Source organism: Salmo trutta, chromosome 4 (genome assembly GCF_901001165.1).
Source record: "Salmo trutta chromosome 4, fSalTru1.1, whole genome shotgun sequence".
Taxonomy (NCBI): domain Eukaryota; kingdom Metazoa; phylum Chordata; class Actinopteri; order Salmoniformes; family Salmonidae; genus Salmo; species Salmo trutta.
In genome coordinates, this window is record NC_042960.1 from 64,839,828 (window position 1) to 64,900,911 (window position 61,084).

Below are 61,084 nucleotides of genomic sequence, written 5' to 3' on the forward strand. Positions count from 1 at the left end.
TCCGTGTCTGGTGGTAGGAAAGGGGGCTGGGCTGGGCTGGGGGGGGGGGGGGGGGGGGGGGGGGCAGGATCTGGCTATCCGCAGGGTTCTAGAGACGTGCTAAACATTTTCTACTGAGTTGACCCTAAGTTACTTTAAATGGATTCACCATGTGAAGTTATAATCGTATACTAACCATCAATTCTGTGCAGAAGTAACGGGACAAGCCTCAAATGGCACCCTATTCCCTACATAGTGCACTACTTTAGACCAGAGCCCTATGGGGCTCCCCATGAGCCCAGGTCAACAGTAGTGCCCTACTTTAGACCAGAGCCCTATGGGGCTCCCCATGAGCCCTGGTCAACAGTAGTCCCCTACTTTAGACCAGAGCCCTATGGGGCTCCCCATGAGCCCTGGTCAACAGTAGTGCACTATATAGGGAATAAAATAGTGCCATTTGGGACAGAACCTTGGTCATCTGGAGTTAAGTAGATGTAGTACAGAGTTAAAAACACAGTCCCCCCCCCCCCACCTGTCGACCCCTAGGAATACAAGAACCCGTGGCTACATCACCATGCTCCACCTTTCTCCAGAAAATGGGCACACGCACGCTCAACGGTCGTAGATTTAACAAAATGGTTGAAACTCCCTCCAGCAATGTAAATCCATGACATGAAGTGCGCGAGTCGTACACTTTGGGATGAAGGTGGAGAAGGGAGACACAGCCTGTATGATTCAGACTGGAAACATCATTCAGAACGCTATCAATAAGGAATAGAAGAGTTGATATTGAAATAAAAAATGTTTCCCCCTGATTCAGAAAAGGTGAGGTTCTTGAAGGACTTGGATTTGTTATTTTAGGTATATTGACCACTGAGGCACATCCTTGCCATATTGTGAAAATATATATTTAACATTACAGATGAGATATTTAAAAGACCTCTTGCACTATCAAAAAACCCCATAGTAGCCTAGCCTGCATATATGTATTAGTTAAGAGGCTAAAGACAAACATAGAGCAGGTTCCCATAATATTTTTGATACCAGTCAAAGCATGGGGGTGGACATGCAGTAAGGGCCCTGGGTATCCCCAGGCACCCTATTCCCTATATAGTGCACTACTTTTGACCAGGGCCCTATTCCCTATATGGGGCTCTGATCAAAATGATAGGGAATAGGTTGCTATTTGGGACACAGATTATCCCCTCCAAAAGTAAACAGTTTGTTTACCTGAGTTTCGTTCAGTTCAAAACTGCTTTTGCAGAAAGGGTGAGACACCCCATAGGATAAAACAGAGTGCATCCCAAATGGCACCATATTCCCTATTGGCCCTGGTCAAAAATAGTGCACCCTATACCCTATTGGCCCTGGTCAAAAGTAGTGCACCCTATACCCTATTGGCCCTGGTCAAAAGTAGTGCACCCTATACCCTATTGGCCCTGGTCAAAAGTAGTGCACCCTATTCCCTATTGGCCCTGGTCAAAAGTAGTGCACCCTATACCCTATTGGCCCTGGTCAAAAGTAGTGCACCCTATTCCCTATTGGCCCTGGTCAAAAGTAGTGCACCCTATACCATATTGGCCCTGGTTAAAAGTAGTGCACCCTATACCCCATTGGCCCTGGTCAAAAGTAGTGCACCCTATACCCTATTGGCCCTGGTCAAAAGTAGTGCACCCAATTCCCTATTGGTCCTGGTCAAAAGTAGTGCACCCTATAACCTATTGGCCCTGGTCAAAAGAAGTGCACCCTATACACTGGTCAAAAGAAGTGCACCCTATTCCCTATTGGCCCTGGTCAAAAGTAGTGCACTCCATAGGGTGCCATTTGGGAGACATCTTATAGTAGCACTGCAGATGTGTTACACGAGAAACACTAAACAAACAAAAACAACAAAAAGGGGTAAGTAACGGCATTCCAAAACGTCCGCATCAGTTCATAAGAGCAATTTATACTTACACAGTATAATACAGTAATCCTTCTTATTAGTACACATTAAAAAAAAAAAGATATTTAGCCAAACATTCTTGGTATACAAGGTGAAAAACACAGAACCTCACCACACACTGTTTATATGTTCAACCAAGCCTGGTATTCTACGTCCCAAACGGCAGCTTATTTCTCACATAGTGAACTACATTTGTTTGACCTACGCCCTACCAAAGAAAGTAGTGCACTATATAAGGAAAGAGGGTGTCATCTGGGACATATCTAAGATGTTATTACTTTACCAAGACAAGGAAGATCCCCCTACAATTAGTCAACTGTGTTTCAACTTAGGTAGCTATAGAATTTAGAATATAATCACCCAATGAAAGGTTGTATACTATAGACCAGGGCTGCCCAACCCTCCTCCTGGAGATCTACTGTCCTGTGGGTTTTCAGTCCAACTCTCTTCCTGGAGATCTACTGTCCTGTAGGTTTTCAGTTCAACTCTCTTCCTGGAGATCTACTGTCCTGTAGGTTTTCAGTTCAACTCTCTTCCTGGAGATCTATTGTCCTGTGGGTTTTCAGTCCAACCCTCTTCCTGGAGATCTATCGTCCTGTGGGTTTTCAGTTCAACCCTAATTTAACACACCTGATTTTACTAATTAGCTGCTCAACAAGACCTGAACTAGCTGAATCAGAAATTATGGTTGGACTGAAAACCAACAGGACAGAAGATCTCCAGGCAGAGGGTTGGACTGAAAACCTACAGGACAGTAGATCTCCAGGAAGAGGGTTGGCCAGCCTTGCTATAAGCCCGATGAAAACTCTGTCCTGTAATAATAGGAATACTAATATGATCGATTGAAAACATACACAATTGTGTAAGTCTCACAAATGCTTTAACCTCCAATGAAAGCTGACTATAGTAAACTAACTAGTAACGTAACTGATGGAGGGTGTTTGTCTGAGGGAGAGGTAAAATAAAAAAAATCACAGCTTTACAAGTTTGGTGCAGGAATGTGATAGAGTGAACGGTGAATAGCCACAGCATCTTTCATCAGCACGTCTTATGTGTGTTGTGACACGGAAGCCTGGTATACTACGCTCTAGCCTGGTTGGTCCCAGGTATGTTTTGTGCGGTCTTGTCATGTCCTGTGACATTTTGGAAAGACCGTACAAAAAAAATACAGATCTGGAACCAGGCCGTCAGCGTCTTTAAATGCAGTACAACAAGTGGTCGTCATGTCATGAGCAGACCCACCAACCGCCAAATAAAAAGACCGGATTGTTATCTACTCATAAAGGCCTCTTAATGTTAGCATGGCGCTAACCACTAACTACAGGGCTACGTTAGCTCTGCTAATGCTAACTTCAGATGGCTATACCTTTAACCTCAGTGTCGGTTGGGAGGAACAAAATTATCTTAGTTTGCATTCCTTAGAATAAAACAAGAGCGTCATAATGCTTATACAACAACTAGATCCAAAATGGCACCCCATTCCCTATATAGTGCACTATGAAGAGAATACGGTGCCATGTCAGACAACACCTAGATCCAAAATGGCACCCCATTCCAAAGATACTGTAATATTTTAGACCAGGGACCAATAGAGCTCTTGTCAAAAAGTAGTGCACTATGTAGGGAATAGGGTGCCGTTTGGGACAGAAAAAAAACCTTCTGGCCTCACACCAGAGACATCCTCCTGCATTCTGCGACATCAGTCTGTGGCAGGTAAGCACACCTGTTCTGCCCCCCCCCCCCAATGTTATATTTAAGACAGGTACATGGATTTACAAAATGACAGGTTCAACTATAGTACATGAATAATATTCAGACTGGGTGTGGTGACTGAGGATCAATAGCTGCATGCTACAGGACAGCAAGGAGATAGTATTGAGTGATTCCCTATATCAGGACTGCCCAACCCTCTTCCTGGAGATCTACAGTCCTGTGGGTTTTCAGTTCAACCCTGATTTAACACACCTGATTCTACTAATTAGCTGCTCAACAAGACCTTAACTAGCTGAATCAGATATGCTACATTAGGGTTGGGCTGAAAACCTACAGGACAGTAGATCTCCAGGAAGAGGGTTGGACTGAAAACCTACAGGACAGTAGATCTCCAGGAAGAGGGTTGGACTGAAAACCTACAGGACAGTAGATCTCCAGGAAGAGGGTTGGGCTGAAAACCTACAGGACAGTAGATCTCCAGGAAGAGGGTTGGACTGAAAACCTACAGGACAGTAGATCTCCAGGAAGAGGATTGGACTGAAAACATACAGGACAGTAGATCTCCAGGAAGAGGGTTGGACTGAAAACATACAGGACAGTAGATCTCCAGGAAGAGGGTTGGACTGAAAACCTACAGGACAGTAGATCTCCAGGAAGAGGGTTGGACTGAAAACCTACAGGACAGTAGATCTCCAGGAAGAGGGTTGGACTGAAAACCTACAGGACAGTAGATCTCCAGGAAGAGGGCTGGACTGAAAACCTACAGGACAGAAGATCTCCAGGAAGAGGGTTGGACTGAAAACCTACAGGACAGTAGATCTCCAGGAAGAGGGTTGGACTGAAAACCTACAGGACAGTAGATCTCCAGGAAGAGGGCTGGACTGAAAACCTACAGGACAGTAGATCTCCAGGAAGAGGGCTGGACTGAAAACCTACAGGACAGTCGATCTCCAGGAAGAGGGTTGGGGCAGCCCTGGGCTACATAGTTTACTGCTTTTGACCATCCATTTATCTGAAACCCACAGCAAAGATGCTTTGCTTTATTTCTAAGAGCTTTGTCAACATCCTACGTTTGTATTCCCAATGGGCCCCGGCCAAAAGTAGTTTAGTAAGTAGGGAATAGGATGTCATTTAGGACAGAACCTCACGACTCAGTTTAAAGCCCCTCCTGCATCCTAGTCACACACCATTTTGTCACCAATCTGGCTCATGGGACATTAAACAAGCCAGCAAGTACAATTACAATTTTAAGCGTATAATATTTTAACAATGCCTGCAATTTGTACCAGTAAATATTACACAAAATGAGGAGGAATAAGGAGCAGTGTCACGAAAGATGACATCACTGAAACATCATCATCTTCTTCGCTTTAAATTCAAACGGTCACCACAGAGCTTTCAGTTAAATCCCACTGACCATGCCGTGGCGGTAAGGTAAGAGCTGACAGAGTCACACTAACCACTGACCATGCCGTGGCGGTAAGGTAAGAGCTGACAGAGTCACACTAAACACAGAGAAGGACATGGCTACGAACAAACCAGCCAGCTCTCGTCTTGTCAGAACATCAGTGTTCTCTCTCTCTCTCTCTCCCAGGAGAAACAGATGGTGACTTTATGTCAAGCCCACGTTGTCACACCAGCGTATGTACAGAAGAAGAAAAAAAGCCATTCTCCACATTTTTTGAGAGAAGGGAAAACAAGAACCTTTCTGTGTAGATAAAAAAAAAAAAAAAAAAAAAAAAAAAAAAAAATGCGCACGATGCCCTCAGTCTCCACAAACACGCCCCTCAGAGGAAGTGGAGTGACGTGAGAGCGAGAGGGGGAGGAGGAGGAAGTCTAGCCTATTGTTGGACCAGGCAGAGAGGAGAGATACTGGTCAACTGAGCCGACGGCGACAGGCGAGATGGAAGAATTTTTGTCAGTTGGTTTCCAGGAGAAAGATGATTTACTTACTCCTGATAAGTCAGAAGGGAGAAAATAGTCCCCCCCCCCAAAAAAAATAAAACTAAACAAAAGAAAGTTTTTGACCCGAAGACATTATTCTGTTCCCAGTGAGTATGAGGAGTGACTTCTTTACCCGTCTTCTTTAGGAGGTGTGTACCAGCCTGAACAAAACAATAACACAGGACGTTGCCATAGTACCCACTGGTGTATATATTATCAATATTATATATTATTCAAGCTCATATGGATTGATAATTGGGACTTACCATTCTTTTCGTGAATCTGGACAAGGGATTTGTATGACTGTTGTGCTCTGGCAAGATTGTACTGGTTCTGAAAGGGGGGGGGAAAAATCAAAAATAAAAACAGATCAGACTCATCAACAACCTCATCCAACTGGTGACAATTACCAGGATGTTGAACGCATTAGCCTACCTTATTGGCTCCAAACTGCACTCTGGCTTTTCCTTTGACTAAAGTGGCATTGATCTGCATGATCACAGACTCTATGGAATAGGCACTGCTCCAACCCTGGAACAACGTAAAGAAATAAATCATTAGACCGGTTTTCACCTGGTCACTTCTGTCAGAAGAGAGATTTATTTTAATTTTTTTTAAAGACAATTGAGCTAAGAGAAAGCGCCAACTTCCTCAACCACGTTGGTTAGGGATGAACATTGTGTGAATGGTTAAATATGATCCAGACCTGTTTTGTGAGAAGTTCCATACACAAGGCCCCTCCGCCAAGAACGTAACTGAAACAGAATGAATGGAGAGAAGCATCAGCTCGGTACCAGTTCAAGATGGAGAAGTACCCAGGACCTGTCCACAAAACCAGACAACGATTAGGCCCATCTCAATCTTGTCATTTAGCAGACACTCAACGTACCAGTGTATTCAACATAAAATAGCTATGTACGACAACTACATATCACAGTAGGTATAAGAATGTGTTCTTAACTGACTTGCCTAGTTAAATGAAAGGTAAAAATAAAAATATATATAGAAAAAATAAGGTATGTTCCTATTATCATCAAACTACATTGGTTAAAACAGTAGTTCAGAATGATTTGCATTAGTGATGGATAAGGACACAATGAACCGGATCCCTCCAACGACACAATGAACCGGATCCCTCCAACGAAACAATGAACCGGATCCCTCCAACGACACAATGAACCGGATCCCTCCAACGACACAATGCACCGGATCCCTCCAACGACACAATGCACCGGAACCCTCCAAGGACACAATGAACCGGATCCCTCCAACGACACAATGCACCGGATCCCTCCAACGACACAATGAACCGGATCCCTCCAAGGACACAATGAGGACGACCCCTCCAAGGACACAATGAGGACGACCCCTCCAAGGACACAATGAGGACGATCCCTCCAAGGACACAATGAACCGACCCCTCCAAGGACACAATGAGGACGACCCCTCCAAGGACACAATGAACCGGACCCCTCCAACGACACAATGCACCGGATCCCTCCAACGACACAATGAACCGGATCCCTCCAAGGACACAATGAGGACGACCCCTCCAAGGACACAATGAGGACGACCCCTCCAAGGACACAATGAGGACGACCCCTCCAAGGACACAATGAGGACGACCCCTCCAAGGACACAATGAGGACGACCCCTCCAAGGACACAATGAGGACGACCCCTCCAAGGACACAATGAACCGACCCCTCCAAGGACACAATGAACCGACCCCTCCAAGGACACAATGAGGACGACCCCTCCAAGGACACAATGAGGACGACCCCTCCAAGGACACAATGAGGACGACCCCTCCAAGGACACAATGAGGACGACCCCTCCAAGGACACAATGAGGACGACCCCTCCAAGGACACAATGAGGACGACCCCTCCAAGGACACAATGAGGACGACCCCTCCAAGGACACAATGAGGACGACCCCTCCAAGGACACAATGAACCCGATCCCTCCAAGGACACAATGAACCCGATCCCTCCAAGGACACAATGAATAGAATCGACAGACTGACAAAGAGTCTTCTATTTGGGTAGAAACAGACGCAGAGAGAGAGAGTCCATCCAGACTTCACTGAGCAGCACTCACCCACCAGACAGCACAGGAGAGACAACCCGTACGAACGGTGGGTCAAAGGGAAAGTTATCCTGCAAGAGACAAACAACAAGAAATCTTTTTAGCTCAAAACCTCTTTCACATCCAATAAAAGCCAAATTAATATATTATTTTTTATTTTTTTTAAAGAAAGAAAATCGATCCAACAAATGAAACTCACTTTATATGAGAAACTGAGCAGAATGTAGTCCACCCCTTCCTTCTCCTTCATAACTTGCAAGTCACTATGTAAGGGACTATCTGGGTCTACCCTGTTAAAATAAATGACAATGATTACACTATATTATCCAGACTTAGACAGCGAGGAAACTACACATCTCTATGATATAATACCTGGATCTGAATACTTACGTTCTTATTTTGACGTGCCATTCATAAAGGCTGTCATTGACTAGCTCCACTGAATAAATACCTGGAAATTAATAACAAGATATACAGGTGAACATCACTGTTAAAACAGACAGATTTTCATGGGGATTTTTTCTCTCCAATTATGCCAATTACATTTTCCAAGGGGCGTGGACATCGACCCTAAGGAGTTAATAAACATGTTATGATTGTCTTCATCAGCCCAGATCTACAAGCACTGAAGGGTTTGAGCCAATGGGGAGGGGTAGACACCGAACGGGTTGAGCCAATGGGGAGAGGGTAGACACCGAACGGGTTGAGCCAATGGGGAGAGGGTAGACACCGAAGGGTTTGAGCCAATGGGGATGTATAGACGCTGAACGGGTGGAGCCAATGGGGATGTATAGACGCTGAACGGGTGGAGCCAATGGGGATGAGTAGACGCTGAACGGGTGGAGCCAATGGGGATGTATAGACGCTGAACGGGTTGAGCCAATGGGGAGGAGTAGACACTGTACAGTTTGAACCAATGGGGAAGAGTAGACACTGTACAGTTTGAACCAATGGGGAAGAGTAGACACTGTACAGTTTGAACCAATGGGGATGAGTAGACGCTGTACAGTTTGAACCAATGGGGAAGGGTAGACAAAATCCAGCTATTTTTATACAGCACATTTCAGACAAGGAATGCAGCGCAATGTGCTTCACAGGAGAAAACTAATACAAAAACAATGAAAATAAAAGCTGAAATCTTTACTACACAACAAACAGAAAAAACTAAATCATTACAAAAACTGAATGACTAAAAAAAGTTAGGGCCAAATGGGGAGGGGGAGACACTAAAGGGTGAGGGCCAAGTGGGGAGGGGGAGACACTAAAGGGTGAGGGGGAGACACTAAAGGGTGAGGGCCAAGTGGGGAGGGGGAGACACTAAAGGGTGAGGGCCAAGTGGGGAGGGGGAGACACTAAAGGGTGAGGGCCAAGTGGGGAGGGGGAGACACTAAAGGGTGAGGGCCAAGTGGGGAGGGGGAGACACTGAAGGGTGAGGGCCAACTGGGGAGGGGGAGACACTAAAGGGTGAGGGCCAAGTGGGGAGGGGGAGACACTAAAGGGTGAGGGCCAAGTGGGGAGGGGGAGACACTAAAGGGTGAGGGCCAAGTGGGGAGGGGGAGACACTAAAGGGTTGGAGAGTTTTAGTAGTGTCAGCTCTGCATGCAATTTGACTAGTTGAGACATAAAAAGGGTATTGATAGAAAAGTGAACTCATCTATTACAGTAAAATAATGTCTCGATGTGTTTCGGTGTCCATATGACCGATTCTTCTGGACAAAACCTCAAATGTAAATAGCGAGTTGAAACCGCTTGTCAGAGAGGAAGATATCTCTCAACTTAGTTGGCGTGAGGTAAAAATCACAACAACAAAAAACAGGAATTGAAATGAATTCGATATATCGCCCAGTCCTAAGCTGTACCAGGCCAGGACTCACCCGTCTTGTAACTCTGTGATCTGTAGATCTCCCTGAGTTCCTTCATGAGACGATCGGAGGCCTGAACGGAACCAGAGACGGCACCCTGAAACAGGCATCACAACACCACTGGGATCAGAACCAGGCTAACAGAGCACCGTTTCTCAATCCAGTCCTCCAGGACCACACCTACTTTTGATCTATTCCAAAAACACTCACATACCTGATTTAGCCAATCATGGGCTTTATGATTAGTTAACTTGTTGAATCAGGTGAGCTAGTTTTTGGAATGGATTAAATATGGCTGGTGGTCCCCCAAGGACTAGGTTGAGAAAAAAAACAGAGAGACTATACAACTGAAGAAATGTTCCCGTTCCCCCCCTGAAAAAGAAGAAAGAAACCTTACCGAATGAGCACTTACGTTCAAGTGGTCCTGCCTCTGATTCTTACGAATCTTCTCAAGGATGGCCAGGTTCTCCTTCAAATCAAATTGTATTTATATAGCAAATTTTGTACCAAAAAGAAAAAATGCAGTAGGAAGTGCTTCATTTAATAATAAAAAGTTAGATGAAAACAATAATTTATTTGTTATAATGAAATGCTTACTTGCAAATTTCTCCTATGAATTACATTAGCGAATAAAAGTATAAAAATTGTATTGCGTAAAAAAATGTAACAAGCATAAAAAATAACATTTAGGGAAGACGTAGTCTGGGTACCAGTCTAACACGCCACTCCATGTCATTTTCCAAAGAGACTGGCCTTTTCGTCAATCTCAACATTCATTATGCAGCTGGGATTTATGGCTGAGTTGGTCATTGGTGGTTGGAAATAACATTTTAACAGGTTTCCACTGAAGCAATTGTAATGACAGTCCACCACAACACACCCAAGAGGTTCCTGATTAGCAAGGGGGTTGTCTGTGTTCATTTTCATTGTGTATTAAAAACAGTTTGAGATCATTGTGAGGGGACTTCGCCAGTGGTTGAATGGGAAATAGAGACTTCCCAGGAAAATGTTGTCCGAGGTTGCAACAGTAACCAAGGGTGGTGGGGCTTAGCGAAGGGTCAATTGCAGTATGTATTTAGTTAGCGAATTTAGAAATTAGCTAGCAACTTTTGACAGACTGGTTTCGACAGGACAAAATCAGCTACTTTTTAAAAACTGAAAAGGTTGCGAGCTACTATTTTTGTATAGCTTTCAAATAAGCACATTCATCTCCTCTCCCCTGCAACACTTCACTAGGTCCTTGGTGTACAAGAGATGTGTCCTCTAAATATACCTGGTAAAATAATGGTACTATCAAGGGGATCCATAAAATTATATTTTGTATTTCCTGAATTCTGTTCTTTGTTTTACATTTCCTGGTTAGGAATTTTTCCCAGTTTTTTTTTTACACTCAATATTACAATTATTTACAGAGAAACAGAGTATTCATAATGTCAAAGCCTAATGTTCGTTTCTATTAATTCTACACTATAGCTAAAGGTAAATCACTCAGTTCTGCTAACACTAGCTAGTCCTCTCTGGCACCATTCGTGTTGTTTGAGCTCGTAGGTCTCGCAGCGTGCGTTTCCTGAAAAGGCATCTGCTGGAGCCAGGCCCTATTGGCCTCTTTGGTAAACGACACGGAGTACAAGGAGTGGCATGTAATAGCTGAACAAACACAACCAGGCGAGGGAAGACGGTAAAAAGAAAAGTCAACTATATACACTGAGCATAACAAACATCAGGAACATCTTCCTAATATGGAGTTGCACCCCCCCCCCACCCCCTTTTGCTAAAAGTGTTTAAAGCGTTCCACAGGGCTGGTGGCCCATGTTGAGTCCAATGCTTCCCACAGTATGGTCAAGTTGGTTGAATAATCTTGATACACAGATTTTTTTTGTTGGCATCCCCCCCTCCCTTTTTCTCCCCAATTTTGTGGTATCCAAATTGGTAGTTACAGTCTTGTCCCATCGCTGCTACTCCTGTACGTACTCGGGAGAGGCGAAGGTCGAGAGCCGTGCGTCCTCCGAAACACAACCCAAAGAAGCCGCGCTGCTTCTTGACACAACTCTCACTTAACCCGAAAGCCAGCCGGACCAACGTGTCGGGAGGAAACACCGTATACCTAGCGACCGTGTCAGCGTGCATGCGCCAAACCCGCCACAGGAGTAGCTGGGGCGCGATGGTACAAGGAAATTTCGGGCGGCTAAACCCTCCCCTAACCTGGACGACAGTGGGCCAATTGTACGCCGCCTCATGGGTCTCCCGGTCGCGGCCGGCTGCAACATAGCCCGGGATCAACCCCGGGTCTGTAGTGACACCTCAAGCACTCAATGGCACACATACACAATCCATGTCTCAAGGCATAAAAATCCTTCTTTCACCCGTCTCCTCCTCTTCAACTACACTTAAGTGGATTGAACAAGTGACATCAATAAGGGATCATAGCTTTCAGCTGGTCAGTCTATGTCATGGAAAGAGCAAGTGTTCTTAATGTTTTGTAGACAGATAGAGACAGACGCACGCAGGGTAATGACCTTCTCTATTCCGTCGTCCTCTGACTTCTTCCCGTCCACTGGCTCCTCTTCCTTCATCTCATAGTGGTCCAGGTCTTCAATGTCCTGCTGAACACAATCTATAGTTTTATTGCATATAGTATAGAAAACACAAGAGAATGTATATACGGCACAAGAAGTTTATGATGAATGTGGACATTATCCGTCTATATACATCATTGCACATAGTAGGGTTGGGTGATGTCTTAAATGACAGATCGTCCAATCCAAACATAGCAGGAATAGACGATTGGGGTCAATTGGTGGGAAGAAGGCAATATAAAAAGGACACATTGCTAGGCCTAAACAGTGTTAGACCTAGTTATTTTGGCTAGCCTAGGCTACAGAATGATTTACGAATTGGTAGGACTTTCTTTCGTCCATAAAAATACTTATATCACTTATATTAGCCTTTTAAAAACAATTATATCCGTGTCAAATTATTTATTTTTAAAATTAACATTTCTTTATTTAACCTTTATTTAAAGGCAAGTCAGTTAATAAAAAAAAAAAAATGATTTACAATGACGGCCTACCCCGGACAACGCTGGGCCAATTGTGCACCGCCCTATGGGATTCCCAATCACGGCCAGATGTGATGCAGCCTGGATTCGAACCAGGGACTGCAGTGACGCCACTACCACTGAGATGCAGTGGCTTAGACCGCTACGCCACTCGGGAGCCCAAGTCAAATGTCAAGCTACAATCTACATTATTAATAACAATGCACGACAACAGTCTAACCACCTAATAAATTGTATTCAGAAAGTATTCACACCCCTTGACTTCTTCCACATGTTGTTGTGTTACAGCCAGAACATAAAATTGATTACATTGAGATTGTGTCACTGGCCTACACACAATATCCCATAATGTCGAAAGTGGATATGTTTTTCAGCATTTTTACAAAAGAAATACAAATAAAAAGCTGAGTCAATAAGTATTCAACCCTTTTGTTATGACAAGCCTAAATAAGTTCAGGAGTTTAAAAAAAAAATATGCTTAACATAAGTTGCATGGACTCACTCTGAACAATAATAGTGGTTAACATGATTTCTGAATGACTACCTCATCTCTACACATGGGTAAAAAAAAAAAAAAAAGACATTGAATATCCATTTGATCATGGTGAAGTTATTAATTACACTTTGGATGGTGTATCAATACACCCAGTCACTAGAACACATATAAACGTCCTTCTTAACTCAGTTGCCGGAGAGGAAGGAAACCTCTCAGGGATTTCACCATTAAGCCAATGGTGATTTTAAAACAGTTACAGAGTTTAATGGCTGTGATAGGAGAACTGAGGATGGATCAACAACATTGTATACAACATTGTATAGTTACTCCACAATACTAACCTAAATCACAGAGTGAAAAGAAAGAAGCCTGTACAGAAAAATATTCCAAAACACGCATCCTGTTTTCAATAGAGTACTAAAGTAAAACTGCAAAGAATGCAGCGAAGAAATGTACTTTTTTTCCTGATTACAATGCGTTATGTTTGGGGCAAATCCAACACAACACATCATTGAGTACCACGCTTCATATTTTCAAGCATGGTGGTGGCTGCATCAAGTTATGGGCATGCTTGTTACTGGCAAAGACTAGGCAGTTTTTTGGGATAAAAAAATAACAAAAATAGAGCTAAACACAGGCAAAAACTTGGTTCAGTCTGCTTTCAAACAGACACAGAGACAAAATCACCTTTTTAAGCAGGACAATCGGCTTCATAATGTACAGTAAGACAAATACACACGAGTTACCTACCAAGACGTCATTGAATGTTCCTGAGTGGCCTAGTTAGTTTTGACTTAAATTGGCTTGAAAATCTATGGCAAGACTTGAATATGGCCGTTTAGAAATGATCAACACCCAACTTGACAGAGCGTGAAGATTCTTTTTAAAGGAAAATTTACAATCCATGTGTGCAAAGCTCTTAAGAGAATTTACCCAGATACACTCACAACTGTAATCACTGCCAATGGTGCTCCTACAAAGTATTGACTCAGGGGTGTGAAAACTTATTGTAAATGCGATATTTCTGTATTTCATTTTCAATAAAATTTGCAAAAATGTCTAAAAAGATGTTTTCACTTCATCATTATGGGGTAGTGTGTAGATTGGTCAGAAATATTTTGATTATATTCATTTAACGTTTAGGATGTAACAACAAACTGTGGAATAAGTCAAGGCTTATGAATACTTTCTGAAGACAGCGCTTGCATTGAAAATGTAAGCTATGGCAAATAGGCCATTTGGCACATCACCCTGTTGTGACGTAAATGTTGTGATGTAAATGTTGTGTGCAGAACAGCACTGTGCTATTGTGCTGCCAGACTCCGGACGTGCAGTCAAATATGCTAAACCCTGTTTGTGACATCACGATGTCGTCACCATCGACGATGGCCGTCAAACGTCCGTCGATCGATGACGCAACCGTAAAACCGCCCAACCCTGGTACATTAGGTAGGTAAACATGTACACACACGCACCTCGCCCATTTCTTCTTCATCCTCCTCCTCAGATGTCACTTCATCCGCTGGTCCATGCTATACGGGAGAGTGGGAAAAAAGAATATACAAAAAGAAAAATGACTTTCTGATTGTGTCAATGGCGTATGGAATGTTACCCAGGCCCAGAACACGAGGCTTGCCTTGCGTTCCGGCTGTACCCATCCGCGAATCACTATATTTCGATTTAAATCTGATGCAAATAATGTTAGCTAGAAATATATCTATATCTAAAAATGTGATTCAAAACCAACTGAATATCGACTGATTTCAAAACTGTGGGGTACACCAATTCTAGATTATTTTTTAACATACGAGGTTGTCAGGTTTACCATAGAAATATAATTTAATTCTAAAATGAGCCCTACCTTGCGCTCTGGGTTGATCGGCCCAGCAGGGAGTGGCTGATCTAGCATCTCAACATCTGGGTGCTGTGGCAGGTTGTACAGCCGACACAGGTCACAGATGAGACGCTTTAGCTGCTGTAGGAGCTGGGAGAAGAAAAAAAAAAGAATAACAGGTCAACTATCATTCTACAGCAGCTACAGTATCTCTGAACCTTTCTCACAATAATACAACACCAACAACTTTTTACTGGAAATGATCAAACAATTTTGAAGGAGGTACTATGATTTCCATGAGTCAGAGCGACTTAGTCAATGTTCTATGTGGCTCAGTCGGTAGAGTATGACACTTGTAACACCAAGGGTTACATTCCCGCTGGGGCCACCCATACGAGAAAAAAAAGTATGCACCTATGACTAAGTCGCTATGGATAAAAGCATCTGCTAAATGGTACGTACTGTGCCTTCAGAAAGTATTTCTTAGCCTTCGACTTTTTCCACATTTTGTTGCTACAAATTGGGATTTAATTGTCTTATTTTTTATGATCTACACAAAATACTCTGTCAAAACCGAAGAAAATTTTTCTAAAATGTTTTTGATTATTAAAAAATAAAAATGTATACGTCTTGAATAGATAAGAATTCAACCCCCTGATTCAATACATGTTATAATCACCATTGGCAGCGATGACAACTGAGGTTTTCTGGGTAAATTCTCTACGTGCTTTGCACACCTGGATTGTACAATATTTGCACATTATTATTTTTTTAACTCTTCAAGCTCTGTCAAGTTAGTGGTTGATCAAATCAAATGTGATTTGTCACATACACAGATTTAGCAGATGTTGTGGGTATAGCGAAATGCTTATGCTCCTAGCCTCAACAGTAGAGTAGTATCTAACAATACGCAACAATACACACACATCTAAAAGTAAAATAATGGAATTAAGAAATGTATAAATATTAGGACGAGCAATGTCGGAGTGGAACGGATTAAAATACAGTAGAATACAGTATATACATATGAAATGAGTAAAACCGTACGTAAACTTTACATATACTGAGTGTACAAAACATTATGAACATCTTCCTAATATTGAGTTTATTGAAGGTTCTCCCATCTCCACAGAGGAACTCTGGAGCTCTGTTAGAGTGACCATCAGGTTCTTGGTCACCTCCTTGACCAAGGCCCTTCTCCCCCGATTGCTCAGTTTGGCCGTGCGGCCAGCTATAGGAAGCGTCTTGGTGGTTCCAAACTTCTTCTATTTAAGAATGATGGAGGCCACTGTGTTCTTGGGGACCTTCAATGCTGCAGAAATGTTTTGGTATCCTTCCCAAGATCTGTGCCTTCGACACAATCCTGTCTCGGAGCTGTACGGACAATTCCTTCGACCTCATGGCTTGGATTTTGCTCTGACATGCACTTTCAACTCTGGGACATTATATAGACAGGTGTGTGCCTTTCCAAATCAATTGAATTTACCACAGGTGGACTCCAATCAAGTTGTAGTAACATCAAGGATGATCAATGGAAACAGGATGCACCTGAGCTCAATTTCAAGTCTCATAGCAAAGGGTCTAAATACTTATGTAAATACGTTTTAAAAAATAAAAACACACACACACACACACACACTTGCAAACATTTCTAAAAACCTGTTTTCGCGTTGTCATTATTGGGTAGTGTGTGTAGATTGATGAGAAAACTTTTTTTTTTTAATTCCATTTTAGAATAAGGATGTAATGTAACAAAATGTGGAAAAAGTGAAAGGGGTCTGAATACTTTCAGAAGGCACAATGTAGGGTGCATGGTAGAGTAACCAGGTGGTAGCCAGCCAGTGACAGTGACTAAGTTCAGGGCAAGGGTACTGGGTGGAGGCCGGCTAGCGATGGCTATTTTACAGTCTGATGACCTTGAGATTGAAAAACAGATTCTGTCTCTCGGCCCCAGCTTTGATGCACCTGTACTGACCTCGCATTGCGTATGATAGCGGGGTGAACAGGCAGTGGCATGGGTGGATGATGTCCTTGATGATCTTTTTGGCCTTCCTGTGACATCGAGTGCTGTAGGTGTCCTGGAGGGCAGGCAGTGTGCCCCCGGTGATGTGTTGGGCAGATCTTACCAGCCTCTGGAGAGCCCTGTGGTTGCAGGCGGTGCAGTTGCCGTACCAGGCGGTGATACAGCCCGACAGGATGCTCTCCATGGTTCATCTGTACAACTTTGTGAGGGTCTTAGGTGCTAAGCCGAATTTCTTCAGCCGCCTGATGTTTAAGAGGCGCTGTTGCGCCTTCTTCACCACACTGCCTGTGTGGGCAGACCATTTCAGGATGTCAGTGATGGGTATGCCGAGGAACTTGAAGCTTTTCACTTTCTCCAGGTGCTGTTGTTTTCTACCTTCACCACATGGGGGCAGCCGGTCAGGAAGTCCAGGACCTAGTTGCACAGGGCGGGGTTCAGACCAAGGGTCCTGAGCTTAGTGATGAACTTGGAGGATACTATGGTGTCGAAGGCAGAGCTGTAGTCAAATAACAGCATTCTTACATAGGTATTCTTCTTGTCTAGATGGGATAGGGCAGTGTGATGGCGATTGCATCGTAAGTTATTCTATTCGGGCGGTATGCAGAAGTGGGTGTAGACGCCGTGGCTAGGGATGTCGTCTGGGTCGGCAGCCTTGCGAGGGTTAACGCGTTTAAATGTCTTACTCACGTCGGCCACAGAGAACAAGAGCCCACAGTCCTCGGGACGGGCCACGACGGTGGCACTGTGTTATCCTCAAAGCGTGTGAAGGTGTTTAGCTTGTCTGAGAGCAAGACATCAGTGTACGCGACGTGGCTAGTTTTCCCTTTGTTATCCGTGATTGCCTGGAGTCCCTGCCACATACGTCTTGAGTCTGAGCCGTTGAATTGCGACTCCACTGTCTCTGTACTGACGTTTTCCATGACCAGCACTGAATAAACCTTAGCATGGGTACTTCCTGTTTAAGTTTCTGCCTATAGGAAGGGAGGAGCAGAACGAAGTCGTAATCTGATTTGCCGAAGGGAGGGTGGGGGAGGGAATTGTAGCCATCCCGGAAGAGAGAGTGGTCCAGAGTTTTTGAAGAGCTGGTACTACAGGCAAATGTGTTGATAGAACTTCAGTAACGTCTCTCATTTTCTTTGTTCAAGTTCCCAGCTACAAAAAATGCGGCCTAAGGATGTGGTATCCAGTCTACACAAAGTCCAGTGTTGTTCCTTGAGGGCCATTATGGTATCGGCTTGAGGGGGAAAAATACAAGGCTGTGACTATTGTCGAGGTATTCTTGGCTGGGTGAACAAAATGACTTAAGTTCCTGTACGTTATCACAATCACAGCACGAGTAGTTAATCATGAAACATACACCTAACGCCTTTCTTCTTCCCAGAGAGATCTTTATACTTGTCTGCGCGATGTACTGAGAACCCAGCTGGCAATATGGACGGGGACAGTATATCCGGAAACAGCCATGATTCTGTGAAACAGAGTATGTTACAATACCTGATGTCTCTCTGGAAGGAGATCCTCGCCCTGAGCTCATCTATTTTATTGTCCAGAGACTCAACATCAGCGAGAAATCTACTCGGAAGCGGTGGATGGTGTGCACACCTCCTGTGTCGGACTAGAAGTCAACTCTGAATACCTCTTCTCCGCCGGTGGTGTCTTGGAGCAGCCTCTGGGATGAGTTCCGTTGCCTTGGGGGGGTACGAACAAAGAATCCAATTCGGGAAAGTTGTATTTCTGGTCGGAATGCTGGCGAGTTACCGCCACTTTGATATCGAATGGTTATTTCCGGCTGTATATAATAACACAAAAAACGTTCTGGGCTAATGTAAGAATTAACACACAAAACAAAAATACTGCAAAGTTGACATTTTCAAGTCTTGCCATAGATTTTCAAGCCGATTTATGTCAAAACTAACTCGGCCACTCAGGAACATTTGTTTGTCTTGATAAGCACCTCCAGTGTACAAAACATTAGGAACACCTGCTCTTTCCAGACTGACCAGGTGAATCCAGGTGAAAGAGGAGGATTCTAAGTGGATATTGTTTTAAGAACGTCATACCATGGATCATTTAGCTATTTGAATTTGAATTGTAGGACCGCTTTAGGTATCCAAAAACAAAGTTCATAAGATATTTAATTTGGACTTTACCATTGTAGCCCATAGAAATGCATTAAATAACAAACACATAATTAGAAAAAAAATAAGGGGGAAAAAAACGACATTGTAAGGAATACATTTTTGAAGCGTCTTGTCCAATATCTAAGAGATACTGTATAAGAAAGCTCCAGAAAGATTTGTTTTTTTTAAACATATTTAATCCCTTATTTTAGTTGGCACAAAACTACCTCCAATCGTCACTTATTTTCCTTAACTACCTCCATTTTTATGGGGATCTTTGTTACTTAGATTAACGCAGCAACTCTAGACTAGAGGTTTTGAATGTCACCTGTTAAATTCACTTTAATCCGTGTAGATGGGAAACAGGTTAAAGATTTTTAATCCTTCAAACAATTAAGACATGGATTGACATGGATTGACAGGGGTAGTGTTATATGGCCAATATACCACAGCTAAGGGCTGTTCTTAGTCAAAGCCCTTAGCCGTGGTATATTGGCCATATCATGCCTTATTGCTATTATAAACTGGTTACCAATGTAATTAGAGCAGTAAAAACACATGTTTTGTCCTACCCGTGGTATACGGTCTGATAAACTACGGCTGTCAGCCAATCAGCATTCAGGGCTCAAACAACAGTATATAATTGGCTTAAATCTATTCAGTTTCTTTTATCCTAAAACTCCTTAGTCCTTGCCAATGACAAGCATATCCATAACACGATACAGCCACTACCATGCTTCAAAATACAAAGCGTGGTACTCAGTGATGTGTTGTATTTGCCCTAAACAGAATACATTGTAAACAGGACAAAAAGTTTATTTATTTGACTAATTGCAAACAGGATGCATGTTTTGGAATATTTTTATTCTGCACAGACTTCCTTCTTTTCACTGTAATTTAGTTTAGTATTGTGGAGTAACTACAATGTTGTTGATCCATCCTCAGTTTCTTTCCTATCACAGCCATTAAATTTACTTTTTGAAAGTCACCATTGGCCTGGAGTGGTTTCGTTCCTCCCCGGCAACCGAGTTAGGAAGTACGCCTTTATCTTTGTAGCGACTTGGTGTATTGATACGCCATTCAAAGTGTTATTCAATACTCAAAGGTATATTTATTTTTTACCCATCTACCAGTAGGTACCCTTCTTTGCGAGGCATCGGAAAACCTCCCTGGTCTTTGTTGTTGATAATTGTATGTATGTGTGGGGTACAGAGATTGGGTAAAATAAATATATATATATATATATATATTTATTTATTTAACCCTTTAGAACCCATAGAGGTAGAAGGCCTTTTAAATTACTATAGTGGCTACGAACGGACATGTTTTTCTATCAATAATATTTATCAATAATCGCAAAATGTACTTGCTAACAACCTGTTATGGTATTCACGTGGCTGTTGTCATCAACCAGAAACAGGGGTATGCTGTTATTTAACTCTTAAAAAAAACAACTTAATTACTAAAAATGACGACGCCGAAGCGGACACGACTTTTCACTGTAAAAGAGGCTGTATCTATGTTGGTTGGTTGGTGATATGGATTCGGACAAGTCCTTGCACTTCGAAAAGTGATGATGACGAGGTGAGTGAAGTAAACAGCAGATATACGTTTTGTGTTGTCGATGTTTGATGCTGTGAATCTTGTGGAATAGCTCTCAGATTAGCAAATCATGTCACAATGACTTGGTTAGTACAGGTGAGCGCGAATGATTGCTCTTTTGTCATGGAAATAGTTGCCGTGTTTAGCTGTATATAGTCAGCTACCTAAAATCCTTTTTTAGGGGGGGGGCATGTTTCTGCTGATGTAATTCATATGGAAATGGCCCAAGCTGCTTGCTATAGCTAGCTAACTAGTTAGTCTGCCAGGCAAGAAAAGTTGTATGTTGCGGTAAATTAGGGCTGCGCTCACAAAGCATCAACCTTCACCATCTTGCTAATACAGACAACCAGCTAACTAGCCACCGAAATTAAGGCTAGAGTCATTTGTTTTTATCTGTTGGGTTTAGACTATGGTTTGTCATGTTTGCTAGGTAAAGATATCCATAGGCTATACATTGCCTTGTTTTCCTATTATTTGTCAGCTTAGCTGTTAGGGTAGTAGAGGCCCGTGCAGTGGAGCTCATATGATCAGTTGGATATTTATTTACAACTAACAAGTTGCTTGTTTTGTCCCGTTTCTACCGACACAATTCATTTGGAAACTGTCCCAGATGTGTAACTACTCAGCTAACATTGGCGAACTCTGTAGTTATGTTTTCTTGACTGACAGACTGAGTTAATTGGAGGAGAGAGAGAGAGAGATGGAGGGAGGCGTGTAATGATCACAATTTATTACACGAAGCCCTTTTTTAGGAAGAGACTATGTGTATGGTTGAGAAAAAGAATGAGGATGGAAGACAAAAACCGTGTGAGAGGGAGAGAGATTATGTTCCTGACCACAACTGTATCCTGTTTATTCTCTCCTCTCCCCTGTTAGTCTGTTCCTCTAGGTCAGTGGAAGTCAGGGAAACTGATGTGGAGAGTCAGCAAAAGGCAGGGAGGAAGAGGAGTTAGAAATCACTAATATGTGTTGCACGGTAGATTTTTTGTTGTTGAGTAAATCGTTTTTTGATAGTGTCTTTACACTAGGCTACGCTGGGGAAGCAGCGTAGCCAAGTGGTTAGAGCGTTGGACTAGTAACCGAAAGGTTGCAAGTTCAAATCCCCGAGCTGACAAGGTACAAATCTGTCGTTAACAGTTAACCCACTGTTCCTAGGCCGTCATTGAAAATAAGAATTTGTAATAAGAATTTGTTTTTAACTGACTTGCCTAGTTAAATAAAGGTGAAATAAAAAATGTAAGACAAAATGAGTGTTATTCCTATTGACATGAATGTGGTGTCATATTAAAGACGAGGTTGTGCTAATTAAAAGCAAGTTAACTTGTAATTGTCATTTGTTCTTTGTTTTAGAGCTATGTCTGTTTGAAATGTGTGAGAAAATGAGCTTTATCTTAAATTCTCAGTAATCTGCAGCACACATAGTCCATGCAATTTAAGCACATTTTTACTCCTGAACTTATTTAGGCTTGCCATAACAAAGGGGTTGAATACTTAAGACCTTAATTTTTTTATATTAATTTCTATAAACAACATTCCACTTTGACATTGTGTGTAGATCAGTGGCACAAAATCTCAATTTAATAAATGTTATATTCGAGCTGTAACAAAATGTGAAAAAGTCAAGGGGTGTGAATACTTTCTGAAGGCACTGTATAGTGTTAACTGACCCTTTTTACAACTTAGCAACCAATTTTGTTCGTGCTATTAGGGCCTATGCCTTCCATGAGAGCTGGTAGCTACATCCTGCAGCACATTTTGTGTTGGTGTAAAGAGGGAAGTCCAGTACACACACACAGGTGAGTGACTTACCAGAGAGGTGCCCTTTCTGACATCTTCCAGGCGCTCCAACACCTCTGTCAGACTTGGGTCATCAGAGTCAACAAACCAGATTGGGGGTATAGAAGGGTATGACTCCTGGGAACGAGAGGTTGAGAGAAAAACAGGAGAGAGGGAGAGAGAAAAACAGGAGAGAGGGAGAGAGAAAAACAGGAGAGAGGTGGTAACCAGTTGATCACATCCATTACTAGGAAAATCTGTAATGGAACAATGCTGAACTGACACACCATCTAGCTATCTATCTACACTGAACGAAAATATAAACGCAACATGCAAAAACTTCAAAGATTTTAAATTGAGTTACAGTTCATAAGGAAATCAGTCAATTTAAATAAATGAATTAGGCCCTAATCTATGGATTGCACATGACTGGGAATACAGACATGAATCTGTTGGTTTCAGATAACTTAAAAAAAAACATGCTCGACAGGTCACATCTGATGAGTATGCATGCCATAGAAGAAATGGGACATTTTCAGCTTCCAAGAACTGTGTAGATCCTTGTGACATGCTGCCGTGCATCATCTTGCTGAAACATAAGGTGATACGGGTAAATGAATGGCACAACAATGGGCCTCAGGATCTCGTCACGGTATCTCTGTGCATTCAAATTGCCTTCAATAAAATGCAATTGTGTTCGTTGTCCGTAGCTTGTACCTGCCCATGCCATAACCCCATCGCTACCATGGGGTACATGGTTCACAACTTTGACGTCAGTAAACCGCTCGCCCACACAACGCTGTCTGCCTGGTACAGTTGAAACTGGGATTCATCTGTGAAGAGCACACTTCTCCAGCGTGCCATTTTGCCATCGAAGGTGAGCATTTGCCCACTGAAATCGGTTACGACGCTGAACTGCAGTCAGGTCAAGACCCTGGTGAGGACGACGAGCATGCAGATGAGCTTCCCTGAGACGGTTTCTGACAGTTTGTGCAGAAATTCTTCGGTTGTGGAAACCTACAGTTTCATCAGCTGTCTGGGTGGCTGGTCTCAGACGATCCCGCAGACGAAGAAGCCGGATGTGGAGGTCCTGGGCTGGTATGGTTACATGTGGTCCTGTGGTTGTGAGGCCGGTTAGACATACTGTCAAATTCTCTAAAATGATGTTGGAGGCGGCTTATGGTAGAGAAATTAACATTAAACTATCTCGCAACAGCTCTGGTGGAATTTCCTGCAGTCGGCATGCCAATTGCACACTCCCTCAAAACTTGAGACATCTGTGGCATTGGGTTGTGTGACAAAACTACACATTTTAGGGTTGCCTTTTATTGCCCCCTGCATAAGGTGCGCCGGTGTAATGATCATGCTGTTTAATCACCTTCTTGATATACAACACCTGTCAGGTGGATGTATTATTTTGGCAAAGGATAAATGCTCACAAAGGGATGTAAACAAATTTGTGCATAATATTTAAGACAACCTTTTTGTGAGTATGAAACATGTCTGGGATCTTATTTCAGCTCATGAAACATGGGACCGTCACTTTACATGTTGCATTTATATTTTTGTTCAGTGTAGCTATATCTACAAAACAAACTGGTTAACTGATATTTCTTAAGGTATTTATTTTTATTCTTTGGGATTTGTGTGTATTGTTAGGTATTGCTACACTGTTGGAGATAGAAACAAACATTTTTCGCTGCACCTGCAATAACATCTGCAAAATATGTATACACGGCCAATACTATTTGGATTTGATTAGCCAGATAGCTGGAGCTACTTCAGAATAAAGAAATGACAGATCACATTCAGTAACATCCATAGCTATACAACACGCACTAACCATCTAGTCACGACGTCACGTGTGCTGACTTGTAATGTTATGTCCTGATGTTTTATTTTGTTGGTCGCTAGCTCATCCGAGTTGTTACGACGTCAATTAGCTACCTAGCTAATACTAAACAACCATTTTTCACACAGGACTATTCCGCATTAAGTCAGCAATTGTGTTCACATGTCACGTTGACTTGTCTTATTGTATAAGCAAAAAAATAATAAGCTACAATTAACAGCTAGCTACATTTTATAGGTTGGTTGAGGGTCAAATGTATTTTAGGTTTTTTTTTTTTCTCCTCCAGACGCATTAGCCAACAAGCTAACATTAGCTAGCTAGTCTATAACAACCAACTAACTAAACGTTTACACATATGAGCTTGTTTGTTGTTTGCTAAATAGCATAGCTAACTATAGCTGAACATATGACCCGTTAATAAAGTATAAACAAACTGAATTCAGAACACATTCATATTTTAATTATCTAGTTAGCTAGCTGATTTGTGACACAAATTGTGTGTTCGCGTTGAAAAATTCCAAATTCGTCATGTTTATGTCTCGTCCTGTGCTAACTGGCTAGCTAACGTTAGCTTCTTTCTTACCGTGATGTTGCAATGTATAATCAGGAGTTTTTCACCGGTTACATTAAACTGACAACTAAGCTCATCAGGCTTCCAATCGATAATTCTGAAACGTTCGTGGTTTGGGTCAAAAATTGACTCCAAAAACTTCAATTCGGCCTTCAGACCCGACACCGACATCTTCCACTCATCTCAAGCCAGGCAGTCCGCGGGGGAGGGGACAAGTTGAGGCATATTGCGACCGCGCAGTCGGGACTGGATCTCGCTCCGTAGCGTGAGAGCACAACAAAAGAGTGCAGTGCTGGGTGGGAAATGGCATATCATAAAATCCTATGTCTCTGAATACATAGCAGGTCAAATAGATACATGTATGGTTACTATTGATTATAGATATCAAATTATGTAAAAAAAAATATATATAATAATAAATAAAAAAAACATTGTCGAATGTGTTTTTTTGCTCAATGCTGAGCCAGTGCAGGACACAAACATATTGAGAAGACATATCTCATGCCGATGACACAACAGTGGTAAGCCTGATCACTGACAACAATGAGACAGTCTATAGGGAGGAGGTCAGAGACCTGGCCGTGTGGTGCCAGGACAACAACCTCTCCCTCAACGTGATCAAAATAAAGGAGATGATTGTGGACTACAGGAAAAAGAGGACCAAGCACGCCCTCATTCTCATCGACGGTGCTGCAGTGGAGCAGGTTGAGAGTTTCAAGTGCCTTGGTGTCCACATCACCAACAAACTAACATGGTCCAAGCACACCAAGAGAGTTGTGAAGCGGGCACGACAAAACCTATTCCCCCTCAGGAGCCTGAAAAGATTTGGCATGGGTCCTCAGATCCTCAAAAGGTTCTACAGCTGCCTGAACCTCAAAAGGTTCTACAGAGCATCCTGACTGGTTGCATCACTGCCTGGTATGGCAACTGCTCGGCCTCCGATTGCTAGGCACTACAGAGGGTAGTATGAACGGCCTAGTACATCACTGGGGCCAAGCTTCCTGCCATCCAGGACCTCTATACCAGGCGGTGTCAGAGGAAGGCCCTAAAAATTGTCAAAGACTCCAGCCACCCTAGTCATAGATTGTTCTCTCTGCTACTGCATGGCAAGCGGTACCGGAACGCCAAGTTTTGGTCCAAGAGGCTTCTAAATAGCTTCTACCCCCAAGCCATAAGATTCCTGAACATCTAGTCAAATGGCTACCCATACTACTCGCACCGCCCCCTCCCCCGTCCCCCGTCCCCGTCCACACCACTGCCACTCTCTGTTATCATCTATGCATTGTCACTTTAATTAACTCTGCCTACATGTACATACTACCTCAACTAACCGGTGCCCCCGCACACTGAGTCTGTACCCTCAACCCCATGTATATATTGTTATTTTACTGCTGCTCTTTAATTACTTGTTAGTTTTATCTCTTATTCTTATCTGTATTTTTTTTTTAACTGCATTGACGGTTAGGGGCTCGTAAGTAAGCATTTCACTGTTGTATTCGGTGCATGTGACTAATAAAATTTGATTTGATTCAGCAAGGCAGAACCTAGATGGGGTTAGGCATCTGTAACTGCTACAGTGTAGTTTAGTAGGATGGAGGCTCCATAGCTGTATGGGTCTGTAACTGCTACAGTGTAGTTTAGTAGGATGAAGGCTCCATAGCTGTATGGGTCTGTAACTGCTACAGTGTAGTTTAGTAGGATGGAGGCTCCATAGCTGTATGGGTCTGTAACTGCTACAGTGTAGTTTAGTAGGATGGAGGCTACATAGCTGTATGGGTCTGTAACTGCTACAGTGTAGTTTAGTAGGATGGAGGCTCCATAGCTGTATGGGTCTGTAACTGCTACAGTGTAGTTTAGTAGGATGGAGGCTCCATAGCTGTATGGGTCTGTAACTGCTACAGTGTAGTTTAGTAGGATGGAGGCTCCATAGCTGTATGGGTCTGTAACTGCTACAGTGTAGTTTAGTAGGATGGAGGCTCCATAGCTGTATGGGTCTGTAACTGCTACAGTGTAGTTTAGTAGGATGGAGGCTCCATAGCTGTATGGGTCTGTAACTGTTACAGTGTAGTTTAGTAGGATGGAGGCTGTATGGGTCTGTAACTGCTACAGTGTAGTTTAGTAGGATGGAGGCTCCATAGCTGTATGGGTCTGTAACTGCTACAGTGTAGTTTAGTAGGATGGAGGCTCCATAGCTGTATGGGTCTGTAACTGCTACAGTGTAGTTTAGTAGGATGGAGGCTCCATAGCTGTATGGGTCTGTAACTGCTACAGTGTAGTTTAGTAGGATGGAGGCTCCGAAACTCAGAACTGAGAAATCTCAGACTTCAGTGAGTTCAAGACAACTGAAAAAAATGAGCTCCGATAGGGAAAATACGTTTTGAATGGTCATCCAACTCAGAATTCCAGGTCAGGAACTCAGTCGGGCATCTATCTAGAGCTCCAACCTGAAGATCACTGACGTCGTGATTCAACCTTGTTTTTTCTGAGTTCCCAGTTGTCTTGAAAGCACCATAAATCCAGAGAATGCCAGACTTTGACAAAGTTTGATGACAAAATTTGCCCACAAGAAGGACCGTCACGCCACCATCCTATTCAAGTGAGCACAGCACAACAACTTGAGTCCAAAAATGTTTGGTATGCTGGTGCCTAAATTATGTAATATGCCAGGGAGATATGTAAACTGTAGCTAAGAAAGTAAAAGTACAGTGAGGGAAAAAAGTATTTGATCCCCTGCTGATTTTGTACGTTTGCCCACTGACAAAGAAATGATCAGTCTGTCATTTTAATGGTAGGATGAGAGACAGAATAACAACAAAAAAATCCAGAAAAACACATGTCAAAAATGTTATAAATTGATTTGCATTTTAATGAGGGAAATAAGTATTTGACCACCTCTCAATCAAAAAGATTTCTGGCTCCCAGGTGTCTTTTATACATGTAACGAGCTGAGATTAGGAGCACACTCTTAAAGGGAGTGCTCCTAATCTCAGTTTGTTACCTGTATAAAAGACACCTGTCCACAGAAGCAATCAATCAATCAGATTCCAAACTCTCCACCATGGCCAAGACCAAAGAGCTCTCCAAGGATGTCAGGGACAAGATTGTAGACCTACACAAGGCTGGAATGGGCTACAAGACCATCGCCAAGCAGCTTGGTGAGAAGGTGACAACATTTGGTGCGATTATTCGCAAATGGAAGAAACACAAAAGAACTGTCAATATCCCTCGGCCTGGGGCTCCATGCAAGGTCTCACCTCGTGGAGTTGCAATGATCATGAGAACGGTGAGGAATCAGCCCAGAACTACACTGGAGGATCTTGTCAATGATCTCAAGGCAGCTGGGACCATAGTCACCAAGAAAACAATTGGTAACACACTATGCCGTGAAGGACTGAAATCCTGCAGCGCCCGCAAGGTCCCCCTGCTCAAGAAAGCACATATACATGCCCGTCTGAAGTTTGACAATGAACATCTGAATGATTCAGAGGACAACTGGGTGAAGGTGTTGTGGTCAGATGAGACCAAAAGGGAGCTCTTTGGCATCAACTCAACTCGCCGTGTTTGGAGGAGGAGGAATGCTGCCTATGACCCCAAGAACACCATCCCCACCGTCAAACATGGAGGTGGAAACATTATGCTTTGGGTGTATTTTTCTGCTGAGGGGACAGGACAACTTCACCGCATCAAAAGAACGATGGACGGGGCCATGTACCGTCAAATCTTGGGTGAGAACCTCCTTCCCTCAGCCAGGGCATTGAAAATGGGTCGTAGATGGGTATTCCAGCATGACAATGACCCAAAACACACGGCCAAGGCAACAAAGAAGTGGCTCAAGAAGAAGCACATTAAGGTCCTGGAGTGGCCTAGCCAGTCTCCAGACCTTAATCCCATAGAAAATCTGTGGAGGGAGCTGAAGGTTCGAGTTGCCAAACGTCAGCCTCGAAACCTTAATGACTTGGAGAAGATCTGCAAAGAGGAGTGGGACAAAATCCCTCCTGAGATGTGTGCAAACCTGGTGGCCAACTACAAGAAACGTCTGACCTCTGTGATTGCCAACAAGGGTTTTGCCACCAAGTACTAAGACATGTATTGCAGAGGGGTCAAATACTTATTTCCCTCATTAAAATGCAAATCATTTTATAACATTTTTGACATGCGTTGTTCTGCATTTTTTTGTTGTTATTCTGTCTCTCACTGTTCAAATAAACCTACCATTAAAATTATAGACTGATCATTTCTTTGTCAGTGGGGAAACGTACAAATTCAGCAGGGGATCAAATACTTTTTCCCCTCACTGTAAATGTACAGTGCATTCAGAAAGTATTCAAAACCCTTGACTTTTTCAACATTTTGTTACGTTACAGCCGTATTCTAAAATGTATTAAATCATTTTTTCCCTCATCAATCTACACACAATACCTCAATGACAAAGCAAAAAATGCTTTTTAGAACTTTGTGCAAATTTATTACAAATAAAAACAGAAATAACTTATTTACATAAGTATTCAGACCCTTTGCTATGAGACTTGAAATTGAGCTCAGTGTCACGCCCTGACCTGAGAGAGCCTTTTTTTATGTCTCTATTTAGGTTTGGTCAGGGTGTGATTTGGGTGGGCATTCTATGTCCTTTTTTCTATGCTTTGTATTTCTTTGTTTTGGCCTGGTATGGCTCTCAATCAGGTACAGCTGTACATCGTTGTCGCTGATTGGGAGTCATACTTAGGCAGCCTGTTTTCCTTTGGGGTTTGTGGGTAGTTAATTTCGGTTTAGTGTTTTGCACCTGACAGAACTGTTTGGCTGTCGGTTTCTTGTTTTTTTGTTTAAAGTGTTCTATCTTTAATAAATTCATGATGAGCACTAACCACGCTGCGCCTTGGTCTACGCTCTTCAACGACGGCCGTTACACTCAGGTGCATCCTGTTTCCATTGATCATCCTTCAGATGTTTCTACAACATCTCAAGGACCACCTGTGGTAAATTTAATTGATTGGACATCATTTGCAAAGGCACACACCTGTCTATATAAGGTCCCACAGTTGACAGTGCATGTCAGAGCAAAAACCAAGCCATGGGGTCGAAGGAATTGTCCATAGAGCTCCAAAACAGGATTGTGTTGAGGCACAGATCTGGGGAAGGATACCAAAACATTTCTGCAGCATTGAAGGTCCCCAAGAATGCAGTGGCCTCCATCATCCTAAAATGGAAGAAGTTTGGAACCACCAAGACTCTTCCTAGAGCTGGCCACCCGGATAAACTGAGCAATTGGGAGGGAAGGGCATTGGTCAGGGAGGTGACCAAGAACCTGATGGTCACTCTGACAGAGCTCCAGAGTTCCTCTGTGGAGATGGGAGAACCTTCCAGAAGGACAACCATCTCTGCAGCACTCCACCAATTGGCATTCATGGTAGAGTGGCCAGATGGAAGCCACTCTACAGTAAAAGGCACAGGACAGCACGCTTGGAGTTTGCCAAAAGGCACCTAAAGGACTCTGACCATGAGAAACAAGATTCTCTGGTCTGATGAAACCAAGATTAAACTCTTTGACCTGAATGCCAAGCGTCACGTCTGTAGGAAACCTGGCACCATCCCTACGGTGAAGCATGGTGGTGGCAGCATTATACTGTGGGGAGGTTTTTCAGCGGCAGGGACAGGGAGAACAGTCCGGATCGAGGGAAAGACAAACGGAGCAAAGTACAGAGAGATCCTTGATGAAAACCTGCTCCAGAACGCTCAGGACCTCAGACTGGGGCGAAGGTTCACCTTCCAACAGGACAACAACCCTAAGCACATAGCCAACACAAAGCAAGAGTGGCTTCGAGACAAGTCTCTGAATGTCCTTGAGGGGCCCAGCCAGAGCCCGCGCTTGAACCCAATCGAACATCTCTGGAGAGACCTGAAAATAGCTGTGCAGCGATGCTCCCTATCCAACCTGACAGAGTTGAAAGGATCTGCAGAGAAGAATGGGAGAAACTCCCCAAATACAGGTGTGCCAAGCTTGTAGCATCATACCCAAGAAGACTCCGGGCTGTAATCGGTGCCAAAGGTGCTTCAACAAAGTACTGAGAAAAGAGCTGGAATACTTATGTAAATGTGATATTTTCGTTTTTTTCAATTTCTAATAAACTGTTTTTTCTTTCTCATTATTGGGTATTGTGTGTAGATTGATGAGGGGGAAAACAATTTAATCAATTTTAGAATAAGGCTGTAACGTTACAAAATGTGTAAAAAGTTAAAGGTTCTGAATACCTTCCGAATGTACTGTATGTTGTGTAGTAAGCTGTTACTAGCCCATGTTACTATTTGGTCCCTTTCCCCCTCATAACTTAGCCTACTGTTGTGACTTGGTGGTACACATGTAGCCTGTTTTAGAGAAATGTAATCATTGAAAATTGTAAGAGCTTTAATTATCTGCTTGTATGCCCCCTTTATTTATCCTACGGTTATGACTTTGTGTACAGGGAGGATACTGTAAGAATGGCCCATGTTCTGAATTCTGTCGCTGTACATTTCAGAAGTCCTGAACAAATAGTTACAGTTGAAATCGAAAGTTTACATACACTTAGGTTGGAGTCATTAAAACTCGTTTTTCAACCACTCCACAAATATCTTGTTAACAAACTATAGTTTTGGCAAGTCAGTTAGAACATCTACTTTGTGCATGACACAAGTAATTTTTCCAACAATTGTTTACAGACAGATTATTTCACTTATAATTCACTGTATCACAATTCCAGTGGGGCAGAAGTTAACATACACTAAGTTGACTGTGCGTTTAAACAGCTTGGAACATTCCAGAAAATGATGTCATGGCTTTAGAAGCTTCTGATAGGCTAATTGACATCATTTGAGTCAATTGGATGTGTACCTGTGGATGTATTTCAAGGCCTACCTTCAAACTCAGTGCCTCTTTGCTTGATATTGTGGGAAAATCAAAAGAAATCAGCCAAGACTTCAGAAAACAAATTGTAGACCTCCACAAGTCTGGGTCATCCTTGGGAGCAATTTCCAAACGCCTAAAGGTACCATGTTCATCTGTACAAACAATAGTACGCAAGTATATACACCATGGGACCACGCAGCCGTCATACCGTTCAGGAAGGAGACGCGTTCTGTCTCTTAGAGATGAACGTACTTTGGTGCGAAAAAATATAATCAATCCCTGAACAACAGCAAAGGACCTTGTGAAGACGCTGGAGGAAACCGGTACAAAAGTATCTATATCGACATAACCTGAAAGGCCGCTCAGAAAGGAAGAAGCCACTGATCCAAAACCGCCATAGAAAGCCAGACTACGGTTTGCAACTGCACATGGGGACAAAGATCGTACTTTTTGGAGAAATGTCCTCTGGTCTGATGAAACAAAAATAGAACTGTTTGGCCATAATGACCATCGTTATGTTTGGAGAAAAAAAGGGGAGGCTTGCAAGTCGAAGAACACCATCCCAACCGTGAAGCACGGGGGTGGCAGCATTATGTTGTGGGGGTGCTTTGCTGCAGGAGGGACTGGTGCACTTCACAAAATAGATGCCATCATTTGCAAGGAAAATTATGTGGATATATTGAAGCTACATCTCAAGACATCAGTCAGGAAATTAAAGTTTGGTCGCAAATGGTCCTTCTCTACTATTATTCTGACATTTCACATTCTTAAAATAAAGTGGTGATTCCTAAGACAGGGAATTTTTACTAGGATTAAATGTCAGGAGTTGTGAAAAACTTAGTTTAAATGTATTTGGCTAAGGTGTATGTAAACTTCCTACTTCAACTGTACATTGACTACGTCCGTCCTAGCTCGCTCATTAATGTCTCAATCGAAATGACAGGATTGCCTCTTATCCGCTCGCCATCCCCTTATGCCATAGTTTGTACATCTCAATTGTCAGTATAAACCACATTTGTTCACGCAAGTCCGCCAAATCAGCTATGTTTTTTTAAAAGGCAGTAAATGAGACTGAATTAACTGTTTTGCTGCCTGACAAGGCTCTGCTGAGTGTAGCAGTGGTAGCAGTGTTAAGGATTCACTCCGTAGTGCTGAAAATAATGCTCTGCTGTTGGGGCACCGTTTGTCACCGTTATAGTGCAATTAATGTATTGTTTTGTTTTGTGTAGTGGCTTTGCTGGCATGCATTAAAAAAAAGAAAAAAAAAGGGGAATTTGAAACACAAAGATTTACATGCTAAAATCGCCACTGATAGAAACGTTTTAAATTGTCATTAATCGTATTGTTGTTTCTAAGTACCACGGTTGTATTTTTATCTTTTAAAATGATAACTGGTTTAGCAAATATTTTTTTGCTGTGAGGATTATTTGTCATTAAGCAGTATGCTTTATTTGAGGTTAACCTGTAGTTGTTGGCTCTCTTCAATAGTAAAAGATTGTATTCCTGCTTAAATTCCCCCCAAAATTCTCCCTCCTTTACATTTGTAAAGATTTTTATGGGATTTTTCTAAGATAGTTTCTTTAATTTAAATTTATAAATAGATTGAATTTTTGCCGAGTATGAGATTATCATTCCCCCTAATGCGTGCCTTAAAGACATCCCAAATTATATCGGGTTTGGCTTTTCTCTCTCCTCTATGTAATGGTCAACTTTTTCATTTTTTTGTTTTAGTATTTAACAACAACAATATTCGGGTCCAGAAGATACCCTCTGTTCATTCTCCAAATTCTGTCACAAAATGTATTTTCTGTAGGTGTAATTAAGCATGATACTGGAGAATGATCCAATAATAAATTGTTGAGTGCATTTTGGGAAATAAAAATGTAATCAATACTTGAATAGCTTTTCTTACTTTGAGGGAAAAAAAAGGAATACTCTTTTGTAGTTGGGAATAGTAATCTCCAGGTGTCCAGTAAATTATTTGTAGAGATTAACATTTTCAGCCTCCGGAGGCTCCATAAATATGAATTTATTTTTGTTACTACATCTGTCAATCTTATCAAATGTATAATTTAGGACACTTAAATCATACATTTAGCCACATTTAGGCTAAAATAATAGTTCCTGTCTGGATTTAATCTAATATAGTTTGAATTCTATCTAAAAACACTATATTTTGCCCCTAGTGGGATATGCAATGAAATCAATGTGTATTTTTCACCATGTAAGGTACAATTCAACATTAGGAAACAGCGTTCTTGGTCCATATGCTGGAATATATGTAAAAATGGTGTATTCTTATTTTACCAATTGTCCATTCATTCTAAAGGAATCAGTGTAGGCCATCTCTTCCTCTTATGTCTTCATTATATTAAATTATAACTTTTCCTTCCAATCAGTCTCACATGTTCTTTCACTAGAGTGGTGAGTTTGACAAATGATCATAGTCGCCAACTTTATAATATATAAATGAATGGGAGATAAATCAAGTCTGCTCACACGACTCCCTCAACTACAGTGAGACTGGGAACACATATGCTTTCATGACACAAATGTTGGTGTATATATATAGAGAGATAGTTTGTGTATGAGGAGGACTTGACTCCAATTGCAAGCTTTCCTTATAGCCCCCCACATATGCCCAAATCTATGGTGCAAACCTATTAGTCTGCCATCAAATCAAAGCTAGTATAAAACTAATATAAAACCTTAAACAGCTACTAAAAGAAGTGCCAGTGATTGTCCAATGTTGTAAAAGTAAGCTGTCGTACAGTGCAGTTTTTCAGTCTTATCACCAGATGTCACTATAATCCCTTCATTATAATATAATAAGGTGTCATCATGGGAAATTGTGTGCCTTTCTCTCTCTACCTCATTATCTCATCATTGACATAACTGCTCTCTCTCCCTTTTGTTCTCCCATCATTTGCTGCTCTCAGGAGTAGACGAGGAGATAAAACACTAGCGTGTCATTCAAACAAACTTTTTTGTTGTAGCTGACACTGCATGCAAATGATTTTTTTGTGCAGGGTAGTAAAGCGCTTTACAGTTTATCTCAATTGCTTGAGTACACATTTTGTCCATATAGAATTCACTTTTTCAAAACAATTAACACGCAGACCCAAACTGAAACACATTGACCAAAATTACACATTTCATTTGTAAAATGCATTAAGAGTCTCAAAACTCTCCAGATGTGACGCTTGGCATTCAGGTCAAAGGAATTCAATCTTGGTTTCATCAGACCAGAGAATCTTGTTTCTCATGGTCTGAGAGTCCTTTAGGTCCCTTTTGGAAAACTCCAAGCGGGCTGTCATGTGCCTTTTACTGAGGAGTGGCTTCCATCTGGCCACTTGGCCATAAAGGCCTGATTGGTGGAGTGCTGCAGAGATGGTTGTCCTTCTGGAAGATTCTCCCATCTCCACAGAGGAACTCTGGAGCTCTGTTAGAGTGACCATCGGATTCTTGGTCACCTCCCTGACCAATGCCCTTCTCCCCCATATGGTCAGTTTGGCCGGGCGGCCAGCTCTAGGATGAGTCTTGGTGGTTCCAAATTTCTTCCACTTAAGAAAGACGGCGGCCACTGTGTTCTTGGGGACCTTCAATGCTGCAGAAATGTTTTGGTACCCGTCCCCAGATCTGTGCCTCGACACAATCCTGTCTCAGATCTCTACGGACAATTCCTTCGACCTCATGTCTTGCTTTTTGCACTGACATGCACTGTCAACTGTGGGACCTTATATAAACAGGTTTGTGCCTTCCCAAATCATGTCCAATCAATTGAATTTACCGCAGGTGGACTCCAATCAAGTTGTAGAAACATCTGAAGGATGATCAGTGGAAACAGGAAACACCTGACCTCAATTTTGAGTTTCATAGCAAAGGGTCTGAATACTTATGTAAATAAGGTATTTCTGTTTAAAAAAAATTATACATTTGCAAACGTTTCTAAAAACCTGTTTTTGCGTTGTTATTACGGGCAACTGTGTGTAGATTCATGAGATAAAATAATAATTTCATCAGTTTTTAGAATAAGGCTGTAACGTAACAAAATGTTGAAAAAGTCAAGGGGTCTGAATACTTTCCGAATGCGCTGTATTATAACAGCACGGGCTGTATACTTCTTTCCCAAAACTATTCTACCAAAGGTGACCAATGCATAAAGAATGTCACACAATCCAGAAACAAAAGGCTTTATTTTCCATTTTTTCCATTTTGTCCTTCACACATTCTCTGACGCTGCACAGTATACACAGAGGATACTAATTAAATACACCAAGCTAACAAATCACCGCAAAAACACAGCAATGTCAAACAGGAAACAGAAATACAGTGTTCATCACATTCAGTACATTTATTGTTGTTGTCGATCAGGCCACATGTTTTCATCAACATCACATTTCCTCGATTGTAATGCAGTGAGGAAAGAAATCTCCTTGCATGTTGCATCCACGTTTGGCAGTCCTCTGCGGGGATTTCCAGACAACCGGCATTCATTGCGTCTTGGAGGGGCATCTGGTCGGTCATCATAAACTTTCCACCTTGGCGCATCTGAACCCGTCTTCCTCTATGGGACCGTCCACCTCTCCTTTATCCTTGCCCTCCTGCCTCTTACTTGGTCCATTCTTGCAAACAGCAATTCAGAGGTGACCTCTTTTATGCATGAATAAGGACTGATTACTGATTGAACAATTGTGCAAAGATGTTTTGCACACGTGCAGAAGAGGTTCACATTCATGGGAATAATTTGTATGAGCTGTGACCAAATGTTTAAATTTTGTTTGACATAATTTACTCAACTGAGTTTTGTGTCTTCTGTAGAGAGTTGTGTTTACTGTTTTGCAAAAATGTGCTTAGCATTTGCATTGTGTGTGAAAGCAATGAAAAATGACTTACAGTTTAGCACAAAATAATACTGTTGTGCTCATTAGGTTATGATGGAGATCAACTGGTCCCCAGTTTCATTAAAAGTGTCTTAGCAATCGAGAAAAACTGTAAATGAAGTTTGTGATTGGCACTGATTTACACTACTCTTTGTAGAGTTTCTGTACACCACAGTGGGGGCATTGTTTTAGAATACCCAACCTAGCTGCTGCTCTAACTGAAAAAACAGGCTTTCAATTAAAAAAATATATTTTTTATTTAACTTCTTGCAAATCTTTTGCCGCAAGCTAATATTTTCACATGCAAATGAGTTTTGTGGCAAACTATTGCGGCAAGTTGTGAACTTCTGGCAAACAATTCTGGGAAACTTGTGGTGAACATTCTATTGTTTGCTGCAAATTTGCTGCAAACTGATTCTGAACATGCAAATCAGATCAGCTTTTTTGGTTACTTTCAGTAACATCATTACAATATCTTAACTACATAAACCAAATCACAAATAACTTTAAAATGAAACGAAATATTCTAAATATAATAAACAACATGTATTCAATGTCTTAAAAGATACAAATTAAATCCTTTATCTACCTCACAATTAAAATATTGTCATGTGGTACAATATTAACCTTGAGATGCTTATGAAGAAAAGAGCAAAGACTGAACATTTCCCCCAAAAATTGTTTATTTAATCCCAGTTCAGAACTAGTGCCTTTTTGAGACGAGGTGGGTCCCATTATGTCTGGCAAAAACCAAACATCTCATTCAACAGTAAGAACCTCACACCAACGGTCAAGTAGTGTGATGGTTTGGGGATGCTTTGCTGCCTCAGGACCTGGACAACATGTCTTAATAGAAGGAACCATGAATTCTGCTCTGTATCAGATAATTCTACAGGAGAATGCACTCAGGGTGACAATTTGACCAAACTGTCCAACAATCTTTGAGTTCTCCTCATGTGAAGACCCCTCCAAAAGTACTGACCTCAGTGTCTTCAGTTTACATTGGTAGATGTTTCAGTTCAACAAAAGAGAGGGTTTTTTGCGGTCATCCACCAATGTGCCATTCCTCATGTCCCAGCTCTCTCAGAGATGAGTCAGTTGATGGGAGAGTGGATGTCAGAAATTCACAGTGTTCATCTATCTCAAAGCCAGACAGTGGGTGGAGATGGAGAGTGACCGCATTTCAGCCGTGCGTAATTGGCCGACTCCCACCATAGTAAAGGAGGTGCAGCGATTCTTCGGGTTTGCTAACTACTACCGGAGGTTTATCCGGGGTTTTGGTCAGGTAGCAGCTCCTATTACCTCACTGCTGAAGGGGGGCCCGGTGCGCTGGCAGTGGTCAGCTGAGGCGGACAGGGCTTTTAGTCACCTGAGGGCTCTGTTTACCTCGGCTCCCGTGTTGGCACATCCGGATCCCTCTTTGGCGTTCATAGTGGAGGTGGACGCGTCCGAGGCTGGGATAGGAGCTGTGCTCTCGCAGCGCTCGGGTACGTCACCGATGCTCCGCCCCTGTTACCTTCTTCTCGAGGAAGCTCAGCCCGGCAGAGCGAAACTATGATATGGGGGACCGGGAGCTGTTGGCTGTCATCTAGGCCTTGATTATTTGTATGTTTTGTGCAAGTCATGTTCTGGTGTGCAACGGGTTTTGTACCCTTTTATATTATTTTTGTATATATTGGTTTTCTGAGTTTTTTAGCATTTATTAAACTGCTCCGTTTATACCAAGTTCACTCTACTGTGCCTGACTTCCCTGCCACCGGCACGCACCCATTACAGCCGTCTCTCGCTCTCTTGTTATCCCATCATTGACATTAATGCCCTAGGAGCCCTCAAGAAGAGAAGTCGTTTGGGGCAAAACAGCCAATGGAATCTCTGTCTTTCTCTTAACATGTTAGAATATTTTTTTGTTTTTAAATTGAACCTTTATTTAACTAGGTAAGTCAGTTAAGAACAAATTCTTATTTACAATAACGGCCTACCCCATACTACCCCATCCAAAATTGGGCCAATTGTGCGCCGCCCTATGGGACTCCCAATCACAGCCGGATGTGATACAGCCCGGATTCAAACCAGGGACTGTAGTGATGCCTCTTGCACAGAGATGCAGAGAGGCACACTCCAACACACTCCAGGCACACTCCAACAAAGTGTGTGAATCGAACCATTTTCCTGTCCTGCTAAGCATTCAAAATGAAACGAGTACTTTTGGGTGTCATGGAAGATTTATGTAGTAAAAAGTATATTATTTTCTTTAGAAATGTAGTAAAGTAAAAGTTACTTAGTCAAAAATATAAATGGTAAAGTAAAGTACAGATACTCCCCCCCCAAAAAAACGACTTAAGTAATACTTTTAAAGTATTTCCTTCTTCAAATATTCTGTTTAAAATGACGTTTTGAGTGTATCAGTCACAGCTACTTTCTTTTGAGTGTTATAGCATTTGCCTGTTGGTCAAGGCTGTATATTATGACTATTGCTGTAGTAGATCATTGATGAAGACACCATGAGACAACGTAGCATAATTTTTAGTCACACACAGAGTGTCATCCAGAGAGTATCAAGGAGTGAGTGGGAGAGGCCGGAACAGTTACCAGCCCTATATTTAAATGACATTATATGAATCTGGCTCATAGTTGGTCTCAAGGATGTCTGATCTACACAGTCCACTTTCCTTTATTGAGTGAATGAACTTTGAGTTGAATTTATAGAGCTGACAGGAAACTCGTCAAATTAAGAAAAGGGGGTAGTGTAGCGGAGAAATCTCATAAAATTGTTCACTATATGTTATTTAAAGAGTGTCCAACTATTTATCTGTCAATACTGTCAAAGAGGAAGCATTTAAATGAACTACCTTCATATGAACCTTATTAGGCTCCTGAGTGGCGCAGTGGTCTAAGGCACTGCATCTCAGTACTAAAGATGTCACTACAGACACCCTGGTTCAAATCGAGGCTGTATCACAACTGGCCATGATTGGGAGGAACCATAGGGCTGCGCACAATTGGCCCAACGCAGTACGCGTTTGGCCGTTGTAGGCCGTTGTTGTGAATTTGTTCTTTAACTGACTTGCCTAATTAAATAAAGGTTGCATAAAAAAATATATATATATATTATATTTATCCATGGCAATGGTATTAACATTAACCTCACCTCATGTCATTTATATATCCATATTGTTATTGTAGTACAGGATACATATTAAAACACATACAGAAGATAGATCGTGGGTCAATGAGAAATGACTTTCAAATGCTGTGAAGCAACATACATGACCCAACAACAATTTGGAATATGGAATATTGCTGTCTGTCAAATGGACTGCAGTTCTGGTCTCCTAGAGTGTGTCCGAAATGGCAGCCTATTCCATTCAGTTAAGAACAGGTTAGCGTCTCAAATTGCTTCCTATTCCCTATACAGTGCACCAGAAGTAGTTCACTGCATAGGGAATAGGTTGCCATTTCAGACAAGACTACAGAGCATTGTATTGGTAAGCTTGGACACAGCTGTATTTAACATCAATAAACCAAAACATACTGTTCTGTCTCTTATGTACATTACATTGGCACACGGTCTGGTCTGACTCACAAATTCACCAAAACCACACCTATTGACTTACTACAATCAGAAACGTTGTTTTGTTCTGTTGCAGGTACTATAATACACAGTGAAGAACCAAGGCTTCTGTCAACCTAACAGAGCATGTTACTACAGATGGACACGGTAAACGTAAAGGATTGTAGCCTGGTTTAACCGGATTGGATGACGCGCTCACCACTGTTTCGCTATCAACGGTGAAATGTAGTGAGATCAGGAGATCAGATGCCAGGCTAAAGGAATTATAGTCTACTGGATTAGATACTAAATACAATGTTATTTTGCTGGTGCAATATTAACAATCCATTCTTATCATCAGCCGATACAAACGTGCCCTATTCTGCTCTTACTGGCAAGGGCACATGTTGCTTTAGCGAGCCAATGTACAGTATATAAACATAGGTTTATCATTTTATAGTTACAAGTTGATCTGTAAATTCATGTTTTATATTGCTCCAGTGTGTCTAAGTGAATACAGCGAGCACTGAGTCGAAAATTCTGGTTTGAGCAAAAAAAAAAAAAAAAAAGTATTATTCAATGATGAGAATAAAACCCATTAGAAGCCTTTTATACACCTATAATACCAACAACCGTGGAGAGACAGAAAGAGCAGAGCTGCATACACACTCTGCCTCACATACCTTCTAGAACATATACAGGAAGTACAACAACAAAAAAAGTTTGGAGAAATATTTAAAAGAAAATCATATTGAACATCATCACACAATCAGACAAGACAATTCACCGTTTTTTTTTGAAATATCTGGCATTCATGTACACATCTTCACTTTTGTTTCAAGTCTAATATTGTATTACACATTTTTGTAATATCCATCTTTTACATTTTCAGAGTTAACTTCTTGAAACTAAAACATTTTCCACTGCAGTCAAGTGTAGCTATGCAGTAGTTCCATCTCTAAATGAAAACATCGATACTCATAACGGCTTGACAGTTATTTTCTTCCCGTTTCAGTTCATAAAATGAGATGTTTGTATAAACAATATTCGATGTTTTCTATATATACCATATCACATCTATACTCATGTACTAACGTTGACAGCCACATTTTATGTTTTCACTTGTAAAGGTTAAACTCCACCATTACCCAGCAGGCAAAACTGTTTGAAATGATGTCACGATGACATCATTACAACCAGATTTGCCCCCTGGGTAATGTAGTCTTTTTTTTTCTTTTTTTTTAAGCATTTGCTTCACAGGGTTCACTTTAGGATTAGTGAGAGGATTGACCAATGGGAATAAACATTCATAACATCTAACATCTGTCCATCTACAAATAGCAAATACTATATCTTCAATGGGGAATTAATACTATGTTTTGTAAATGCTCCATTGTTTCCATAATTCCCTTTTGCCCCTTACAGACAGGACTATCTGCCCCTTACAGACAGAACTATCTGCCCCCTATAGACAGAACTATCTGCCCCCTATAGACAGAACTATCTGCCCCCTACAGACAGAACTATCTGCCCCCTATAGACAGAACTATCTGCCCCCTATAGACAGAACTATCTGCCCCCTATAGACAGAACTATCTGCCCCCTACAGAGAGAACTATATTGCCCTTACAGACAGAACTATCTGCCCCCTACAGACAGAACTATCTGCCCCCTATAGACAGAACTATCTGCCCCCTATAGACAGAACTATCTGCCCCCTATAGACAGAACTATCTGCCCCCTACAGACAGAACTATCTGGCCCTTACAGACAGAAGTCTCTGATCCTTTACAGACGGAACGATTTTGGTTCACCTAGTCTAAATTCTTAACTGGGTTACAGTAGTCATAGACTTATCTGGAATGTTCCATCCTATGTAAAACCTTAACACTGTACATGTGTGCTTAAATTGGTTGTTATTATTAAACATCTATTAATTATTTCACTTATAGTCAACAGAATAACATGCTCGCTCGAAATACACTCCCCATAACCTGAAATAAATCTGAAAATGTTGAGGAATTGAACACCTCTAATATGGCTAATGTTGATGACGCCAACAGATCGTCTGGTATTTCTACTGTAGACAGACTAACATGTAGCTATTAGCTATCTAGCAACTAGCTAAGATCTAAAAACAGATAAATACAATAAAGTCATTTTATGTCTAAAACAAAGTAGATGTCTATTCCTGAGAATCTAAGTGATACAAAATCAAAATTCAACATGGACAAAATTGTGATAATCCTTTTTAAATATGATTAAATACGATTTTTCTGCATTTTTGTCATGTCTATGTGGCAAAACTGCATCCTTGACAATAATACAGTACTGCAAAAACAAGTATAAACTGTTTTTCAAAAACATGACAGAACATCACAAGCCTACTGCACTAGGTCCCCGTGTGGATCAGTTGGTAGAGCAGGGCACTTGCAATGCCAGGGTTGTGGGTTCAAATCCCACAGGGGACCAGTACAAACATAAAGTACAAAAATGTATGCTCACTATTGTAAGTTGCTCTGGATAAAAGCTTCAAATGTACTAAAACTAATATGTTTTTTGAAGCGTGGCAATGGCTCTAGTAAGACTGTGTTGGGTTCTTCTACTCAAAGCTAATGAGCATTACAGGGCAGTGCAAGGGTTGTAGTGTCTGTCTGGCACATGGAAGCAGATAAATGAATCTTATGTGTGTGTAATATGTTATTGCTATGTGTAATAACTATGTGCATGGTAGGAGTGCTGGTCCATGTCAGGACATAGGTGTTCCAAGTTTAGTCAAATTATTATTCCTACATTTAGGAATTTGAAGCAAAATCAAAACAGTATGACACATTTTAATATATATATTATTGTTATCTAAGAATTATCTGAATGGCACTGTTTATCGTGAATTGTGATTCTCATTTGATGATCATCCCTTTTCATCTCATGCCAACTGACGAGAGATCAGAAACAGACTGTCACCCTGGCTATTCCTCACCCCTTCTCTCCCACCCTCACCCTCTCCCCCCACCCTGCCCTACATGCCCGGGTCGTCGTAGTTGTAGGTGGGTGCCTGTGAGTACTGGGGCTGTTGCTGCTGCATGGCTCCCTGCGCCACCCCCACAGCGGCCTGCTGCGCTGCCTGCTGGACGTGAGGGTTCTTCCAGGCCCCGGTGGTCCACTCCTCCTGGGCTTTACTCATACTGCCCCCTGTGCCACGGTACATGTTGTGCACCTGGAAAGAGTCAGGGAGATGGTGTTAGCGTGAGTTGTATTACTGTGGCACAAACAGAGGACACAATAAAGAGTACTGTCTTTGCTCATGTTGTCCTTGGTGCTACAGTACATGTTGTCCCTGCCACGGTACATGTTGTCCCTGGTGTTACGGTACATGTTGTCCCTGGTGTTACGGTACATGTTGTGCCTGGTGCTACGGTACATGTTGTGCCTGGTGCTACGGTACATGTTGTCCCTGGTGTTATGGTACATGTTGTCCCTGGTGTTACGGTACATGTTGTCCCTGGTGTTACGGTACATGTTGTCCCTGGTGTTACGGTGCATGTTGTCCCTGCTACGGTACATGTTGTCCCTGGTGTTACGGTACATGTTGTCCCTGGTGTTACGGTACATGTTGTCCCTGGTGTTACGGTACATGTTGTCCCTGGTGTTACGGTACATGTTGTCCCTGGTGCTACGGTACATGTTGTCCCTGGTGCTACGGTACATGTTGTCCCTGGTGCTACGGTACATGTTGTCCCTGGTGTTACGGTACATGTTGTCCCTGGTGCTACGGTACATGTTGTCCCTGCTACAGTACATGTTGTCCCTGGTGTTACGGTACATGTTGTCCCTGGTGTTATGGTACATGTTGTCCCTGGTGCTACGGTACATGTTGTCCCTGCTACGGTACATGTTGTCCCTGGTGCTACGGTACATGTTGTCCCTGGTGTTACGGTACATGTTGTCCCTGGTGTTACGGTACATTTTGTCCCTGATGCTACGGTACATGTTGTCCCTGGTGTTACGGTACATGTTGTCCCTGATGCTACGGTACATGTTGTCCCTGGTGTTATGGTACATGTTGTCCCTGATGCTACGGTACATGTTGTCCCTGGTGTTATGGTACACGTTGTCCCTGCTACGGTACATGTTGTCCCTGCTACAGTACATGTTGTCCCTGGTGTTACGGTACATGGTGTCCCTGGTGTTACGGTACATGTTGTGCCTGGTGTTACGGTACATGTTGTGCCTGGTGTTATGGTACATGGTGTCCCTGGTGTTATGGTACATGTTGTCCCTGGTGCTACGGTACATGTTGTCCCTGGTGTTACGGTACATGGTGTCCCTGGTGTTATGGTACATGTTGTCCCTGCTGTTACGGTACATGTTGTCCCTGGTGTTACGGTACATGTTGTCCCTGGTGTTACGGTACATGTTGTGCCTGGTGTTATGGTACATGTTGTCCCTGGTGTTATGGTACATGTTGTCCCTGGTGTTACGGTACATGTTGTCCCTGCTACGGTACATGTTGTCCCTGGTGTTACGGTACATGTTGTCCCTGCTACAGTACATGTTGTGCCTGGTGTTACGGTACATGTTGTCCCTGGTGTTACGGTACATGTTGTCCCTGCTACGGTACATGTTGTCCCTGGTGTTACGGTACATGTTGTGCCTGGTGTTATGGTACATGTTGTCCCTGGTGTTACGGTACATGTTGTCCCTGCTACGGTACATGTTGTCCCTGGTGTTACGGTACATGGTGTCCCTGGTGCTACGGTACATGTTGTCCCTGGTGTTACGGTACATGTTGTCCCTGCTACAGTACATGTTGTCCCTGGTGTTACGGTACATGTTGTCCCTGATGCTACGGTACATGTTGTCCCTGGTGTTACGGTACATGGTGTCCCTGGTGTTACGGTACATGTTGTCCCTGGTGTTATGGTACATGTTGTCCCTGCTACGGTACATGTTGTCCCTGCTACGGTACATGTTGTCCCTGGTGTTATGGTACATGTTGTCCCTGCTACAGTACATGCGTCCCTGGTGTTATGGTACATGTTGTCCCTGGTGTTACGGTACATGTTGTCCCTGGTGTTATGGTACATGTTGTCCCTGGTGTTACGGTACATGTTGTCCCTGGTGTTATGGTACATGTTGTTCCTGGTGTTCCGGTACATGTTGTCCCTGGTGTTACATTACATATTGTCCCTGGTGTTACGGTACATGTTGTCCCTGGTGTTACGGTACATGTTGTCCCTGGTGTTACGGTACATATTGTCCCTGGTGTTACGTTACATGTTGTGCCTGGTGTTACGGTACATATTGTCCCTGGTGTTACGGTACATATTGTCCCTGGTGTTACGGTACATATTGTCCCTGGTGTTACGGTACATGTTGTCCCTGGTGTTACGGTACATATTGTCCCTGGTGTTACGGTACATATTGTCCCTGGTGTTATGGTACATGTTGTCCCTGGTGTTACGGTACATATTGTCCCTGGTGTTACGGTACATGTTGTCCCTGGTGTTACGGTACATGTTGTCCCTGGTGTTATGGTACATGTTGTCCCTGCTACGGTACATGTTGTCCCTGCTACAGTACATGTTGTCCCTGGTGTTACGGTACATGTTGTCCCTGGTGTTACGGTACATGTTGTCCCTGGTGTTATGGTACATGTTGTCCCTGCTACGGTACATATTGTCCCTGGTGCTACGGTACATGTTGTCCCTGCTACGGTACATATTGTCCCTGGTGTTACGGTACATATTGTCCCTGGTGTTACGGTACATGTTGTCCCTGGTGTTACGGTACATGTTGTCCCTGGTGTTACGGTACATGATGTCCCTGGTGTTACGGTACATGATGTCCCTGGTGTTACGGTACATATTGTCCCTGGTGTTACGGTACATATTGTCCCTGGTGTTATGGTACATGTTGTGCCTGGTGTTACGGTACATGTTGTCCCTGGTGTTACGGTACATATTGTCCCTGGTGTTACGGTACATGTTGTCCCTGGTGTTATGGTACATGTTGTCCCTGCTACGGTACATATTGTCCCTGGTGTTATGGTACATGTTGTGCCTGGTGTTACGGTACATGTTGTCCCTGGTGTTACGGTACATATTGTCCCTGGTGTTACGGTACATGTTGTCCCTGGTGTTATGGTACATGTTGTCACTGCTACGGTACATATTGTCCCTGGTGCTACGGTACATGTTGTCCCTGCTACGGTACATATTGTCCCTGGTGTTACGGTACATATTGTCCCTGGTGTTACGGTACATGTTGTCCCTGGTGTTACGGTACATGTTGTCCCTGGTGTTACGGTACATGATGTCCCTGGTGTTACGGTACATGATGTCCCTGGTGTTACGGTACATGATGTCCCTGGTGTTACGGTACATATTGTCCCTGGTGTTACGGTACATGTTGTCCCTGCTACGGTACATGATGTCCCTGGTGTTACTGTACATGTTGTCCCTGGTGCTACGGTATATGTTGTCCCTGGTGTTACGGTACATGTTGTCCCTGGTGTTACGGTACATGTTGTCCCTGGTGTTATGGTACATGTTGTCCCTGGTGTTACGGTACATGTTGTCCCTGGTGTTACGTTACATATTGTCCCTGGTGTTACGTTACATATTGTCCCTGGTGTTATGTTACATGTTGTCCCTGGTGTTACGGTACATGTTGTCCCTGGTGTTATGGTACATATTGTCCCTGGTGTTATGTTACATGTTGTCCCTGGTGTTACGGTACATGTTGTCCCTGGTGTTATGGTACATGTTGTCCCTGGTGTTACGGTACATGTTGTCCCTGCTACGGTACATATTGTCCCTGCTACGGTACATATTGTCCCTGGTGTTACGGTACATATTGTCCCTGGTGCTGTACCTATTCACCCTTATTCAGGTGCAAAACTTCCACTCGGGATGGGGGGGACATGTCCCCCTAACATTCTGAAATTGCATTTTTGTCCCCCGTAGTTTTATCATTGGAATGTGATACAAAACAGGGCAACGGTGTGCTTTAGGACCCAGCAGATGCCTTCGAGTGGTCGGACAGGCTGTTTGGAGTGTTTCATGTACTGTGAAACTGGTCCGGTGCCACAGTACAATGAAGCAACACAAACATAGGCACAGACACATGCATACACACACACACACACACACACGATAACATACACACACGTACACATGGATTTTGTACTGTAGATATATGGTAGTGATGGAGTAGGGGCCTGAGGGCACACAGTGTGTTGTGAAATTAATGGGGATCCATAATAAACCCCAGGATGAGTAGCTGCTGCCTTGGCAGGAACTAATGGGGATCCATAAAAAAACCCAGGAAGAGTAGCTGCTGCCTTGGCAGGAACTAATGGGGATCCATAATAAACCCAAGGAAGAGTAGCTGCTGCCTTGGCAAAAACTAATGGGGATCCAAAATAAACCGCAGGAAGAGTAGCTGCTGCCTTGGAAGGAACTAATGGGGATCCATAATAAACCGCAGGAAGAGTAGCTGCTGCCTTGGCAGGAACTAATGGGGATCCATAATAAACCCCAGGAAGAGTAGCTGCTGCCTTGGCAGGAACTAATGGGGATCCATAATAAACCGCAGGAAGAGTAGCTGCTGCCTTGGCAGGAACTAATGGTGATCCATAATAAACCGCAGGAAGAGTAGCTGCTGCCTTGGCAGGAACTAAGGGGATCCTTGTGCTTCCTGGAGAGAGTCAGGGAGAGATTGAGATGGTGTTTGAGATATATTTATATTACCTTAAGTAAAACACAGTACAGGCCATACATATTACTTGTCCATCAACTATGTTGTGGACGAGTCAGGGATATTTATGGAATATTTTTTACTCTTTTATATTTATGGAATCTATTGGGCTCCCGAGTGGTGCAGCGGTCTAAGGCGGTGTCACTACAGTCCCTGGTTCAATTCCAGGCTGTATCACATCCGGCCGCGATTGGGAGTCCCTTAGGGCTGTGCACAATTGGCCCAGCGTCGTCTGGGTTTGGCCGGGGTAGGCCGTCATTGTAAATAAGAATTTGTTCTTAACTGACTTGCTTAGTTAAATAAAAGTAAAAACTTTTTTTTTACAGGGATATTAATTAACATTTTAGTGTTCACATCAATGAAGGGTAAATGTGCCTGAGTTAGCAGAAAAGATCCTATTCACCAGCCTGTAGTACCTGAGATGTGAGTCATATTACAGACAAAGTCAAACTAAAGGTTGTAAGAAAGAAATACTGTCATTGCTGTAAATTAGATCCGGGCCTGAATACATACAGTGTCTACAGTAGGAGTACTGATCTAGGACCAGCTCCCTCCTGTCCATGTCATCTTATTCATTCTGATATAAAATGCTAAACTGATCCTAGATCAGCCCTCTTCTACTCTAAGACACTTTATGAATGTGGGCCCTGATCTCCTGTTACTATAGCAGTCCATCAAGTTAGTTGTCCTCTTCAGGTCAAAGACACTAAAGGATGCAGAGAGATCTGATCTCCTGTTTCTATAGCAGTCCATCAAGTTAGTTGTCCTCTTCAGGTCAAAGACACTAAAGGACGCAGAGAGATCTGATCTCCTGTTACTATAGCAGTCCATCAAGTTAGTTGTCCTCTTCAGGTCAAAGACACTAAAGGATGCAGAGAGATCTGATCTCTTGTTACTATAGCAGTCCATCAAGTTAGTTGTCCTCTTCAGGTCAAAGACACTAAAGGATGCAGAGAGATCTGATCTCCTGTTACTATAGCAGTCCATCAAGTTAGTTGTCCTCTTCAGGTCAAAGACACTAAAGGACGCAGAGAGATCTGATCTCCTGTTACTATAGCAGTCCATCAAGTTAGTTGTCCTCTTCAGGTCAAAGACACTAAAGGACGCAGAGAGATCTGATCTCCTGTTACTATAGCAGTCCATCAAGTTAGTTGTCCTCTTCAGGTCAAAGACACTAAAGGACGCAGAGAGATCTGATCTCCTGTTACTATAGCAGTCCATCAAGTTAGTTGTCCTCTTCAGGTCAAAGACACTAAAGGACGCAGAGAGATCTGATCTCCTGTTTCTATAGCAGTCCATCAAGTTAGTTGTCCTCTTCAGGTCAAAGACACTAAAACTATATTTCCTGGAGAACGTCCGCCAAGAAAATGTGGTCAGAGAGATAAGATGTTACAATTGTGGGTTTGACTTGACAGTTTGCTATTGCCTCAACAGACAAGAGCAGTACTAGAAGTATGGTAGTAGATAGGAGAAACTGTTTTATTCAGCTGAATCATACAGTTGAAGTCGGAAGTTTACATACACCTTAGCCAAATACATTTAAACTCAGTTTTTCACAATTCCTGACATTTAATTCTAGTAAAAATTCCCTGTCTTAGGTCAGTTAGGATCACCACTTCATTTTAAGAATGTGAAATAGTCAGAATAATAGTAGGAAAAATGATTTATTTCAGCTTTTATTTCTTTCATCACATTCCCAGTGGGTCAGAAGTTTACATACACTCAATGAGTATTTGGTAGCATTGCCTTTAAATTGTTTAACTTGGGTCAAACATTTTGGGTAGCCTTCCACAAGCTTCCCACAATAAGTTGGGTGAATTTTGGCCCATTCCTCCTGACAGAGCTGGTGTAACTGAGTCAGGTGTGTAGGCCTCCTTGCTCGCACACGCGTTTTCAGTTCTGCCCACAAATTTTCCATGGGATTGAGGTCAGGGCTTTGTGATGGCCACTCCAATACCTTGACTTTGTTGTCCTTAAGCCATTTTGCCACAACTTTGGAAGTGTGCTTGGGGTCATTGTCCATTTGGAAGACCCATTTTGCGACCAAGCTTTAACTTCCTGACTGATGACTTGAGATGTTGCTTCAATATATCCACATAATTTTCCTTGCTAATGATGCCATCTATTATGTGAAGTGCACCAGTCCCTCCTGCAGCAAAGCACCCCCACAACATGATGCTGCCACCCCCGTGCTTCACGGTTGGGATTGTGTTCTTCGACTTACAAGCCTCCCCCTTTTTCCTCCAAACATAACGATGGTCATTATGGCTAAACAGTTCTATTTTTGTTTCATCAGACCAGAGGACATTTCTCCAAAAAGTACGATCTTTGTCCCCATGTGCAGTTGCAAACCGTAGTCTGGCTTTTTTATGGCGGTTTTGGAGCAGTGGCTTCTTCCGTGCTGAGCGGCCTTTCAGGTTATGTCGATATAGGACTCGTTTTACTGTGGATATAAATACTTTTGTACCTGTTTCCTCCAGCATCTTTACAAGGTCCTTGCTGTTGTTCTGGGATTGATTTGCACTTTTCACACCAAAGTACATTCATCTCTAGGAGACAGAACGCGTCTCCATCCTGAGCGGTATGACGGCTGCGTGGTCACATGGTGTTTATACTTGCGTACTATTGTTTGTACAGATGAATGTGGTACCTTCAGGCATTTGGAAATTGCTCCCAAGGATGAACCAGACTTGTGGAGGTCTACAATTTTTCTTCTGAGGTCTTGGCTGATTTCTTTAGATTTCCCCATGATGTCAAGCAAAGAGGCACTGAGTTTGAAGGTAGGCCTTGAAATACATCCACAGGTACACCTTCAATTAACTCAAATGATGTCAATTAGCCCATCAGAAGCTTCTAAAGCCATGACATAATTTTCTGGAATTTTCCAAGCTGTTTAAAGGCACAGTCAACGTAGTGTATGTAAACTTCTGACCCACTGGAATTGTGATACAGTGAATTATAAGTGAAATAATCTGTCTGTAAACAATTGTTGGAAAAATTACTTGTGTCATGCACAAAGTAGATGTCCTAACCGACTTGCCAAAACTATAGTTTGTTAACAAGAAATTTGTGGAGTGGTTGAAAAACGAGTTTTAATGGCTCCAGCCTAAGTGTATGTAAACTTCCGACTTCAACTGTATCTACAGAAACCACACTGCACGTATTGCTAGAGTCCATTATACTCTAGTCAGAGTGAGAAACGTGTTGCTAGAGTCCATTACACTCTAGTCAGAGTGAGAAACGTGTTGCTAGAGTCCATTATACTCTAGTCAGAGTGAGAAACGTGTTGCTAGAGTCCATTATACTCTAGTCAGAGTGAGAAACGTGTTGCTAGAGTCCATTATACTCTAGTCAGAGTGAGAAACGTGTTGCTAGAGTCCATTATACTCTAGTCAGAGTGAGAAACGTGTTGCTAGAGTCCATTATACTCTAGTCAGAGTGAGAAACGTGTTGCTAGAGTCCATTATACTCTAGTCAGAGTGAGAAACGTGTTGCTAGAGTCCATTATACTCTAGACAGAGTGAGAAACGTGTTGCTAGAGTCCATTATACTCTAGTCAGAGTGAGAAACGTGTTGCTAGAGTCCATTATACTTTAGTCAGAGTGAGAAACGTGTTGCTAGAGTCCATTATACTCTAGTCAGAGTGAGAAACGTGTTGCTAGAGTACATTATACTCTAGTCAGAGTGAGAAACGTGTTGCTAGAGTCCATTATACTCTAGTCAGAGTGAGAAACGTGTTGCTAGAGTCCATTATACTCTAGTCAGAGTGAGAAACGTGTTGCTAGAGTCCATTATACTCTAGTCAGAGTGAGAAACGTGTTGCTAGAGTCCATTATACTCTAGTCAGAGTGAGAAACGTGTTGCTAGAGTCCATTATACTCTAGTCAGAGTGAGAAACGTGTTGCTAGAGTCCATTATACTCTAGTCAGAGTGAGAAACGTGTTGCTAGAGAACATTATACTCTAGTCAGAGTGAGAAACGTGTTGCTAGAGCATTATACTCTAGTCAGAGTGAGAAACGTGTTGCTAGAGTCCATTATACTCTAGACAGAGTGAGAAACGTGTTGCTAGAGTCCATTATACTCTAGTCAGAGTGAGAAACGTGTTGCTAGAGTCCATTACACTCTAGTCAGAGTGAGAAACGTGTTGCTAGAGTCCATTATACTCTAGTCAGAGTGAGAAACGTGTTGCTAGAGTCCATTATACTCTAGTCAGAGTGAGAAACGTGTTGCTAGAGTCCATTATACTCTAGTCAGAGTGAGAAACGTGTTGCTAGAGTCCATTATACTCTAGTCAGAGTGAGAAACGTGTTGCTAGAGTCCATTATACTCTAGTCAGAGTGAGAAACGTGTTGCTAGAGTCCATTATACTCTAGTCAGAGTGAGAAACGTGTTGCTAGAGTCCATTATACTCTAGTCAGAGTGAGAAACGTGTTGCTAGAGTCCATTATACTCTAGTCAGAGTGAGAAACGTGTTGCTAGAGTCCATTATACTCTAGTCAGAGTGAGAAACGTGTTGCTAGAGTCCATTATACTCTAGTCAGAGTGAGAAACGTGTTGCTAGAGTCCATTATACTCTAGTCAGAGTGAGAAACGTGTTGCTAGAGTCCATTACACTCTAGTCAGAGTGAGAAACGTGTTGCTAGAGTCCATTACACTCTAGTCAGAGTGAGAAACGTGTTGCTAGAGTCCATTACACTCTAGTCAGAGTGAGAAACGTGTTGCTAGAGTCCATTACACTCTAGTCAGAGTGAGAAACGTGTTGCTAGAGTCCATTACACTCTAGTCAGAGTGAGAAACGTGTTGCTAGAGTCCATTATACTCTAGTCAGAGTGAGAAACGTGTTGCTAGAGTCCATTATACTCTAGTCAGAGTGAGAAACGTGTTGCTAGAGTCCATTATACTCTAGTCAGAGTGAGAAACGTGTTGCTAGAGTCCATTATACTCTAGTCAGAGTGAGAAACGTGTTGCTAGAGTCCATTATACTCTAGTCAGAGTGAGAAACGTGTTGCTAGAGTCCATTATACTCTAGTCAGAGTGAGAAACGTGTTGCTAGAGTCCATTATACTCTAGTCAGAGTGAGAAACGTGTTGCTAGAGTCCATTACACTCTAGTCAGAGTGAGAAACGTGTTGCTAGAGTCCATTACACTCTAGTCAGAGTGAGAAACGTGTTGCTAGAGCCCATTATACTCTAGTCAGAGTGAGAAACGTGTTGCTAGAGTCCATTACACTCTAGTCAGAGTGAGAAACGTGTTGCTAGAGTCCATTATACTCTAGTCAGAGTGAGAAACGTGTTGCTAGAGTCCATTACACTCTAGTCAGAGTGAGAAACGTGTTGCTAGAGTCCATTACACTCTAGTCAGAGTGAGAAACGTGTTGCTAGAGTCCATTACACTCTAGTCAGAGTGAGAAACGTGTTGCTAGAGTCCATTACACTCTAGTCAGAGTGAGAAACGTGTTGCTAGAGTCCATTATACTCTAGTCAGAGTGAGAAACGTGTTGCTAGAGTCCATTATACTCTAGTCAGAGTGAGAAACGTGTTGCTAGAGTCCATTATACTCTAGTCAGAGTGAGAAACGTGTTGCTAGAGTCCATTATACTCTAGTCAGAGTGAGAAACGTGTTGCTAGAGTCCATTATACTCTAGTCAGAGTGAGAAACGTGTTGCTAGAGTCCATTATACTCTAGTCAGAGTGAGAAACGTGCAAGTCAGGGCTTTAGCGTAAAGTGTGGAAGTTATGGTAGAACATTTCAAGATTATGTTTTAATATTGTTTTATGTACCGAATAGCTTTGATAAGTACTCTCTCATCTGTGTCTTTGGGACAGAGTTGGGCCTCTTCCATTGAATGATTAGTGTCTGTGAAAGGCTGGCCTGTCTGCCAGGTATCCCATCCCTCCAGTTTCTCTCCCACATGCAGATGAACACTGGACTTGTGAGGAGGACCCAGTATCCCATTGTTGCATTTGTATCTGTGTGTTAAGGAGTGCGAAACTGAGAAGATAACCCTGTATGAACAAGCAGTAAATGACCTAGAGACAGAAACCTGGCGACATGTAAATCTTGCTGTCTGTTACTTGATATCACAATGTACCTTTGTATAATTCTACACATCTGTTGATTGTCGTGAACATTCAGGAGGATGTACTTTGCTATAAAGTTTGCTATAAAGAGCTGTAACCTAAATCTGCTGGTGGGTTCTCAGCGATCCCCTCCGTATGATTGTTGACCAGCTCCCTTATTCTGTATGTTTATATTATTAACTGTATGTTTGTTTATTCCATGTGTAACTCTGTGTTGTTGTTTGTGATCGCACTGCTTTGCTTTATCTTGGCCAGGTCGCAGTTGGAAATGAGAACTTGTTCTCAACTGGCCTACCTGGTTAAATAAAGGTGAAATATTATATATTTTTTTATTGTAATAATTAAATTATAAAGTTTGATTGTTTTGAAGAAATCTAAGTCTCTCTCCTTTGGACAGAAATATTCCACAACAAAGTGAAAATGTATGTAACACACACACATACCCACACACAAACACACACATACACACACAAACACACAAAAACACACACAAACACACACACACACACACACACACACACACACACACACAAACACACATGGTACTATGGTACCTTGGTGAGCCCGGTGAAGGAGAGGACAGCCATGGCAGTGAACATGATGGTGGGGATCAGCATGACTACAGCGGAGCCTATATTGGTGCTAAAGAAGGTGATGGTAGCCAGCCAGCCACTGGAGGAAGGAAGGAAGGAGAACACAACAACAAGGTCACAGCAAGTCCACGCCTGTTCTAAGGCAGGCTTTCCCTAATGGTAACAATACTATCAACTGTAGGCCTACGGCCGAAAATCAGGTCAATCAATCAAGCAATCAATCAAACTGTATAGCCCTTTTTACATCAACAGTGGTCACAAAGTGCTTTACAGTAACCCGGCCTAGAACCCCAAAGAGCAAGGAGAAGTGGCAAGGCAACTATGGAAGAACCCTTCCCTAGAAGGATGAAACCTTGAGCGGAACCAGACTCAGAGGCGACTGGAGGCCCATACTTTCAAAGCCAATAGGCGTGACTCTCCCACAAATAAATAAAACATTGGTGTTTTATCAGGCTTTTTCCAAGTAAAAAAAAACAAACAAAAACACGGCATTTTGGCCTTCATCAGACTGAACCTAGAAGGAAGAAACCTTGAGAGGAACCAGATTCCCGAGAGGACACCCAGGCTCCATCCTTACCAGACGCCCCAGCCTGGAATGCCTATACACTGGATGATGCTGATCACCACCTGGGCCATGAACACGAAGAAGAACGCCATGAAGTTGAACGAGCTGTCAGTCCTACAAGGGGGGAAGGAGAGAAGTAAATCCAATCAGAAATCCAGGATTTAACCTAGACAGTGGAGGTTGCTGAGGGGAGAGAACGGCTCATAATAATGGCAGGAACAGAGCAAATGGAATGGCATCCAACACCTGGAAACCATGTGTTTGATGTATGTGATACCATTCCACTGATTCCACTCCAGTCATTACCACGAGCCCGTCCTCCCTAATTAAGGTGCCACCAACCTCCTGCGACCACTGTATATCTGGGGGGAAATAGCCTGAAGAAAGGGTTTACTGTAACTTGACTCACGTCTCTCTGCCTCATCTAATGTAACACGGGCTGCGTTCAGTAAGTCAGAACGGTGTTCCAACGTTTAATTCAACAAAGACAGTAGTGAACGACCAAAACTTTGGCGAACGTTAAACCATACTGAACGCACCCCAGATGTCAGAAAGAAGGATGTACTTACTTGAAGGCCTTGTAGATGGGTCTGAACCAGCACACGTAGGAGCAGGGGGTGAACAGGATGAGCCACAGAATTGCCATGCCAAAGTTAGTGGCTCCGCCCCCGCCGCACATCCACGCCAGGCAGCCAATCAGATTGACCGCCAAGGTGGCACTGTTGACTGTAATGATCACAGGTGATAAAAAAGGTTAAATAGGAATATTAACGGTGGACCTTGCATTATTTACAATGCAGTAGCATTGGTCGTGTTTTTTTAAATTTAATTTATTTAACCATTCAGGTCAATTAAAAACAAATGAATATTTACAATGACGGCCTGGTGTTCATTAGGGCATGCAACAGTAATGGAGCATGAGGGGGTCTCTTCCCTGTAGCTCAGTTGGTAGAGCATGGTGTTTGCAACGCCAGGGTTGTGGGTTCGATTCCCACGGGGGGCCAGTACAGAAATGAAATGTATGAAGTTGTATGAAATGTATGTATTCACTACTGTAAGTCGCTCTGGATAAGAGCGTCTGCTAAATTACGTAAATGTAAATGTCTTATTGGATAAGTCCAGGTAGTCCCTCTCTGTTTCAGTCTGTTTTCAACGGTTTGGTGCCAAATAAACAGGACCATCGTGTTACTGTTTTACCATTTCCTGTTAGTACAATTACATTGTCTGGGACGGGGACCTTATGTAATTATAGTACAGCAGCACCGTCTGTTATTGGATGATTAATCTAGCAAAGTAAAGTTTAATTGGTTGCTTCAGATTTGTATGAGAGTTTGCAGAGACAGTAAAGGTAACTTTATGATTTTGTATTTTTGGTATCGGGGAGAGATCTCTATGACCAAGTTATGGTCTGTGTCCCAAATATAAATATTGCACTATAAAGAGAATATGCTGTAATTTGTATGTTTTGTATGAAAAAAAATACAAAATTAAAAAGCTATCTATTCAACACACAATACAGTGACTACTAGGCTAAAAGACACAAACTAATCATAAGCAATTGGGATTATTATAAATACTGCACTATAAAGAGAATATGCTGTAATTTGTATGATTTGTATTTTTTTTAAAATACAAAATTAAAAAGCTATCTATTCAACACACAATACACTGACTACTAGGCTAAAGGGCACAAACTAATGATAAACAATTGGGATTATTTATAACATAAATGTCACAGGACTTACTTATACAATCCCCAACCTGAGTGATAATGCAAATGAAATGAAAATGATAATGAAAGATATACAATCATCGATCTTATAAAGATTACCATTGAACTATTAGCTGCATTTTCAGCTCTTGTTGTCAAGCCAACGGTATAGATGGGAGGCTATGAACTAGAGGATGTTTATTTAGATGAAAAACCATTTCAAGTAACATTTCTTGGCTGGATGCCTGAAAGTCTTACTAAAGAGCTGCAAACCAGCTACACCCGGTTTCCTGCTATACCTGTGTTTGTTTCCCATAATGCTTTGGGTGACGTTAAAAGAAAGGCCAAACAGTAGCAGTAGCGCTTAACAGTTTACCGTTATGACGTCACTCAAGCAATCAACACAATAAATATGCCAAGGACTTTGTTAGAATGGGCCGGTGCTGCCCGGTACAGCACCAGAACCTCTAATCTTCTACTGCTTGAGTACCGCCCAACTCTTGTAGAATATTAGCTCTAATACTTGATGACTAGACCCAGTTTAACCAAGTTCTGAACTAAAAAGATTTCTCGGTGGAAAAATGGTGTATAAGGCTTGCTTAATCTGCCTGGGAAACCGACACAGATGACTCAGTCTCTAACCACAGGATGTCTTCCAAATGGCACCCTATTCCCTATTTAGTGCACTACTTTTGACCAGAATCCTATGGGCCCTGGTCAAAAGTAGTGCACTAAATAGGGAATAGGGTGCCACTTGGAATACCAACACACTCACAGATCCATAGGTAGTAGAGCTTCTTGCAGATGGAGCGGTGTACATCTGGGATCTCGTTGAAGTCCTGATAGAAACACGGCTTCAGAGGGATGAAGCCAGGCAGGGGAGGGAAATTGTTTTCTGTGGGGATAAAAGTAAGAGGCTCAGAGTTTAACTTACTTACTTAGTCAAATCTTGAATTAAAAACAAAATCCAAGATAAAATATTAAAGTTAAAGTATAAGCATTCAACCTGATCAACACACAAGTTATCTTAAAGCAGTCAGGTTAAGCATTGTGTGCTATAATTGCATGATAGTAAAATGCTTATTAACTACTTACTACTAATGACTTATATATCTTACAAAAGAGTAGCATGATTCAATATTCAATACAGAAGTCACACTCTACAAAATATTCCCACTACTATACCATCCTTGTATGTAGAAAGACTGTTCTTACCTGCCATTACAATTTGATATTTTCCTCCAGTTGGAAATAAATATTATTCAGACTAAAACTGAACGCCTTAGAAATGATCCTGAAAAGAACAATACATTGTATCAATATTTCAGCAAGGAAATGTATAATTTTATCATCATAAACACCATAATTGCCTTCATATTAATTCAAGCAACAAACCGGTATGTAGGTTATCGGTATGTAGGTTATGGGTCGGTTAACCGTGAAATGACGCCAAACCCGGCTCTCCCTCCCAGTGTGCTTTGCGCTCGCAGTCTTTATAACCCACCGCCCCCGCCTCTACAATATGGATTACAATATAACATGTTACGTCGGTTCTGCATAATATTCAATGGCTACAAACCCTACATTCCGATAGCCTCCTGAATACGGCCGTTGTTGTCAGTGAGATAGATATACATTGTAGACTGCATAAAATAATCTGTCATTTATTGTAATAAAGTTTGACAGTGTAATGATGGATATTTATGATATTTGCAGCTATCGTTCAAACACTCATAGGTTGAGGGTGTTTGGATGAAGGGCATTTTCCCAGCATATATTTTTGCACCAAATGGGCCTATACCACCAGACTGATAACAAACGATGTTATGAGAGCACGAATCAATGAAATATGATACCCTTTTTTCAGATGTTGTTATTCATGTTAAAGGATGGGCAGGATGAAAGATGCCGCTGTTTGTATGCTACAATTGCATCGTGATGAGCACTACATTCAATGGAGAAAGGGGCGCCCTTCAGATGAGTAACCGTAGTAGAGACCGAGTCTACGACACGATGGAGTATTTTCAGCAGGATTCAATAAACAAGTCAAACGATTGTACCATTCCTGCCGCATGATTATTCTACATTCTATTAAATGCACAGAGCATGTAGTAAATCTATAATTCGCACAATCGTGTAATTGAAATAGAATGAGTGAATGAAATGTAAATAAAACGGTATGGATTCGTTACTTTAGAAAGGATCTTATCGCTTACCTCTTTTTTTTTTCTTCTTCCAAACCAGGAATGCTGTTACTATGCAACGTTATTCAATTGCATTATATGACGATATTCTTTATGAAAGACAACACACGCTGGTGAAATTAAAACGAGAGACATAAATTCTATATTCGATTAAAATCTGAAAAAACCCAACGAGAGTTTAAGGTTAGAAAGCTATTCCGTGACGTGACGTTTCTTCTCTCTCTCTTTACGCACATACCCGTCCTACTAGGAAATGGTTTGAGGAAACGGAATCGTTGCTGGACAGAACTGTCCAACAAGAAAACTGCTTACTAGCGGTATTTCACTCTCACTATCTTAAAGGAAAGGTTGACCCATTTTCAATGTTATATTGTTTTTGTGTATCTCCGAGTGATGTTCTATTGATTCCCTGGGTAATTTCATGTTTTCATTTATATCTAATTTATTGGCGTTCAAGCAGGTAGAAATGTGTCCGGTATGATGTAGCACTGTGATAAAGTCTCTCTCGCTACACAGAAAGTTAATTGGAATAGGACTTTTAGATCGCGAAAACGTCTATCATTCATGTCACTGATGTCAGATTTCAATACTGGCCGATGTCATAATTCGGAAGGATGTCTTCTCTCGAATGAGCCATTGATCATTTTTTGGGGTGATATTCCTACCTAGAGAAATATAGCACATTTTCCCAACTTGTCTGCCTGTTTAGACCAGGGTGCATTGCATTGTGCCATTGCCAGAGATATTATCCAAAGAAGATAGGAATCTAATGAATGAAGAAAGTTTTAACGCCCCACCCAGCAGACTGTCGACCAATCGCGTTCACGTTGTCATGCAACGTAGCGCGGTTGCTAAGCTTTTCGTCAAGCGATGCCTTCTCAATATCAGTGTATTTGTCCAGAAACGTGCCTATTTTCCTCGAAAGTACGTAATGTCACGATTCCAAAACTATATGATATTACACATAGTAAGTTAATTATCTCACATCTCGGAAAATATTTATAATGTTAACTTCTTGTTGACGAAATTCGTGATAATGTTTTTTTTTTAGCTAGCGCTGGTATACAGAAGATAGCCCTATTTGGTAAAATACCAAGTTCATATTATGACAAGAACAGCTCAAATAAGCAAAGAGAAATTACAGTCCATCATTACTTTAAGACATGAAGGTCAGTCAATTCGGAAAATTTCTAAAACGTTGAAGTTTCTTCAAGTGCAGTCACAAAACCATCAAGCGCTATGATGAAACTGGCTCTCATGAGGACCGCCACAGGAAAGGAAGACCCAGAGTTACCTATTCTGCAGAGTTAACTGCACCTCAGATTGCAGCCCAAATAAATGCTTCACAGAGTTCAAGTAACAGACACATCTCAACATCAATTGTTCAGAGGAGACTGCGTGAATCAGGCCTTCATGATTGGTATTGCCGCAAAGAAACCACTACTAAAGGACACCAATAATAAGAAGAGACTCGCTTGGGCCAAGTAACACGAGCAATGGACATTAGACCAGTGGAAATCTTTCCTTTGGTCTGATGAGTCCAAATGTGAGATTTTTGGTTCCAACCTCTGTGTCATTGTGAGATGCAGAGTAGGTGAACGGATGATTTCTGCATGTGTGGTTCCCACCGTGAAGCATGGAGGAGGAGGTGTTATGGAGTGGGGATGTTTTGCTGGTGACACTGTCAGTGATTTATTTAGAATTCAAGGCACACTTAACCAGCATGGCTACCACAGCATTCTGCAGTGATACACCATCCCATCTGGTTTGCGCTTAGTGGGGCTATCATTTGTTTTTCAACAAGACAATGACCCAACACACCTCCAGGCTGTGTAAGGGCTATTTTACCAAGAAGGAGAGTGATGGAGTGCTGCATCAGATGACCTGGCCTCCACAGTCACCAACAACCAAATTGAGATAGTTTGGGATGAGTTGGATATATATATATATATATATACAGTTGAAGTCGGAAGTTTACATACACCTTAGCCAA

The 61,084-nt window shown here is 42.2% G+C and overlaps 2 protein-coding genes and 1 long non-coding RNA gene across 7 annotated transcripts in view; all 3 read right to left on the minus strand.

Annotated features, from left to right (window-relative positions):
• Window positions 1–48, minus strand: part of LOC115192866 (uncharacterized) — a 1,094-nt gene extending 1,046 nt beyond the window's left edge. The window contains exon 1 of the long non-coding RNA XR_003878003.1: window positions 1–48. This exon is cut by the window's left edge and continues 342 nt beyond it. This is a non-coding gene — a long non-coding RNA (uncharacterized LOC115192866).
• Window positions 49–5,368: 5,320 nt separating this feature from the next.
• LOC115192867 (ubiquitin-conjugating enzyme E2 Q2) lies at window positions 5,369–25,084 on the minus strand. 4 transcript variants are annotated; one of them, XM_029751779.1, is made up of 14 exons: window positions 24,876–25,084; window positions 22,474–22,578; window positions 14,947–15,069; window positions 14,561–14,617; window positions 12,048–12,131; window positions 9,944–10,000; window positions 9,544–9,628; window positions 8,060–8,120; window positions 7,869–7,959; window positions 7,682–7,740; window positions 6,288–6,336; window positions 6,017–6,112; window positions 5,848–5,914; window positions 5,369–5,742 (listed from the first exon to the last, which is right to left on the minus strand). In XM_029751779.1, the coding sequence occupies exons 1-14, from the start codon at window positions 25,032–25,034 to the stop codon at window positions 5,711–5,713; spliced, it is 1,125 nt and encodes a 374-aa protein (XP_029607639.1). In that variant the 5' UTR covers window positions 25,035–25,084; the 3' UTR covers window positions 5,369–5,710. The 4 variants fall into 4 exon arrangements, with proteins under 4 accessions (XP_029607639.1, XP_029607636.1, XP_029607637.1 ...); XM_029751776.1 differs by having other exon boundaries at window positions 9,929–10,000; XM_029751777.1 differs by having other exon boundaries at window positions 12,048–12,134.
• Window positions 25,085–40,770: 15,686 nt separating this feature from the next.
• Window positions 40,771–59,379, minus strand: LOC115192868 (secretory carrier-associated membrane protein 5). Of its 2 annotated transcripts, none has more exons than XM_029751780.1 (7): window positions 59,104–59,379; window positions 58,103–58,181; window positions 57,663–57,782; window positions 55,746–55,902; window positions 55,189–55,290; window positions 54,573–54,690; window positions 40,771–43,393 (listed from the first exon to the last, which is right to left on the minus strand). In XM_029751780.1, the coding sequence occupies exons 2-7, from the start codon at window positions 58,107–58,109 to the stop codon at window positions 43,196–43,198; spliced, it is 702 nt and encodes a 233-aa protein (XP_029607640.1). In that variant the 5' UTR covers window positions 58,110–58,181; window positions 59,104–59,379; the 3' UTR covers window positions 40,771–43,195. The 2 variants fall into 2 exon arrangements, with proteins under 2 accessions (XP_029607640.1, XP_029607641.1); XM_029751781.1 differs by lacking the exon at window positions 59,104–59,379 and adding an exon at window positions 58,283–58,388.
• Between the last annotated feature and the right edge of the window lie 1,705 nt (window positions 59,380–61,084).

Excerpts from the sequence above, each read along its gene's own strand:
- LOC115192867 (XM_029751775.1), bottom strand. The coding sequence starts at position 25,034 with ATGTCGGTGTCGGGTCTGAAGGCCGAATTGAAGTTTTTGGAGTCAATT. Across the intron at positions 10,001-12,047 it reads AGGACGACGGAATAGAGAAG|GAGAACCTGGCCATCCTTGA; the intron begins GTCATTACCCTG and ends TTTGATTTGAAG. Across the intron at positions 9,629-9,928 it reads TGAACGTAAGTGCTCATTCG|GGTGCCGTCTCTGGTTCCGT; the intron begins GTAAGGTTTCTT and ends TGCCTGTTTCAG.
- LOC115192868 (XM_029751780.1), bottom strand. Across the intron at positions 55,903-57,662 it reads GCTCTACTACCTATGGATCT|TCAACAGTGCCACCTTGGCG; the intron begins GTGAGTGTGTTG and ends TGATCATTACAG. Across the intron at positions 54,691-55,188 it reads ATTCCAGGCTGGGGCGTCTG|TGGCTGGCTGGCTACCATCA; the intron begins GTAAGGATGGAG and ends TCCTTCCTCCAG.